The 72,089-nt window shown below is 44.0% G+C and overlaps 2 protein-coding genes across 2 annotated transcripts in view; one reads left to right on the top strand and one right to left on the bottom strand.

Annotated features, from left to right (window-relative positions):
* Nucleotides 1-29,536: 29,536 nt before the first annotated feature.
* On the top strand, nt 29,537-44,590 carry prdm1a (PR domain containing 1a, with ZNF domain; the record flags this gene model as incomplete). The annotated part of the gene is made up of 7 exons (XM_080746247.1): nt 29,537-29,563; nt 32,222-32,581; nt 35,276-35,395; nt 36,890-37,142; nt 41,846-42,951; nt 43,194-43,322; nt 44,033-44,590. The coding sequence occupies 7 exons, from the start codon at nt 29,537-29,539 to the stop codon at nt 44,588-44,590; spliced, it is 2,553 nt and encodes an 850-aa protein (XP_080602373.1).
* A 24,753-nt stretch (nt 44,591-69,343) lies between these two features.
* atg5 (ATG5 autophagy related 5 homolog) overlaps nt 69,344-72,089 on the bottom strand; it is a 39,867-nt gene continuing 37,121 nt past the window's right edge. Inside the window, exon 8 of the mRNA XM_080747503.1 lies at nt 69,344-69,709. Coding sequence (XP_080603629.1) covers nt 69,573-69,709 — 137 coding nt within the window. The 3' untranslated portion in view covers nt 69,344-69,572. The remainder of the gene's footprint in view (nt 69,710-72,089) is intronic.

Below are 72,089 nucleotides of genomic sequence, written 5' to 3'. Positions count from 1 at the left end.
ACAGCATACAGCAACCTCACTAATTGCTTTCATATGTTTTACATGCTAACAGAGACACAGAGTGCTAGGACATACAGCATCACCAGGTCATCTTCTATACCATACTAACGTTACAACTAACCCAAACAGCCCGTACATGGCGAGTTAACACTGTCAGCAGCCCCAGAGCTGTTTAGCCCTGATTTGTTGTTGTCTGCGGAGGAACGAGAGTGGAGAGATTTGTCTCCTCGACTCCCCTGCCTATCTCTGCTCATCACAGAGACAGGTCAAAGGTCAGATAAAGACTGGTGTGAGAAATGGAGTTGAGGAAAAGGCAGGAAGACAGCTGATGGAGAGATAGGGGGAAGAGAAGGAGACAGAGGAACTGGACAGGACACAGGAAGAGGACCTGACAGAGAGGAAGAGGATGGCAGAGAGACAGGAAGAGGACAAGACCGGAAGTAGACAGGGAAGAGGAAGAGGACAAGACAAGACAAGACAAGACAAGACAAGACAAGACAAGACAAGACAAGACAAGACAAGACAGAGGAAGTAGAGGAAGAGGACAGAGAGGAAGCAAGTCCCTTTGCTGACAGAGTGACAGATGTTTACAGGTGACAGCATTTGTCAGCTTGTCAACTTCATGTCACTTTAATCAGCAAGTAAAACAAATGCCAGGAAGTTGTCTCAGTGAGTTTGAATAAAATATGACATGGCAGCATTCACATGGCTCTAGAAGTATCTTTTACATTTATACTAGCTGTGAATGGTGCATTTCTATAGCGCCTTTATCCGAGGTGCTTTACAGAGATTGTGCATTACATTCACCCATTCACACACACACATTCATACACCCATGGCGGAGGAAACCATGCAAGGCTGGGGGAGCCCGGGATTGAACTTGGGAAACCTTCGGGAACCCTCTGTGTTCTAAAGGCCTCTCCACACCAAAAAGTCTGCAAAGGACTGCAAAGAACTTGCAAAGGACTGCAAAGAACTGCAAAGAACTTGCAAAGAACTGCACAGAACTTTGTCTGCCGACTGTATGCCGACTGTACTTACTGTATGCAGTTGTGCGCATGCGGGGAGATATAGCATGAAATACCATTCCAAACCAGGAGGTGGCAGTAGTCTGAAAGGCTATTTTCACTCCATACTTGATCGTCCCTGCATGCCGTCGCTGTCGGAAAATGCTGTTATTAAGCCTATTATTTATATTATTATTTGGATAAAGTAGAAGTGTAGAACAACCTTTAAAACCAATCATAATCATTTAAAATTGTATCATGATCTGACACTTTCACAACATCTTGTTGCTGCTTCAGCGTTCTGCCTCCGTGTGACGTCGCGCATTGAAAATATCAGAGCTACAAGCTCACAACATGTCGGAACTTGAAGCGTTGTGAGCTTGTATGTCTGCTATGCTCGACACGCACCGTCATACGCTGAAGCACACATCCAGCTTTTCACAGCTGAAAGAGGAGGTAATCTAGATAACCAAACTGGACCCAGTTGAAACGTGGATATTATACAATCAAGCACCTTTCTAAGCGTAGCAATTGGGCAACTTCTACATCGCGCTAGGCAGTTCACTCGCGCCCACTTTATTCAGTTATGTGTAGTGTGTTGTCTCGGTGTCCTCTGTGACTGTGTGGAAACAGTATGCCAAACAGATAGCTACCAGCGGATTGTGTGTTGTCTTTTATCCGCTCTCGTTGGCTCATTTCACTGCCGACCGTCAAGGGACCGACTCAACAAAACCGGGCAAGTCCAGTTTCCCAGTTTTCGGTCGATAAGGTTCCCGACCCGCTGCCGAAAACCTGACGATGAGCTCCCGTTCGGCAACCGACGCTATCCACCGCCTTCCGCCGCCGAATCGTCGACGAATCTGTGCGGTTAAAAGTGGCCTTAAGGCGGCAACTTTACCCCTGACTGTGCGTTGCGATGTTGTTAACTAGTAGGTGCTACTGAAATGCCGATGACTCGAGCTTCTATTAAAATCAAATTTTACATCACTGACCCAGGGATAACAGATGGAAATTAGGTTGTAGTAAAGTCTGGTACACAGTGTCTTTTTGAGATTCATGTATTGTGTACATGATCCCTGATACAAATAATCTAATAAATTAAATGGAAAATACATTTCAAAGTTTAGTGACCACAGTTTGATCTGTGGTCATGCATTGAAAAGGTTAGGATAATGGCTGCAATGCTGTATTAAATGATTCTTTCCAATGAATAACCCATGGGTTACCTTTGGTTTTGCATCCCATGGGTCACAGCGACATGTACGAGGTCAACCAGGGGTTCCTCCATGTAATATTGGTTGCAGTTTATCATGTGACAGATAGCCCAGTAAGGCAACCTTCACTCATCTGCTATCATCACTTCACCTCTCATCACCTCTCCTGGACTCCCCCTATCACCCCCCACCCTCTCTCTTCCTTAAGCACCACCAGTTTGCAGTATTTGTCGAGAGAATTACATTGAAATAAGTTGTAGTGAGTAAATAATGTACTTCCTGCTGTCTCCTTGCCCAATAATATAAATGTAGTGGAGTAAAAGTACAATACAGGATCTGAAAAGTAGTGGAGTAGAAGTAAAAGTACTGGAAATTGGAAATACTTGAGTAAAGTATAAATACCTCAAAATACAGTACTTAAGTAAATATACTTAGTTACTTTACACCACCCTACAGAAACCACAGACTTCCTTCATCGTCGCAAGGAGGAGGAGCACGAGGTGTACACACGACAAAAGAAAAACTGCGTTTTAAGAAAAATACACAGTGGCCGGAATTATTGAAAAGATTAGTTTACGCGCTTGCGTGTGGGCAGTCTGGGCACCCATGGGCAAATGCATACAAAAAGCTGTCTATAAAAAGCTGTCTATGAAAACCTCTGACCCGTGTGGACTTAGCCTGGCATTGCTCATAATTCCTCACTGCGTGTTAGATATTAGTCTGGACTTCATTTCCAAGGGGTGGGTTAAAAAAATAGCTCTGGACACAATTGGTTAGACAGGTTTATAGAAATGGAACAAATTTTGCACGTTTATTTTTGAAATATCTGGAAACTTCACTTAAAATTTCACTTGACATTTGGATGTAAAACACAACTACTACTGTCTCTTTGTCCTCCAGCCTCCTTCACTCCCCCCCCGTACCACGTCTCAGTGATTATGATGTACGAGAAGTCTGTAAAACAAGCTAGGCTTTGAAGGTATGTGCTAATAGCTGCTATTACACTCACTCTTCAACTCCTAGCCTCTTTACACACACACGCACGCAGACACACACACACACACACACACACACACACACACACACACACACACACACACACACACACACACACACACACACACACACACACACACACACAAAACACAAAACCTGTTCCTTCACTTTTGCATGGCAGCAAATATTCTCTAATGCCTCCCTCCCTTCTCCACACTCTCTTTCTTTCTTCCTCCCCTCCCTCCCTCCCTCCCTCCCTCTCTCTGTCTCTCTCTGTCTCTTTAATTAACAGACTGTAGTCTTTGTAGTGAACACCAGTTAGGAATGCCCTGCCGGGCTCGTAAAGATGACCTCGAACTTCCGAGACGCTGACAAACAGGTTCTACCTCGCCACTCGTGCAGGACAGACGGAAGGAACATAAGGTCAGGAAAGGTGAATTTGAGGTAGACAAGGGTTTGGATGGATGGACATCAGTCATTTCCAACAGAATGGGGAGGGGGGAGGGGGGGCAGAGAGACTACAAGGAGAGAGAAAATGTCAGGTGTGAAGTGTAAGATATGTAGGCCTATGTATGTATATATATATATATATACACATATATATATATATATATATATATATATATATATATATATATATATATATATATATATATATATATATATATATAAAGACGTGACTAATTTAATTTTAGTCATGAACACTCCTGTCAAAGTAAATTTAACCATTTATTGCAACAAAGGGAATACACTAAAACTTGGTGTTAAAGGGCTCCAGCTCCACGTACGGATATGTTAGCTGAATTTTCAACATGTATGCCTGCTATACAAAATCAGGAAACTTTAAGCAACCCCCCCCCCCCCACCATAGGGATATAATAGTAGTATAATGGCAATACATTGACATGTTAGCTTGAATTAGCAGACATGAAATCACAAGTATTTGAGCCTATGCCAGACTCATCAAAAGGTGGAGGCTGGGGTGGAGGAGGGAGCTAAGCAGCAGCGGATCCAAGGCTTCAGATCCAAGATGAGCAGGGCCATAGTGAATGCTAGCTGTATTTAAAGGAACGTCCCCAGCTGAGGCAGGCGAGACTCACACGTCCTGTATAAACTAACGCTAAGCTTCGTTAAGCGTCCTGCGAAGCTTGGTCAATGTGACAACAAACTTTGAGCGCTTTGTGCCAAGATGTAGGCCAGATTTAGGCCATGATTCGGGACACTTTGTCTGGGACGCTTTGTACCGGACAAAGCCAGATGTTTGGAGCTTAGCTCCTTCCAGGAGCAACTTGGATGGCGCTGCAGTCGACAGCACGGCCATGACACCGCTGGGCATGGTCCCTCTATCGACTAAGGCTTGGGCCTGCTTCTGTCGGCACAACAAAGTGAAGTTAATTTGTTGCAAAGCCATCATTGTGCAGCGACACTTTCAAGATGGCGAGATGGAAAGTTGACATTGTTGCTGCACAGTCTAAGTGACAACCAGGACAGCGTGCGTAGCCATCTGGCTGATACAAAAAAAAGTTGGGCTGCGGTTTGTCTAATTTTGCCTTGGGAATAGGCATAGCATACATGCCTCCAAACCACAGTCCAGCACTTTCACAGTCTTTCCGTATCTTCTACTCATCTCTTCTATTCTCTCCCATTCTATTCCACTATATACCAGTGGTTCTCAACCAGTGGTCCGGGGACCACTAGTGGTCCTTGAGGGGGTTCCAGGTGGTCCCCAGCTAAATGATGGAGTGTTGGTAACCAAATGTACCCTTTTAGATATTTTAACTCTAGACCCTTACAGGCCCATTTGGTTTCATTTCATGCTCTCAAGAGGTAAATTATTGTTAAACATCTGAATCATTTAATTAATTTAGTCAACACAATTAGAAAATGTAGAAGAATTGTTATTTTGATAAATGTGAGCCTGTTATCTCTTATGGTCCCAACATCAATACACCATGGAATTGTGGACAAAATCTTATCCAAAGATAACAAACCAGTTTTGGGTCTGAGAGGCTGAATGTCATCAAATGATGGTCCATGGCTCAAATGCCCAATAAATAATGGTCCTTGATATGAAAAAGGTTGAACACCACTGCTCTATACTCTTTCTTTCTGGTGCTTCTAGTGTCAGTGTAACAACTCAGTAATGAGTGGATAAGAAGTTGTTTGGGTGGATGGGTGGGGTATCAAACATGGAGGGAAGAAGATAGAAGTGGAGGAAGGAGGCCTATGGGCTTATAGGGAAGAAGGAGGTGCGGGGAAATAAAAATGGCATGGATGGGGGTCAGAGGTGGTGCTGTTTTCTGTCCTGGGGGAGGGGTCACCATGATGAAGCAGTAATGGAAGATGTGTGTGTGTGTGTGTGTGTGTGTGTGTGTGTGTGTGTGTGTGTGTGTGTGTGTGTGTGTGTGTGTGTGTGTGTGTGTGTGTGTGTGTGTGTGTGTGTGCGCGCGTGCGTGCGTGCGTGCGTGTGTGTGTGGACAGAAGATGTATGGTCCCGACGGAAGAGAGCGGAATATTAACAGCGGAAGACACAGAGGAATGGTCTCATGCACTCTGTCAATGTAACCGGTTGTGTGTGTGTGTGTGTGTGTGTGTGTGTGTGTGTGTGTGTGTGTGTGTGTGTGTGTGTGTGTGTGTGTGTGTGTGTGTGTGCATGAGAGAGTCAGGGAGATACAGAACGGAAAGAGAGATTTGAGAGTAACCATAAATCAATAACTATATTTGCCAAACCTGTAACCAGTCACACCTACAAACATATTGACACTAACAATCCAAAGTCTGCTTGCAAGGTCATTAAGAGTGTCAGCGTGTTCGACTACAAGCTACACTGTCCAGTAGTGTGTAGTTTTCCTGAATTACAAATAGATACATGAACACAGTTATTTTACTGTGTACCCTCTCTGCCCTTGCGTGACTCCTGTGACCATTACGGGACATTTACATTTCATTTTTGACTGTGTCTAATTTCATTTAATTTAATTGTATACTTATTTTTACAATGAGATACTGTGTAAAATGTGCTTACGGACATCGTAAATATATCAAGGCAGGCCTAATATTTTGTAAAGGAAAACGTTTGCTGTCTTTTACACTTCATACTACTTTCTTCACACACATGTGAAGAGAGGGAATGAAACAGTCGACCTGACCACCTTAGTTGAGATTTCAAGCAAACTCATGGAACACTTTCAACCTGGGTGTGATTTCAGCCACACAGTGTGGGGCACAGACTGGAGTGGAGTGATTTCAGCCACACAAGGGTCATCGTCATGCTGCCTTGTGGTGGACATTTTTGTAAAAAAAGAAACAAATGTTTGCCATGGTCATTAAAAACGAGCGGATAATAATATTACCAGAAATATAAATAGATAGCCTTGAATGACCATAACAGGTCTGGAACCAAATGAACCCTACGGGTCCATTTGGTTCCATTTGGTTCCAACTCTCAGAGTTATAGGGGTCCTTACCAATAAAACATTTGAGAACCACTAGTACTAGTGGACTCCTATTGGGCCTTACACAGTGTCATAGTAAATCAGTGTCATAAATATTCTGAATAAAACGTGGACACTTGACATTCAGTAATTGGGTCTTATGATAAGAACATAATAACGGTGTGTAAAAAAAGAAAATCTAATATTCTCCACGGACAAGGCCTAGTCTTTACTCTGGACACATTTGTCCACGTGTGTGGAGTGCGGACATATTGATGACGCCTGCAGCCACAGAGTGGGGGCCACGGACTGGAGTGGAGTGACCTCCGATTGGCCAGAGCACCGCTGGATTGACCAGAGGTAAGGTGAAAGGTCATTCCAGGGTTATGGTGGAGTGGGAGGGAAGTTATATCAACACCTTATCCTGTGTGTGTGTGTGTGTGTGTGTGTGTGTGTGTGTGTGTGTGTGTGTGTGTGTGTGTGTGTGTGTGTGTGTGTGTGTGTGTGTGTGTGTGTGTGTGTGAGAGAGAGGATTGATCCATCCAGTTTGGTGATAGGCAATAGATCCGGATGGAGGTGAGCAGGGGCGTCACAAGGGGGGGAAAGTGGGACTGAGTTACTAGTAGGGCCCAAGGTGGAGGGGCCTTAATTATTTTATACCTTAGCTATTGAAAAATAGCAGATATACAAGCTCACAGCGCGGCTATTTTTGAAAAGTCTTGAAAATGTGCGCGAATCTTTGAATATATGTATTTTTTAACCGAACATTTGTAACTCAAAATTTGTAACTCGTATTTTGCCAAATACATATCATTTTGGGGGTCCTTCACATGAAAAGGTTTGAGCACCACTGACATAGAAACATAGGTTTTTCAAAAAACCTCAGAAGGATTTGAAATATTCAAACATAGCAGATCTACAAGCTCGCAGCGCTGCACTCGGTGCCGCGCTTTGAGCTTGTATATCTGCTATTTTTCTATAGTTAAAGCACAAAATGTGAGCGGATCCTTGTACCCAGGGCCCAGAATTTGGTGCGACATCCCTGGAGGTGAGTGTGTGTGTGTGTGTGTGTGTAGATAGAGGGGGTGGTGTGGGGTCACTCTCAGACTGAAGGATGGGAGCTATCTGTCTCCCACGGCGACAGGCTGGACCACGGACCCTTCCGCTTCCTCTAAATATTTACAGAGCGCTGGCCAATCAGTGCCAGGCAGGTCCCGTGGCCACCAGCCCTGACATTAGGGTGTGGTTCTGGTGTGTGCGTGTGTGTGTGTGTGTGTGTGTGTGTGTGTGTGTGTGTGTGTGTGTGTGTGTGTGTGTGTGTGTGTGTGTGTGTGTGTGTGTGTGTGTGTGTGTGTGTGTGTGTGTTAGGGCATTCACCAAATATTCGAATATTCGAATATCAAAGTCACTATTCGACGTTGTTCACCGAAGTCGAATATTCGCTTATTTAATTTTTTTTTATTTTCTCTTTAAAAATATATAGTTTATAAAGCTTGGCTAGATATGAACTCATAACAATGAGTTGTCAATACCCCTGGTGGATGAATTTGTTAATGGTCTATACCAGGGGTTCTCAAACCTTTTTAGGCTGTGACCCCCAAAATAAACATATTTGAACTGGGGACCCCCACCCTGACAAGCACTGGAATTGTAGGTATTACATTTAATGTGACTCGGTTCCGCAAATAAATATTGTGAAAATAGCAGATCTACATGCTGCATGTAGATCGGCTATTTGACAGTTTGGCCAGTCCTGTCGAATATTCGACTATTCGAATACTTTGAGGTCGAATAATTCGAATACTAAAAATCACTATTCGTGAATGCCTTAGTGTGTGTGTGTGTGTGTGTGTGTGTGTGTGTGTGTGTGTGTGTGTGTGTGTGTGTGTGTGTGTGTGTGTGTGTGTGTGTGTCTAAGATGTCAACTAGACATCTTAGTGTGTGGGTGTGCTGGAGGCTAGGTCCATGTGTGAAAATGCAGGCGTGTTGGAGAGGTGTGCGAAGCAACATGTGTGCGATGTGCGTGTGTAGGAGGGTGTTGGAGACTCAGGATATGTGTGGGCCCTGAAAGGTTATGTGTGTCAAGTCAGTGTATAGCCTATGTGTGCGTGCGTGCGTCCGTGAATGTGTGTGTGTGTGTGTACGTTATAAAACATACATAAATCACTTTACCCTTATTCTATACCGTGGCTATTTGAAAATAGACGATCAACAAGCTCACAACGCGTCAATCTGCTATTTTCAAACATTTTGTACTTTTACTTTTGGTACTTTAAGTACTTTAAGTACTTACGTATACAAAATATAACTCAAGTACATTTTTTATTCCGTACCTCTACTTGTAAAAGAGTATTTCTACATTGCAGTATTGATACTTTTACTTAAGTAAAACATTCGAGTACTTTTTCCACCACTGAAATCTGGCTTTAGGCTGCACCCACACCAAAGAGTGGATTCCCCATTCCGCCGATGCGTTTGAAATGCATTCGCGGAATGGGGAATCCACCCTCATAGGTACTTTGGTGTGGGTGCAGCCTTTCATTATCACTCTGTCAGAGCACTGATTATGTTTAATCTGAAGTTCTGGACTTCAGTGAACCACTGATGAACCACTGACACCCATTAAAGCTAGAATTAAAAAATGATATTAGACTCCTATGCATCTCTCACACTAAAATGTTCCCCCAAACCTAGTTGCAAGCATGTATTGTCGACCTATCTCACACACACACGCACGCACGCACGCACGCACGCACGCACGCACACACACACTTGGTTCAGCCCTGTGTGCAGTGAAAGTGCTCAGGCTGCCTCTTTGAGTTCAAAGTAAATGAATAAAATGTGTCAAGCACCAAGAGGAAGTGGTTTCCAGACCGACTCAGTATGTTACAGCTGAGGGACATGTTGGAAGCAGCTGTGTGTGTGCGTGAGAGAGTGTGTGTGTGCGCGAGAGTGTGTGTTGTGTGTGTGTGTGTGTGTGTGTGCGTGGGGGAGCATTTGTCTTTGTGCTTTCATTGTGCGTGTGTGTGTGTGTACGTGTGTGCACATATGCATGTGTCTTTTGCTTTCATTTTGTGAGTGTGTGTTTTTATTACGTGTATATTGAGTTTGTATGTTTGTATGTTTGTATGTGCATGCGTGCGTGCACACACTTGTGTGTGTGTGCGTGTGTATGTATATGTGTCTTGGTATGTGGGGGTCTATACAGCCAGACAGAGCAGGCCAGCGGCCACTTGAGAAGAAACCACAGGCCAGACCAGCCTATGTGTCATCAGCGCTGCTGGGGGCTGCGTTCTCTGCTAGGAACTGGCCAACTAACTAACGTCATGCTGCTTCTATGGAAAGAGAAGAGTTCATCTATCCTTGAGACCGTGTAAATGTAACCAAATGGACCACATTCCTACACAATCTTAAAAATGGATGTATTGTCATGTTAATATATTAAAGTAAATAACAATTATACCAATTATTAATGATTTAGGGCAGTGGTTCTCAAAGTGGATTCCAGGGACTCTCTATAGGTTCCTTTATGGGGGTCTAAATTGACCCTTATAAGTCTGTAACTTTGACAGTGTACAAATGGAACCAAATGGACCCTTTGTTTTGCTGGCAGCACCTGTTAGCCATGCATTTCTACGGTAAAGACACGCTGCTCGGGGGTGCTCCTCTTCCCAGCTCCTCAGCAACACGCTTCAGCGCCCGTGGCGCCCAGTGTTTTTTGGTGGAGAGCCCTGGGGCGAGCTTCAATCAGACAATAATTCAACTTTTGGAGAGGAGCGCCGGTCATTTGATCCTCCTGATTGTGTCTGACAAGCCAGTAATTTACGACCCGATGTTGAATCGTTACCACAACCACAAGAAGTCCATGTTTACCTCGTTTTAGCGAAGCTAAAGCAACAGCTCTAATGCAGATGACAGGACTCGAGCACAGTTGATAGGTTGGAATGTGTTGTGGGCATCAATAAACGCTGTGTGCGAGTCAGTGCTCATATACAATGCGCTCCTCTGCTCAAAAAAGCACTTCTGTGGACACAGCAAGTCGGCCACCCTTATCGTACAAAACTGCAAGGCTCACAGACAATCCAAAATGACATCTAATAAGCAAAGCCCTCCAACACCCTCTCCCCGTCACAGATTCATTAGAGAACAACCTGTTGCAACTGTCCCCAAACCTATCAGCCATGCCAGAACATCGTGTTGATAGCTAGACACACTGACCTTTTTTTTTGTTATCAATTATTTTTATTTTCCATAACATGAAATTAGAGACATACATGTGAATAGAACAAGAAAAAGTAAAACATTAATCAAAAGAAAAATGCAATTAACAGACAAACAACACAAACAATAGCAAAACAAGAAAAGGAAAAGAAAACCCACCCACCCCCTTTCCCCGGACCAACACGGAATGTACAATAGTGCATGCCTGTGCTAGGCTGTTACCACTATATAGTGATTTCTTGAATCATAGCCTTAAGCTTATCTGCAATGTCCGACCACATATTAATGTTTCCTTCTTTTGCTCCGTGTAACCTTGCTATCGACTGCTCTAAATATACTATATCTAGAAAGGTTAAGGCCCACTGGCGAAACGTTAACGTATGAGGAGGTTTCCACCGCGTAGCTACCATCTTCTTCGCCGCCGTTAATCCAGCAAAGAAGATGCGCTTGCGTATATTGTTTAGTTGCAACTGTGAGACGTCATTTAATAAAAATAAAGAAGGAGAAGATATGATATTAATACTAAAAATAGTTGAAAGTTTTGAGGCAACCATATTCCAGAATGACGACACATTTGGGCATTCCCAAACCATGTGAAGGAAGGTACCAATACTATTTGAGGCGCAGAGAGTGCAGTTGGGATTATTCAAAATCCTCATAGCACATAGTCTGCGGGGAGTTAAATAAGTCCGATGAACAAAATTTAAATGAATTTGTTGATGGTCTGGATTTCTAGAAGATAGCCTAATGTTAGACCATACTGTGTCCCAACAAAAGTCAGGGTCCAAATTTGGTACATCATTCCTCCAAACAGTATCAACAGATAGGGGCCCATAACTACAGTCTAATAAAAAACCATAGAGGGTGGAAACCAAACCTCTTGTTCTGTTACCATCACAGATAAACTCATGGAAGGGGTGCAATCTAAGGGGAGCTTGCCATGGGACCCCATAGGTCCTCATGGACGTTCTCAGTTGGAAGTAGAAAAAAAGGGTATTTCCAGGCAGATTGAAGATGTCACACAAATCTCGAAAAGGTCGTAAACCATTTCTATCAAATAAGTCCCCTAATGTACGAATCCCCTTAGCCCTCCACCTTGGAAAGCGAATGGGGCGATCCTCGATTAAAAGTCTTTGATTATTGAACACTGGGGAAAATAAGTTCCATTTACAATCAATCTTACACATCTTTTCAGCTGCTCTCCATACTGCCACTAAATGAGAAATGATAGGTCCAAAGCGAACTTTGCATTGATGTGTAGTTATGTTTGAATAGATAAGATCTCTCAATTCAACAGGCTGCACTAAACTCTCCTCAAGCTCTCTCCAAGAAACCTTACTTGCTGGGTTAAACCAATTTAAAAGGGGGCGGAGCGTGAAGGCCCAATAATAAAATTTAAAGTTGGGCAATGAAAGGCCGCCATCATCTCTAGCACGTTGTAATAGAGAAAGTTTAAGACGAGGGCGTTTCCCTTTCCACACAAACTTAGATATCGAGGAGTGAAGCTTATTCCAGTATTGCGGCGGTGGTGGCAAAGGGAGCATAGAGCTTACAAAGTTAACCCTAGGAAGAACATTCATCTTTATGATTGAAACTCGAGCTTGGAGAGAGTTGGGCAAAGATGACCATCTATCTAAATCAAGACAAATCTTATTTAGAGTGTCACCATAGTTGTTCTTAACAATAGCCTGAAGAGAGGGGAAAATATCTATGCCAAGATATTTGAATTGGCTTACTACTGGGATTATGGGCGGCAGGATAGCAGATCTCATCTGATCATTTAGAGGTAGAAGGGCTGACTTCGTCCAATTAATTTTGTAGCCGGAAATGGAACTGAACTGATCAAAGATTTGAAGGACGTGAGTAATTGACTGTGGTGCATTCTCAATGAACAGTAGAATATCGTCAGCATATAGGGAAATGCGATGCTGTGTGTTGTTAATCGAAATAGGAGTAATATCTGCAGACTGACGCACTGTCTGAGCCAAGGGTTCGAGTGAAAGTGCGAAAAGGAGAGGACTAAGGGGACAACCCTGCCTCGAAGATCTGCCAATCGTGAATAGCGGCGAACAGATCTTACCGGTTAGGACCATCGCTGACGGATTAGAATAAAGTACTTTAACAAAATGTATGAATGAAGCACCAAATCCCATTTTATCTAGTACAGCCCACAGGTAAGACCATTCCAGACGATCAAATGCTTTCATCGCATCGAGCGACAACACTGCGGCGGGGGTCCTCAGCTCCTTAGCCCTATCGATGATATGCAATAGTCGTCTAGCATTATCAGAGGCTAGTCTAGTTCCTATGAAACCTGTCTGATCACAGTGTACTAAGGTGGTCATAAAACCCTGCAAGCGACGCGCAAGCACCTTAGCAAAAACTTTTAGATCAGAATTCAAAAGTGAAAGCGGTCTATAGCTTGCGCAATCTGTGGGATCCTTGTTCTTCTTCAACAATAATGATATAATAGCTACATTCACATCCCTGGAGAAAGAGCCACTTCCAATTGCATATCGAAACATGTCTAGCATCAGCTGACCTAGATCTTCCCAAAAGATGGCATAAAGTTCAGGGGGTATCCCATCCAAACCAGGCGACTTGCCCCTACGCATTGCGAGCACAGCTTCCTGTAATTCCGCCAGATGGAGCGGTCTATCTAAGGCTTCCGCATCCGCCTCGCTAAGGGTTGGTAACTGTATGTTGGATAAAAAATTATTGCATACTGCATCATCGTGAATGACCTCGGAGGTGTAGAGCTCATCATAAAAAGCACGAAACGTGGCATTGACCTCTTTGGGTTCTGTAACCATGGCTCCCGTTGTTGATTTGACACTAACAATATCAGCAAAATGCTCATTGGATCTAAGACGTAAAGCCAGTAAGTGACTGGGTCTTGCACTATTAAAATAGTAGTTTTGCCTTGTGCGTTTCATTTGAAATTCTGAGCGGCGCTTGAGAATGGAGTTAATTTCTTTCTTAACTAGCTCCCTCTGGGTTGCTGTACTAACATCAAAGTTATTTTGGAGAGAATTATCCAAAGTAGAAAACCGAGATTCCAATTCCACCAGTTTGGCTGACCTTAATTTTCTCTGAGTGGACGCATAGAGGGTTGTATTACTCCTGATAAAGCCTTTAATTGCATCCCAAAGAATTCTGGGATCCTCAACTGAGCCTGTATTGATATTTATAAATTCACGCAAACCAGTTTGAAACTGAGCTACAAATGCCGCATCGCGCAGCAGTGTGGTGTTAAACCGCCATCTAGGAGCTCTATCTATAACCTGTTTCAGTGAAGCAACACACAGCACCGCCTTGTGATCCGAGAGTGACATTGGGAGCAACTCTACCTTGGCAATTTTATGAAACAAGCTAACAGGGGCAAAAACGTAATCGATCCTAGAGAATGAAGCATGCCTACCCGACAGAAAAGAAAAATCTCTAACCGTTGGGTTCATTAAACGCCAGATGTCGAGTAAGCCAGTTGAGTTTGCCCAAGCACGTAGTTCTGCAGACGCTAGTGCTTGTTCTCTGCTTTCTACCCCAGTGGATCTATCTAGGTTATGTTGCCATGTTGCATTGAAGTCAGCACCAACAATGATTTTGAAATCCGTCAGTTCCAATAAGGTTTTAGTTAGTAATTTGTAAAACTCTTTGTCTAAAACATTTGGAGCATACACAGAGACTAGTGCTAGCATTTTACCCTCCAAGCGGATTTTAGCAACAGCTATCCTCCCGTCACTGTCAGACCAATCACCCAAAAAATCCAACCTAAGGTTACGTCTAGCCAATATGGCTACTCCCTTGGTTTTGGAAGAAGCAGCTGAAAAGGCTAAAACACGATAATGTTTATTAGCCAATCGGTTGGAATGCTCTTTTAAAAGATGAGACTCCTGTATAAATGCAAAGTCAATTGATTTTGATCGCAAAACCCCCAAAATGCTGGTTCGCTTATGCGGTATATTCGCTCCCCTTACATTGAAACTTAGAAATTTATATTCTGTCATAATTGTGGTTCAAACCATACGCACAGCAAGCACAGTAGAACATTTTAGAATTTCCTAGTTGGTCCCTCACAGCAAACCTTCCCAACAGAAAAACAAAACAACCCCAAAAGGAACAGAAAGGAAAAAGCAACATCAAACGAACATAAAAAAACACATAACAGCTAGACACACTGACCTTGACACATGGTGACCACCATGCCACTTGGAAGTCAACAAAACAATGACTCAAACTGAGCAAGTTTGTATTCATTCATAGAAAAGGTCATTGCTCTAAAACCTTTGTTTCATTTCTTTTTTTGAATGAATGCAGCAACAGATGTTGAATTTGTCATCTGTCTTCCTGGAGGGGGAAGGGTCAAACTGGCATATTGCTAGTAGCATGTTTCTGATTGGAGGAAAAAGACTGTCCCCTGTCACCTACAGCTACCTACTGTATGAAAGAATGAGTGACCGAGAGAGTTCATGTCAGGCCACCTATGACCCACAAGTAAAGATGCAATTACGGAGTGTGTAGCTATAGCCCATTTACACTAAGTCAACTTGTGATAGTTTGATCAGTTCTCCATAACCCTTTTCCCTGTTTTTGGCAGCAGTTTGTTTCTTAGATGACAGAACTTCATGTTTTAAAGTTAACAAGCAGTGTAGACAGTGTAAAAATTACACAAGGTGAATGGGGGGGTCCTTCTCTCATAATTACACCTATTACACCGTACACCTGAATTTAGCGAAGTACTTGCACAACAACAGAAAGACAGCCATATGACACCCTAACATGGTAGACACTCATTTAGAAGCAGCCACTGCAATTACACACAATAACAGCAACGAGACGGCTAATCCAACCAGTCCAGGTCCAATGAGATGAGGAGGATGCAGCATTACTCCACCAAACCACAACACAATGATTATGTGGCCAAAGTTCATAATTGGCAACCTCTGTGGCTTTCCTTCCTGTCACCCAGGCTGTGCTCTGACAATGGCCGGTTTCACTGGCTTCTCCAGTAAATGATCATCAGTCAGTTCTTTGTAAATCTGTGTCTTTGTTCATTTTACTTACTAGAGGCAGGAGCGTGGCGAGTGCTATTAGCTTGTAATGTGGAGCTATAACGTAACCTTCGGTTCTGTTTAATTCTTGTCACCCCAAAAGCTTTTAGTTTTTTTCTGCGAGGGTGTAAGCGTTATGCCATTACGTCACCATGCAGTCACTGTGCTAAATACAGAATGCCATCTTGCTAAATACAGAATACCATCTGTATCTCTTAAGCCTGATTAGATCATGATCCAAGACAAGTTTCATATTAGCTTCATCAGTCATGGCTTTCATTTATACTGTAGGTTCCTCTTTCTCAGAAATAAGCCTTGACTGATGATATACTGTACCGACGATGACAGAATATTGTGTGATTTTATTGTATAATATGTAATTATCACACAGCTCACACGTCAACACACCGACCTGCTTTCGTTATAACCAGCACTTTTTGTTTCGCAATGAAGCCTTTTATAACTAGACTCATTTTAGATTTGATTAGACTCACAGGCCATGTGATGTGTTTACCATTCCTCTAAGCAGCTAAATAAAGACACTCTAGAGATTGCCACCACACCCATTCACCACGGTCAATACACAAACATTAAGCTGGTGATTTGTCAAACATTATAGGCTATGTTAATTGAACTTAACACCAACTGTTGAACTTACACCTGTGGTCCCACACAGCTTTCACTAATTTGATCACCATTAGCACACACACACACACACACACACACACACACACACACACACACACACACACACACACACACACACACACACACACACACACACACACACACACACACACACACACACACACACACACACACACACACACACACCAAGCACAGAATGAGCAATGGAGCAGAAAGGACAACTGACAACCTCCCTCAGTCCTGCCACTCGTACACTCATGTGCACATGCATGCATGCACGCACACACACACACGTACACACGCACACACACACACACACACACACACACACACACACACACACACACACACACACACACACACACACACACACACACACACACACACACGCACATGAGTGTGCACACATGCACACACATATGATTGCTAAATAGAGCATAATTAAGTAGTAGGGACAAAGTTACTGGACATCTGAAAGTCTGTCACTGTGCGAAGGTATACCTCAACTGACAATACAGGCCAAATTATTATGTCACACACACACACACACACACACACACACACACACACACACACACACACACACACACACACACACACACACACACACACACACACACACACACACACACACACACACACACACACACACACACACACACACACACGTCACAAGTGACCAAAAGTGTGACCAACCAGTGTTTGCTCATTACCAATCCTCAGTGGGCTCTTTACATGCAGGCGGGCCACAATGTGTTAAACTGTGACCATTTAATTGTATGTCATATGAATGAACTAATTAATTTCTCTTGTTTAATAAACCATTAATCAATAAGTGTCTGAATGAAAAACCACAGGAGGCGGGTACTAGTGTGAGTGTGTGTGTGAGTGTGTGAGTGTGTGTGTGTGTGTGTGTGTGTGTGTGTGTGTGTGTGTGTGTGTGTGTGTGTGTCCAGATTGAGTGACCAGTCATTAGGAGGTTAAATAGGGGCTATTGTCCTGCGTGGATGCTGATTAAGTTGCTGTGGACTGGTGGTGAACAGAGGATTCCCTCCACCTGCCATCAGAAACCCCTCCCTCATCCATCACCCACTGACCTGGCCACAACATGGCCCGGAGGCCCCCGAAGGTCTCGCAACCCCAGGAACTGACCACAGCACCAACCCCAACAACCCTGGCTCCTCAACTCCACTAAATGACCACAGCTATTAACCTCAAGAACCGATGGGGCCAAAAAAATGATCCTTGGAGCCATTGTAAACCATTATGACCCAAAATGTGTTTCCCTCAAAATGGCTTAGTGGAGAAAAAGGAATGAGAGTTTTTGAAATTCGTCCACAACCCAACCCCAGTGGTGTGAAGTAGATTTACTCAAGTACTGTACTTAAGTACAATTTTGAGGTACTTTTACTTCACTGGAGAATTCCGATTTTCAACACTTCAATATTGTACTTTTTACTCCACTACAATTAGAAACATCTAGTTACTTTAGATTTTGATTATTATTATAAAACATACATTAAAGCCATACTGTGTAAGATGCCCAACTAGTGGTCATTAGCCCTATAGCAAACCGCGGTCGCGTCCGCGTCTTTCGGACGTTTTTCGTACCTTCAGACCCCCGCGTCTGCCTCCACCTCGCTGAGATCTATCTTTTAAGGGGTCCCTTGTTCCTGTGCGTTCAGTAATTCCAGAGATACGGACTCCTTCACCCTGCCTGGTAGGCGAAATTACCTAGAGAAGGGATGGTACAAACGGGCGACAACAAATATGGCTGCCATAGCGACCCCACTTCAAGATGCGCTGTGATTGGCCGGCAGTTGTATAACCCTCGCTGTGATTGGCCGGTAGTGTGATGACGCAATTTTGGCGCGAGATCCGGTCCACGGCAAGGATCTCAGTTTACATACAGAGAAGGCTTTACAGGCTGAAATTCACGGCGCGGATCTTCTAAAACTTTTGTGATTTAATAGTTAGGAGAATTTTAAGATTTGTTTTATAAAAAAAGTTACATAGTACAACTTTAACCACTTTATATAGCCCTACATATACATTTCGGCCATTTGAAAATAGCTGATCAACAAGCTCACAATGTGTCGCGATGAGACACATTGTGAGCTTGTAGATTCGCTATTTTCAAAAATACATTTTATACATTTACAAACTTGTGAAACGAGACATTCTGCATAATCAGTACTTTCTCCTTTTGATAATTTAATTTTGATACCAAAACGTTTGTACTTTTACTCAAATACATTTAAAATTCCGGACAGCACCAACAAACCTGGGCCAAGGTGAGCCCTAAAGAGCTCAGGTGCTATTACCACTACTGCACTCAACAACCTGATACCAAAACTTCATCCTGCTAAAGTCACAGTACCCAAGATCCCTAGCTAAGTATATGCCCATCCTTCTTCAGAGCCTAACACACGCCACACACGCCCCACACACACATACACACACACACATGCACGCATGCACATACAAACACACTTCCCTTTTAAGCTTAGCTCTCGATTGCAGTTTCAGGCCACATGTTTAACATCAAAAAAGCTACAATTCCGGACAGGGCCAAACCCTTTTTTTTAACAATATACAGGAAGCTATCAGACAAAATAAGCTTCGCACGAGGTTAATAACACATGTCCCTGCTTACCCCGACTCAATATTTTAATATCATCTGTCTTTATTGAAAGAAAGGAAGAAAGAAAATCAATACAAAATAATCAGCGGTGTCCTCCCATTTAAAAAGAAAAACAACCCCCAGCTGTCAGCAACAAATCTGAATTAAATTAATAACTGGATTAATAACATGAATACATCCAAACTACTATAACGAACTAACTAGGCACACGTTAATTTTAATTAGGGCAAAAGACACCAGGGGGTCTAAGGTTGTGTCTGTTAAAAGTAGAAAAAGTAAAAGGTTAATTTTGCTTCTGTCCTCGTGGGACGCCACACAAGGCTGACATAGCTGTAAAGAAAACCATCAATAGGTTCTTCTCCATGGAGTAAAAATGGAGGAATAAAATCTATGTCTGGACACCATATAAACACTTGAATTCCCACAGTGTATTTACGCTATAAAATGCAAATGCAAAAGCATGGGTCCATTTGTTTACATACATTTTGTACACTCTGTTAACCACTTATATAAATTTGTTGACTGGCATCTACTAATTCCTTCTTTTTTCTCAAAACTAAATCTAATATTATCTAAAATTATGTACAATGCAACTCTCCATTGTGAGGTTTGCTAATCATCCATTTTCGCCTCTATTTTTAGTGTATACTGTATCCAGTGTTGTGCGTGAGGCTGAATCAGGTCTGTGGGGCAGCAACCTGATCATGACCAGGTGTTAACTGGTTCATGGCGTACTGTGATCTGATAGGAGCGTCCTATGCTATACAGAGCCTCCTTTACATCGCTCCCCGCAGCCACTGATCTCTTATCTGGGAGAAGAGGAGGCTTTAGACCTCTGTAACACAAACCCAATGACCTGCTAGCCCTGAAAAGTGAAATGACTTTATTGCATCTTTGTTTCCCCTTTTGCTCTCTCTCACACAAGGCCCGGGTTGCTTCACTGTTGCTCTCAGCAGAAGTTTTGCACTTTTGCACATTTAAATGGCATGAGTAAATGCACGTTTGTGAGTTCATATGTCTGAGATCATACGCACACACACGCACACACACGCGCAGTTGCACACACATGCACAAACATTCTCACAATCATACTTTCAAACGTATCTACGCTCTCGCTTTCTTCCTCTCTGTCTCTGTCTGTTTCTCTCTTTCTCTCCCTTTGAAACACAGAACAGAGAACTCATACGTTTATCTCCCATTCAAGCAAGGTCATGCTTTTCCATTGACAAGAAAGTAACCGATAGAAAGAAAAGAGAGGGAGAGAAAAGAAAGGGGAGAGAGAGCAAGCGAGTGAAAGAAAGAAGAGAGAGAGACAGAGAGAGAGAGAGAGAGAGAGAGAGAGAGAGAGAGAGAGAGAGAGAGAGAGAGAGAGAAAGAGAGAGAGACAGAGAGAGAGAGAGAGAGAGAGAGAGAGAGAGCGAGAGGTGATTGAGAGACACAGTGACACACATTGGGTAACAAAACAGTGGTGTTATGCAGTTGTGTGCCATTGTGTGATGTTAATCTGTGCCTTTGTTGAGTGGTACACTTTTCCACCATATAGCCGGTCAAAGGCCATTCAGCTAAAAAGCATTTGTTTACTGACATAGAACAAAACACAATGCACACGCAACTTGAGGCACAGTGAAATCCACAGTGTCCATTTCACAAAGAAATGTCCCTGTCTGTACACTGTTACAGTTAAATTAACACTGGGGATTTGGATCATAGCCAGGCTAACAGGCAAACACACACAGACACGTGAACACAAATAATCGGTAAAAGTATATGGATATGGTCTGTTTATGTACACATAAGACAAACACACATTCACATACAGGCAGACAGTAAGTGCAGAGAGACATGGCGCGTGGCTGCCATTGTCGGGTGTTCCCAGATTGACTTCATTGTTGGCGTTTTGCCAACCTACACACACACACACACACACACACACACACACACACACACACACACACACACACACACACACACACACACACACACACACACACACACACACACACACACACACACACACACACACACACACACACACACACACACACACACACACAGCACCAAGCTGAGATAAAGATGAGGGCTTCCCTGAAACTGACTGTGCAGTGTGTGTGTGTGTGTGTGTGTGTGTGTGTGTGTGTGTGTGTGTGTGTGTGTGTGTGTGTGTGTGTGTGTGTGTGTGTGTGTGTGTGTGCGTGCGCGTGTGCGCGCGCACATGCGTGCGTGTGCGTGCATGACAGAGAGTTGATAGGATGTAAACTTTAAGTACAGAGCGGAGAGAGTAAGTACTGATAAGTCCCAGCTGTGTGTAAGACAGACAGGAAGACACACACACACACACACACACACACACACACACACACACACACACACACACACACACACACACACACACACACACACACACACACACACACACACACACACACACACACACACACACACACACACACACACACACACACACACACACACACACACACACACACACACACGTAGAGAGAGATGAATAAAGAGAAATAGAGCTTAAACTAGAGAGAAAGAGGTAATAGAAGACTTGAGTGAGAGAGAAACAAACTGACAGAAAGAGAGAGAACGAGATAGAGAGAAAAGAAGGATTTGAAGGATGTGTGTGTGAGAGAGAGAGAGAGAGAGAAAGAAAGGAGAGACGAAAGGCGAATGTACATGTGTTTGCCTGCATGTCCTCAACACTAAAAGACTTCCGACTCTCTCCCTCCACAAATCGGCCCCCTCCTCCTTGCTCTCCATCAAATCCATCATCCCACACACACTTCCACTACTTTGATGAGGGGACGGCATATTTGTGAGCGTGCGTGCGTGTGTGTGTGCTTGTGTGTGTGTGTGTGTGTGTGTGTGTGTGTGTGTGTGTGTGTGTGTGTGTGTGTGTGTGTGTGTGTGTGTGTGTGTGTGTGTGTGTGTGTGTGTGTGTGTGTGTGTGTGTGCGCGTGTGTGTGTGTGTGTGTAAGAGCAAGTCTGTTTTGCATAAAGATCTAAGACCTCTGGGCACAACGGAAGTGTGCCACCAAGGGCTAACCCACACAGCATGGCCCCCATTACCTCTGTGGAAGGAGGACTACAACAAAGAGCCAGGGACAGAGACAGAGACAAGAGGCAGAGTGAAGGAAGGAGGGCTGGGGGACCATGAGGGGGAGAGTGGGCTAGATAGGGTGGTTTGGGGGAGAGGAGGGGGGCTAACAGGTGCTCTGGCCAGAGTGTTTCAAACACAGGTTACTACACTTGTAGGACCACTTCACACCATTTTGAACCTATCTTCGTATAATTGCTCCTCACTAATGCTGCTCATTACAGTTATGGGGAAAAAAAATCTCCAGCTCGGTCTGTGTCTCAGAGGAGGGCTGCAAGTGGACAGGTCAGAAACTGGACAAAAATGGTACCATATCATAATGAGCATTAGAGTGAGGACCAATTATATGAAGATATACTGTAGGTTGGAAATGGGTGAAGTGGTCCTTTAATCACTTAGTCTTAGTGCTTTATCCTGGAGATAATTGATTAAAAGGAACATAGAAGGACAGAATAGAGGACAAAGATTATTAAATATTAGTCAAATAATATTAAATATTATTCACACAACTAGTTTTAGTCAAATGTAATGACATGGTTAACAGGTTGTTGGACAGCTAACTGTACACTGACAACACAGCAGCCTGCTTTTCTGAGTTTTTTGGAAGTTGAATATGGCACGAGTTGCATGGAAATAATGATTTATGATCTTGTGAAGCAACATATTTGCATAACATAGGTATATATCAAGTCCTCAATAGGCGATAAAGCCCAGGAGTTGGTGGCTTGCATTTTTTTTAAATATAATTAGGATTTCATAAATTGCCCAAGGACAAAAACTAAGACAGGAAATAAATATTAACATAGGCATATAGTTAATCTCCTTTTTGTACTGTTTAATACAATTAAATCAGATTGGAAATATTAATATGATGTCGATATAATATTATTTCAAGTTTAGTTTAGGTCTAAAAATAACTATTTGGAAAAAGAAGAAAAACATAATAATAATAATTATTATTATTATTACTATATATATATCTGTTGGTTTATTAATATAAACCAACAGAAATGTCTATTTTCAAATTTATTTACAACGTGGTTTTAATTGGCAAGAAAAGTAGGCTCTTGTCTAGCAATCCTGTTTATATTACGTTTTTCCCCAGTATGTTACTTTCCTCAATGAACACAACAACACGGAATGGTAAACTTCCACACACACAGAGAGAGATTAAAATCTATGACAAACAATCCCTTCATCACATTTATCAGCAGACTGGCGGTGTCTGTTAATTGCTCGTAGTAAATCCTAATTACTTGGTTTGGGTGGAGCTCCCAGAGAGGTGAGGGGAGAGGAGGAGGAGGAGGGTTAAGTAATAAGGCTACTTTGTGTGAATGGAGAAACCGGAGAGGCAACAGTGAACACGCAACGCGCTCACCTCACACACACTCATACAGTAGACTAGTACACATAGCCTACATACAGTAGTAAGCTACACAGTACACACACATACACTTGGGACCAGTGAGTGAAATAACCTGTTACCTGCGTGCCTGGTCGGATCGTGTGCACCTGATAGTAGTGGAAGTTAAAGGACCACAGGGACGCAGCAGGACTGACTGTTGGCAGGACTTCATTCCCGGGGAGGAGCTGATCTGCATGGGAGAGACGACAGGTGAGACTCCCTGAGCAACGCTGTCTGGATGGCATGATAGAGCAGTGGCTCTCAAACCTTTTCATGTCGAGGACCCCCAAATTCATTGACAGTTTTCTCGCGGACCCCCATTTGAAAAGATATGCCAGAGACTTCTCTCATTTATAGATAGATGTTTACGCCTCTATCTAGCAGTGATTCTGAACCATTTTAATTTCAAGGACCCCCAGTTTGACATGCATTAGGCTCCCATTTAATGGCATTTCTATCTCTGAGACCCCAATTTATATTGTAAAATCAATGTTAATTTAACTCTTGAGTGAGTTACATACCCCTGCCCTGGAACTCCCTCAAGGACCCCTGGGGGTCCCCGGACCCCACCTTGAGAACCAATGTGATAAAGGGACCCCCGGTGTCGTCCCAGTCCCACAGGAAATCGTTTACTTTAAAAAAAAAAAAAAAAATTGTTGTCTTTTGTGCATAGCCATAGCCTATTTATATTTTCTTGCGATTTTAATTGCCTGTGATCATAGTCTTTCTGTTCGTTTGGCCGTCCTGTTTTCTGCAGGGACAAACACATCCTGATCCTACACGTTTTGTTTTCCCTTTTTGGCTCCTAAATGTTTGGGGAAATCAACTCTTATCTAAGCTTCCTTTCCTTGTTGTTGCAACTATCGAGTCGTTTGCTACCGACAAAGAGCTGTTGAATAGTCATTCTATAGTGAGATAAGGACTGAATACATCGCACTTTTACCTCGTTATTATCTGCATCCAATTGATGATGACAGAAAGAACCGTTGTGTGCTGAGTTAAACGCCACTGTTTTCAGTTACTGAGCGTTTTAACTTGTGTGTAGAAGTCCTGACGATGGAATCGTTTTTCCTTCTCCAGTCCAACTTTACCGTCCGCTACCATACCATGATCTCTTCTCTTCCATGAACGAACCTGCAGACAGTTTTTGACATGGTCTCCGTCTATTAACAAGACCCCCGTGGCTGTTCATGCACTGCCTGGCACAGGCGCGTCCGACGCGTGCTAGAACAGCGTTTCTCAAACTTTTACATTTTAAGGTCTTCCCTTAACGGGTTAATTTGGTTCCATTTGTACACTGTCAAAGTTACAGACTTGTATGGGTCAATTTAGACCCCCATAAAGGAACCCACAGAGTAACTTTGAGAACCACTGGCTTAGAATTATTATTAGTTAGTTGCCTATTATAATAATTAACATTGGTGCTTTTAAAATATAGGCCTATATTATTATCCTGCAGTTATTTATTATTATCTTTTTGTTTTTTTCCTCCTACAACCTGGCAGCAATGTCACATTGTTCTACATTTTCCTCAGCTATTTATTCAACAGCCGTTTGAAATCGAATGTCACAACATTGTTCTGATATAATTAACTCGGTTACTGCCAAATTAAATATGCCTTCTAATGGCTATATTGCCATTAAATCTCCATAGACTCCCATGTAATTTATAGTGCACAGATCATGCACGCCCATGCACAGATCATGCACCATGTTTAAAGTATATTAAAGTATAATACATGTAGGCTTACAGAGCAGTTACATGTGTTTATAAGATGCTCCAGAGTGAGGCAGCTGAGCTGGCACACAAGTGGTTTGTTATCACAAAGTGTTGTGCATCATTTTGTGTAAATGCCTGAATGACTCTTCACTCTAGGCTAGCTACGTTGCACAAAAAGACTGTAGGTATGAGATTCCTAGAAGAGTGGTGGGCTATGACTAAGCCCTCATTTCCGTTGTTTACCGGAATTTAAGCCCTTTTAGTTCTAAACATTGTGTAAGGATACCTGAAAGTGAAAGAGTGGAAAAAAACATTGTTGACACTGGGTCTCTCCTAAAGATTTACCCAATGAAATATTCCAAGTAGCAATAGCCGAATGTCATTTCAGTCTCAATTTAAATGCACTCTCAGTCTTTGTTGTATAGGCTATAATATATGTGATTGTTTATGCAAGTCATGTTGGAAAGAACACAGTCAAACCTCTGTGTGTGTATTTCATGCCCCTCCAACCACACTTTAACAGCAAGTTCTGCTCGCTTCTTAATGATGGCTCCAGTTAGTATTAATCTGTGTAGTCAGTGTGGACTGAGGAGACGATTAACTGTTTCTACCGGGGTTAAAGGGGGGCTGTCTGACTGTGACACACGCGCACGCACACACACACACACACACACACACATACACACACTGTACCCTTGGCCTTTCCGCAGCCATCTGTTTAGGATGGTTTGAGATGGAGAAGTGTGTGTGTGCGTGTGTGCATGTGCGTGTTGCACGCACGTGTGCATTGTGTGCACACAGCAGGGGTGGATTGGCAAGATTAGGGGAACTAGCTAGTAATTTACGCCCCCCCCCCCCCCCCCCCCCCCCCCTCCCTCTTGAGGGGCTCGACTTGACGCATGCCACACGTCCCCCCCCCCCAACACACACACACACACACACACACACACACACACTGAGCCCAAAGAGAGAGGATCATGTCTAACCTCCCCTAATTCTCCCTAATGGCCCCTCCATTCAAGGATTAGCTCTCTGTCCCATGTTCTCCAACCTCTCTCTCTCCCATTCTGTCTTCATTCTCTCGCGCTCATACGTGCATCACTGGAAGATCCACACACCCATTTAGAACACACACACACAGGAAATGGCTGATCAAATGGTATAGCGTTGAATTAACATAATTTTGGGATTGGAACTGTATGTCGTAGTAGGGTGTAACTCAAATTCACATTTCAAACGAACAGATTCTGTGTGTGCGTGTGTGTTCTCCTATTTATAGTTTGAAGGGGAAAGTGTCTCCCCCGACAGAAGACTTTTTGTGTCATGTACGCATTGACCATTTGAATTTCATCATCGCTATACCTGGATCAGATGAGGAATATACAACATGCCTTTTTAAGAGAAATGGAAATACAGATGCTTTTTCTGGAAACAATTTCTTCCATGTTTCTGAAGGGACAATTACTAAGTACAATAATAAACTAAAACGTAACTTAGAAAAAAGTAGGTAAGCGTGCATAGCCTAGAGTTTGATTATAGTAACATCATCTCCACCACCTGGCTATATCCCCCCACCACTCAAAGGGAGAAAAGAAAAGGAATTTGACATCAGTGTTAATCCCACCTGCAACACCCCCCTAACTCCCAACTCCACCACCCAGGCAAATCCCATTTGTTCTCTCTCTCTCTCCTCACACACCATTCTATCGGAAGATCTGCACAAAATGTCCTTTTCCTTTTTCTTATGCTTTCACTGAGGACCACAGAACTACTCACTAAGTTTGAATTAGTTGGAAAAGCGTATGTGATGTGTGTGTATGGGAATACGCTCTACCTCTCTTTAGATAGAGGCCCCCTGTAAAACTAACAGGGGACGCAGGAGGTCTCCTTTACCCCTTTTTTGTCTCGCTCCGTCCCTCTCCTCCTCTCCTCCAGGCATGCATGCAAGCAGCCCACACAGTAAATCCTCCAGGGCTGTCGCATAAACAAAAGAGAGGTATTTGAATTTGACTTCAGAGCTGGGGAGGAGAGCCACCCCCACTGAGAGAGAGAGAGACTCTTTTCTTTTTGAGTTGAGTGACGTGGTCTGACAAGGATGGTGGTGTGCCTTTGCCTGGTTTTGTACGTGTGTGTGTGTGTGTGTGAGTGTGTTTGCGTGCGTCTCAGGGCCCCAGATTGTTGCCAGCCAGTGGGTATAGTGGAAGGACCACATGTGACTGTCAAAACAGGGGACATGTCGTTCTTTTCTCTGCTTGTTTGTCAGAGGGAGGAACTGGTCGCTTGCAAGGCATCAACATGTCCGACAGCTGGGGGACACATCTGCTGCGTGTGTGCGCGCGTGCTCGCAACTGCATCTTGCCTTTGCGTGTGTGTGTGTGTGTGCGTGTATATGTGTGTGTGTGCGTGTGTGTGTCGGGGTCGTCCGTTGGCAGGAAGGAGTAGGCAGCGAGTGATGTGGTCAGACCCCCTGTCACCAGAGACGGAGAGAAAAAGGCAGACAGGGAGGGAGAGAGAGAGAGACGGAGGCGGGGGGAGGTGGGGAGGAGGGCGAGATTGAAGACCCCACTCCTGTCTTTCTTTCTTTTCTTCTTCAAGGCTCTCCCTTCGCTTGTTTTCTTTTCCTGATTATTGTTGTTCTCCATTAGCCCCACACACATGCCAAAAAAGTTTAATACAAGAGAGAAGGAACAAAAAGAACATCAGAGGAAAAGAGAGGAGTGTGAAATGAAAAAAGGGGAAAAGTATTACTGGAAAGACTTTCAGTGTGATAACTCCTGTGTCCACGCGCGCTAATTCTATTATGTTCAGAATGGCCCTATCAAATGAACGCAGAAGAAGAAGGGGGATTAGAATGGAGTGTGTGTTCAAATGAGAAGAAGAGGCAGAGTCAGAAAAAGACAGGGTGTGCTGCTGGTTGGGGGGGGTGAAAATTAGTTGGGGATTTCCATGTAATTCTGAGTGGGCTTTGGATAGGATCAGATACCGAGGTTTGGATAGACCACAGACAGAGGGGTGGGTGTGGGGGGGAGAGAGAGAGGGGGGGGGGGGGGGGGGGAAGAGAGAGAGAGAGAAGACAAGACAGAAGAAACAAACGGGGGTGGAATAGAGGATACAGATGGAAGATAATAAAGAGTGCAGTCAGTGAAAATGACTGGTCCTTCTATCCAAGAGAGAGAGCTATATGATTATGAGGGACATTAAGGTTAGACCAGTGTCGCCCCCTACAGTCAGGAGCTGTTCAGAGCTTTGGTGCGCGTCTGACTTGTTTTCCTGGGGAAAGGTGTGTGTGTGTGTGTGTGTGTGTGTGTGTGTGTGTGTGTGTGTGTGTGTGTGTGTGTGTGTGTGTGTGTGTGTGTGTGTGTGTGTGTGTGTGTGTGTGTGTGTGTGTGTGTGTGTGTGTGTGTGTGTGTGTGTGTGTGTGTGTGTGTGTGTGTGTGTGTGTGTGTGTGTGTGTGTGTGTGTGTGTGTGTGTGTGTGTGTGTGTGTGTGTGTGTGTGTGTGTGTGTGTTCGCGCGCGCGTGTGTGCACACACTTTGTTAGAGCGATGTATGCATGCGTCAATTCTTTTTTTCAACTTTTCATTAATTTTGATTTGATGAGACTGGCTCCCTCAATGTGTGTGTGAGTGCGCGCATGCATTTATGTACCGCGCTCGGAGCGAGAGCTCATACCTCAGGTGAAAGCGCCTGCCATTTCCTTTACTGGAGAAAAAAAGTGTGTGCGACTGACTGTGCGTGTGCGTGAGACACAAACACGCACACAGCCACAGATATATTGGGAGGAGGGACTGTGTGTGTGGGCGGGGAGAGGGAGTGTCCGCCTCCAAGATGCTGTGAGGAGGGCCGGCCAGAGCAGACAGTCAGTCAGTCTAACACAAGGCACTCAGTGGAGCACACACAGACCCACGCTCACTCACACACACACGCAGATTGGAGTATAGCGCTTCTTGGAGCGAGGAGAGGGAGAGGGACAACTGCACCTGTCCCGCACGCACGTAGCCTACACACACACACACACACACACACACACGGTCGGTCCCACTCTGTCGCAGACATACACAGGACGAGGGCCAGGGAACTCTTCAGTCGGCCCTATGTGTGGCTGGGACCAAAGTTACTCGGTGAGTAGCGGAGCTGCGAGATGCTGTCTGTTGCTGCGTGGGAGTTTTAACTGAGAATAGAGGGAAAATTGGTTTGGAAATGTGGTGGCTGTTTTGTCAGCTTAAAAAACTAAATGTATATGCCCTATATGCATGTATAGATATACTTTTATTTGTCATGATGAATGGTTGTATTGAATTTTCTTTTTTAGATTTTTCCCGATTTTTATTATTTAGCTATGGCATGAGAAATGAGAATGTATTGCTGGCTTTACATTAATACAATGTATTGCTAATGTGTTTTGCAATGGCATACATTGTAACTGAACTGAGATTTCATATCTAATGAAAGATTAATTCATTTGATTTACCCCACTGTTTGAAATGTAATGGAAATAGCATACTGATTATGATGCCTGTAGTAACATTTTCAGAGTTTATTGAATGCATTAATAAATGGTTTTAATTTTCAGTTTGACTTGAATTTCAAATCCTTTAATCCTTATTGTGAAATGTAGAGATTCAACTCTGAATTACTGGTACACAATCATGATCATTATCTTATTTGCATTTGCATTCAAGTAATTAGCTGACTTTATTTAATTGAAAGTATAAACTGTGCTTCTTGGTTCTTAGTTTCACTATTAGTTTTAGAGCTCGCAGCTGTTATGCAAAGAGACCACAGCACTGAATGAGAACTGCAGAAAACTGGTGTAATATTGAGAAAATCTCCATCGCACATTTAGCACATTTAAGCAATTAACACATTTTGTGTTGAATGCTTAATGTGTTAAATTTAAATGAAAAATGTCATTCTGCTGGTCTTAACACAAAATAGAACGACGACGATATCGGATCAGAACGGGTAAACCGTATTATTAAATAAGGAAATTATAGTAGTTTAACATTTCAGTACTTTTAAATGTCTGATATATTTTTGCAACAATCCTACAGAAAAATAACTTCGAATCCCTCATATTTTCATTGTTCATAAACGCTGAGTGAGTTGATCATCAGTAATTCAGAATTGAGATTGTTAATTTCTCATTTGTGAATGAATTGGATATAATTTCCTGAACCTACATTCTGTCCTCCAGGTCGAATTTGGCGTGTGAAAGGGAATCTAAACGGAATCATAACATTCATTTAAATCTTATTGAAACAATGTATTTATGTGATCATGTAAATAGCACAAACAAAAACTAGAAAATGGGGGAAAAAAACTATTTCAAAGAAATCATAAATTGTTGGTATTAAATTTGTAATTTTTCATACTTCTGTGGCATGGAACGCTTGGGACTCTTGATTTGAATTGGAGTTACAGTAGGCCTACTTTGTTTTTCGCAGGAAATGGCAGCTCTACATGCTCACAAAACGTTGCAGCACAAATGAGCATTAATGACCTTTTAGTTTTTTTCGGTGGCCTGCTTCAGAAGAATTGCACAGAAGTTTAGAGGAACACAGTGATGGCTGCTTTTATGTATGTTCTATAACGGAGCGTGGTCACCTAAGATCTATGGCCGCCGGTTTCCGCTGTCTGCGTGGGACACTGCGCAAGATGTTTGTCCCTGTGTGTGTGTGTGTGTATATTTCTGTGTGTGTGTGTGTGTGTGTGGGATGGTCTTGGGTGGGATCGCGTTTGAAGTTTTGTTTGTGCTGCTGTGGCCCCCCAAATGGAAAAGTTTTGGCGCTCCCTTCCCCACTCGTCCCACACACAGACACACACAACACACACAACACACACACACAGTTGGGATGATTTGCCGGTTCCGCCTGCCACTCTGCTTCCAATTTTAGATCCTCAGACACAGACGGCACTTCCTTCCTCTGTCTTCCCTTCTGTTTTCCACCCCAGGGACACAGAGAGAGAGAGGGGGGGGGGGGGGGGGGGGGGGTGAGAGAGGGAAATAAGCATGGAGAGCGAGATGACAGAAAATAAGACACAATAGGAGAAGGAGAGAAAAGGACAGACGGAGAGATAAAGGAAGGGATTTGAGGAGGGAACAGATAAATCTTTACAGAAAAATTAAATGCAAGAGAAGGGATCTAAGACAAAGATAGAGTGAGATGTTTGAATACAAAAACCAGACAGGGAAAGCATGGAAGTCTTTGCAAAATCAGCGTGGAGGAAGAGGGAGAGGACAACAAAAGCGCCGGGGGGGTTGGACAGTAGAGACGAGAGTTTTCTCCCAGAAATAAACATTTCCCATTTGGATTGTCCAATCTCATTTCCCTAATTTAAAGCCCTTCACTCTAAATGGGATGATGAGGCAAATGATTTCCTGTGATTTCTGGGTTTTGTCTGTAAGTGCTCCCAGTGGACTTGGTGACTTTGTGTGCGCGGCGCAGGCGTGCACGTGTGCTTGATACTCCGGGAGAGGGGGGAGAGAGAGAGAGAGAGCGAGTGAGGCCTTGATAAGCGGTCTAGTTCCCACACTGGCAGTGGAGACAGTGGACTTAGTCATCTACATGCTCACATCCACTCACCACTCCATTGAGTCACTGAGGAGAAACAATCATTCCCCTTTCCCTTCTTCTTTGTCTCTATTATCTTATCAACTTTTTGTCAGATTTAATTTAGTCCATTATCCCATCTTTTCATTATCGATTTTCTTTTTGTTCTTTCATTCTTTATCAATTAGCATTTCCTAATCCTCTCTCTCTCTCTCTCTCCTGTAGGCGACCTCTCATAGCTCGGCCATGTTGACTAGTGAGGGGGCCCACACCGTACAGCACGACAGCCACAAGATGGACATGGAAACCGACGCGCACCAGGGAGCCAAAATGGCTGACGCCGACATGTGTGCGGAGGAGGCCAGCTCCCGGGCCGGGGCCAGAACGACCACCACCAGCAGCGAAGACGTGGACATGGAGGAGGCGGACATGACGAGGTGGACGGAGGCGGAGTTCGAGGAGAAGTGCACCTACATCGTCAAGGACACGCCCTGGGAGGCGGGGCAAGACGGCGAGGGGCTGACGAGGGCCGAGACGTCCCTGCCTCGCAACCTGACGTTCAAACACCCAGCGGACTCCAAAGAGGTGAGGGAGAGGGACACACACACACACACACACACACATGTGCAGTGCATGAAAGCAGACAGGCATTTTCTACACTGACATTACTTCTCCAAAGACACGCACTGACAGCTGTGCATAAAATGCAGACATACTCGCACGGATCCCCTCCACTCACACTTAATCACACACACCTACACTCACACTACGAACCCACCGAAGTAAATGCCGCCAACGTCAGACAATATGCCCCCGAACTCTATACACACACTCACACAACACACATATGACTCAAGTTTGGGTCATAATAGTGAAGCTGGAGAAGAGGTAGCCAGGGGGGTATTGTGGTGAGGAGAGTGTCTAGTTGTAAAAGCTACACGGACACACGCGCAGACACACACACACGCACACAGACACACAAATCAGAGTGCCGACTCACTGCGTGTCTCCAGGGGAATTCACAAAAACATCTAGTATACACACACTAACTATGCACTAATTGAGGTGTGATGCGTGTTGATACGTCTTCCTCCGTTCAGAGGTGGGCTCTCATCCATCCATGAAGTCTCATTTATCATCCAGACTGTTGACAACCTCCTTGATCCTACGTGTGCGAGTGTGTCTATGTAAACGAAATACGAAATAAAAAAAATCCCCTTTGCCATCATTAAAATAAATATCCTCCCCCCTTGCTAGAGGGCGTAGTAGAGCACTCTCAGTCAACAATCCCCTGTCAACTTGGTTAGTAACAAGTTCCCTCTTTTCAAAAGAATGTCATTGCACATGCAGGCTCTGTGAACCCGTGGTCACCTTGTTTACTTTTCACAGTTCAGAGCTTTGTGACATCAATATATTGGGTACCACAGCAGGGGGAAATGTTAAAGGTATCAATAGTGGAACTGGGGTTAAATAGGGTTGAGTGAAATTGTGTTAACAGTGAGATATAGAACAGTGCTGGGGAAGAAAGCTGTGTGCAGGACCTCGTATAGGTTGAAAGGTCATGGATTTGTACATTTTTAAACTCCCATAATGGTTTTCGTAAACTGATTAAAACCATGTCTTGGCCTGATTTAATAGATTTTCTCATCATTGGCTGCTTGTGTTCCTTATCAACAGGAAACGTGTGTGTATGTGTGTGTGTTTGTGTTTACGAGCTGATATGGTATCAGGCAATATTTATCTCTCTTGAGCGAAGCGAGGGAGCTGTGACAGAGTAAGAAGTAGAAATAGTAAGTGGTGGGACGCACTGCAGAAAAGGTGAAGAAAGGAAAGGATGTCCTTTATCTCTTGGCCCTGATCAAAGCTCACTCATTGACTCGGCTCGTTTGGAGAGCTCACTGTTTAAAGAGCCTGTTAATGAGTCAAAACCCCTCTCTAAACAGCCCTCATCTTTCAGACATGGCCCATTCGTTCCCATTGGCTATATGTGGGGAAGGGGATTTCCTAAGTCGTGTGTGTGTGTGTGTGTGTGTGTGTGTGTGTGTGTGTGTGTGTGTGTGTGTGTGTGTGTGTGTGTGTGTGTGTGTGTGTGTGTGTGTGTGTGTGTGTGTGTGTGTGTGTGTGTGTGTGTGTGTGTGTGTGTGTGTGTGTGTGTGTGTGTGTGTGTGTGTGTGTTAAAGGGGGGGCTGCGTGACTTATGAATGAAGGGAAATATAGAAATGTGTGTTCACGGCACATCCAGCTCTCCCAAGCTCTCGACTACAATCGAGGGTTTGAGTCTTGACGTCTAGTCATTGTAATCCCTCCCTCCTTTCATTCTCCCCTCTCATCCTCCTCCTCCTTCTCTTCCTCCCCCTTCACCCCTTTAATCTCAATTGTGTCGGAGGGAGGAAGAAGAACGATGCAACAAAAGATTTTCTTTTTCTTTTCTTTTCTTTTAATGTGAGAAGTGGATATTCCCTCTGAGGGAGAGCTGGTGGTCTGAGGTAGCGTTGGTTGGGTTTGATGTGGCGGGGTGTGGTTAGACATGTAGGTGAGATGAAGAGAGAGAGAGTATGTGTGTGCGCCTGTGTGGGATGGCTGTTGTGGTTAAACTACAATGCAACTAGGAAGACGGGGAGAGAGAGAGTAGAAAAGTGTTTCTGTGTGTCTGTGTGTGAGAGAGAGAGCGTAGTGAGTGAGGTGTATGGGGCGGGGGGGTCATGTTGGATTTTTTAGTACAGTATGAATGAGGCTTTAGGATTGTCTGGAAGAGAGATTTTCCTGTTTTTAATAGAGGTTACTGGCCTCACAGTACATACTGCAATATACACATTGCAAGCCATTCAGCTACACACACACACACACACACACACACACACACACACACACACACACACACACACACACACACACACACACACACACACACACACACGCTCAGTATTGTTTGTTTGGATCCTGTTGATGACCTGAGCATGTAAAGGCAGGATGTCACTGCATAAATCATCGACAGACAGACACACACACACACACACACACACACACACACACACACACACACACACACACACACACACACACACACACACACACACACACGCCTCCTGTGGTTTTCCATTCGGACACGTATTGATTAATGGTCTTTTAAACAAGAGGAATTAATTAGTTCATTGATGAGACATACATACAATTCAATTGTCAACAGTTTAACACATTATGTCACAGTTTAACACATCATGACCTTTTTTCTAACCACTTGTTATCTCCCTCTCTCTCTTCATTCATTGTGTGTTCTAGGTGATTGGGGTGTGCAGCACAGAATACATCCCCAAAGGGACACGCTTCGGCCCCCTTGTGGGCGAGATCTACACAGCAGACAGCGTTCCCAAGGATGCCAACCGCAAGTACTTCTGGCGGGTAAGCTAGCATACATCTCTCTCTCTCTCTCTCTCTCTCTCTCTCTCTCTCTTTCTCTCCTCTATACACACCCCATGAAATAAACCTCTGAGAGACATTTCCTGTTCCACTGACTGAGTTTAGAATCCTTTTTTGCGTCACAGGAAGGGGTCTCTCTCCGGTTTCTGAGGAAGTGTGTGTGTGTCTGGGGGAGTGGTGGTGAAGTGCTTGTTTTATAGTGCGTTTGCCTTCGATGGAAGTCAGCCAGCGATGCCGGGGCGAGGGGGCTTTCTCTCACACTTTCACATGCGCCTCACAACAAGGCTGTGTGTGTGTGTAGCTGTGTATGCGGTCGGAATCATATCAGCCACGCGTATTCTTGTTGACTTCATTCAAGAGAACTATACACATAAACGTTGCATCACAAATGGCCAGGTGGCTGTGTGTGTGTATTCTCGTTGGGTAAATTACTGGCAGTGGAGTTTGTTTTTCATCTTTCCTATAGCCTGTTGATGCTGCGTTCCATGACAGTGCAGTGTGGTGTGGTTTTACGTATCAGCAGAGAGTGGCGCAGAAAGCCTAGTCAGAACTAGTGGAACGAGACAAAAGAAAATGAGAGAAATAGATGGGATGTGATGTCACGCTGACACAATATACACAGGAACAAACAACACGTCATACTGTGCTTCCTGTAATTAGGCGCACACACACACACACACACACACACACACACACACACACACACACACACACACACACACACACACACACACACACGCACGGTGAGGCATTAATTTAATAATCCTATCTGAGGAGTGCTGCCAATTTCTGCAAAGAAAGTGTAGGTAAGCCACGCACACTTATGACACTGCAAAGTCTGGAGTCCATTTTGACAGTTGAATTGGCGCTCCAGATTGTGCAGCGTAGTGGAGCATCCCTCTGACGAGATAGTGAGAGTGAGAGACAGAGGCAGCGAGTGAAAGGGCAAGAGAGGGGGAGGTGAGATTCAAGATGAGTGCTGGTGTTGTGGGGGACCTGGCGTGGGAGCGTGGTCTTTGACCTTTTCAGATGCCTATAAAAGCGCTCATCCGTCTGTCCCCAAGAGCTTTAGGATGGAGCCCACTTGACGGCTGTGGTGAGGAAGGAACACGTTGACAAGAAAATATAAAACAAGAACAGGGAGAGAAATGTGGAGGCTGGAGTGAGTGACAGGCTGCAGGATAGGATTGTGAAGGGCGGAAAAGAATGTACTGTAGACGAGGAACGAGGTGGATCTGATGGTATTGGTTACATTCCTTTGCTTTTGTGTCACCAGATTTAAGTTGTTCCATGCTCGTATTTGGTCAGCTAAACCGTTTAGTGCGTGGACAGGATTTAAATCTTAAATGTCGGTTTTCCCAGAAACATTTTCTCACCCAGAGGCTAACCGTTTTCATCTACTTCTCCTCTCACCCCTCTCTTTTTCGTCATTCTCCGCTTCCCCCTCTCTCTGCCTTCCATTTCCTCTCCCCTCAGATCTATGCAGAGGGCGAGTTCCACCATTTTGTGGACGGCCTGGACGAGGGCCGGTCCAACTGGATGCGTTACGTCAACCCGGCGCACTCGGCGGCCGAGCAGAACCTGGCGGCGTGCCAGAACGGCATGGAGATCTACTTTTACACGGTGCGACCCATACCAGCCGGAGCCGAGCTGCTGGTCTGGTACTGTCCCCAGTTTGCCCGACGTCTGCACTACCCCCCCTCTGGAGAGCTCATGATGCAGAAACTCAGTAAGTTTGCACTTAGTTTTGTGATGTTGTTCTTTGTCTAATATATAGACAAGATTGCACACAGTCTGCGGCTCAGTTTGCACATAACACAGCAACAGCAGCTCAGCCTTTAAGCTTAGAGACATGAAAGCACCAGTTATATCTGAAAAGAAGTTTAGAAGTCAGAGATTCTAGGTTCTAGAACTTTAAAATGTCAAGGTCTTAACTCTGACAGTATACAAATGGAACCAAATGTATCCATTAGGGTCCATTTGGTTCCATTTGTATACTGTCAGAGTTTCAGACTTGTAAGTGTCAATTTAGACCCCCTAAAGGAACCTAGAGTCTAATATAAGAGCTAACGTAAACAAGATTGCACACAGTCCGCAGCTCAGTTTGCACATAACACAGCAACAGCAGGTCAGCCTTAAGCTCACGAGACATGAAAACGCCAGTTATATCCGAACATTGAGAACGCGGCTTCAGTTCCTGCTGCTTTTGGGTAGTCGCAGGTTGAGAGAGATGTGAGAAAAAATGGAGAGTAAAACTGGCTTAACAGGAGAGGTGGACATGAGCCAGACGCAACGCAAGTCCACCTTTTTATGAGCCTCTGAGTCTGCTGAGTCACAGACTGGCCCACGTTATAGATTTTTACAGGGTGATACAAAGTGATAGTTTGATCTGGCATTTTTATTGGGTGATAAAAGAATGTCTCTGAAATAATATTTGTTACTATTCATGGTTATGTAACTATACATGAGCCAATAGCAATGTAGGTCTGTTTAGAGTGCGTGTGTGTGTGTGCGTGTGTGTGTGTGTGTGTGTCTTGAGCATCTCCTGTCGCGGCTCTTAAATCCTAATAGTGTTTTTGAGTGTAGCTATGTCTCCTTCCTCTCTGAACATTAGCCTGTCATTATCTCCAACACACACACATACACATGCACATGCACGGAGAGAGAGAGTACACAACCTTTCATCTCTGTCAGTGCCATCGTTGTGCATGTGTGTGTGTGGATGCCAGACCTGCCAGTGACAGTGTAATTACACAGAGAAGGGGATATGGCGCTAATGCCACAGTCTTACACACTTAAAGGCCCGCTTTCAACATGAAAGTGCACCCGACGTGCACGCGCACACTCAACTCTGTTGCTCAACCGCAATAAAAGGACCAGAGGCACTCTGTGTGTGTGTGTGTGTGTGTGTGTGTGTGTGTGTGTGTGTGTGTGTGTGTGTGTGTGTGTGTGTGTGTGTGTGTGTGTGTGTGTGTGTGTGTGTGTGTGTGTGTGTGTGTGTGTGTGTGTGTGTGTGTGTGTGTGTGTGTGTGTGTGTGTGTGTGTGTGTGTGTGTACTTACTATGTGAATCTATTTCCAATGTAATTTACGTCATCAAATAAAAGTCAGAGATTCCAGGGTCTAGAACTTTAAAATTCAAGGTCTTCTCTTGACTCTCTTTATTTCTCAAAGATTTTCACACAAAAAATGTAACAATACAAAACACGAAGACAACATGTAAGAAAGACAAACAAAGAAAGTAGCACAAAAATAAGGTGCAGAAATAAAAATAGAACAAAAGAGGTCATGGGGCGCCCGGCACAGTTGTCAGACAGTTATGCTTACAGGATTAATATATACTGTATCGGTTGATGATATGTAGGATATCATCAACCTTCATAAAGGTCTTCCCTTAACTCTGACTGTATACAAATGCTGTCAGAGTTACAGTTAGTAATTTAGACCCCCTAAAGGAACCTAGAGAGTCCCTGGAATCCACTTTGAGAACCACTGCTCTAGAATATGCACCTGGTTTGCCACCTATAGTAAATATGTACAAAGGTTAATTTGTACACTCAGAGTCACAAAATTAACTCTAAGTGCAGTGCACAGTGCAGTGCATTTTCAGTCACTATGCATTCAGAGAGATAAGAGAGACGAGGGACAGATGGAGTCAAAGAAAAGAGAAAGCAATAGATGGTTTCACAAAGGAGGGCAGCTTCCAGGTGTGACAGCAGTGTAATAGCAGTAGTCAGGTGAGGGCGGTACCAGGGGACCCAGCCTGGGTGACTCCAGTGCCCAGGGAAATGCATGCGCATGCCTTGAGGCAGAGAGGCAGGGGGTCTCTCCCCCCCCCCCCCCCCCCCCCACCCGCTCCTTTAATTACATCCCCCTGTCATTTAGACCCTACAGGCTCCATTTGACCTGCCACTGACCTGCTGCTGAGATCTACCTGTAGGATCTGTCTACTTTCAACTTTTATCTGTTTTTTTGTTTCGTTTTTTTGTACCACCATCCTGTTTTGATCGCTGTGTCTTCAGTGTTTTTGGGGGGTTCACGTACATGGAGGCAGGCTTTAGAGTGAAATGAGTGAATGTGTGCTGCTGCTCTCCCACCTTCCGCCTGCCTCGCACGCTCCTTTCACTCTCTCTCTCTTTTCTCTCTCTTTATCTCTCTCTTTTTCTCTCTCGAACTCTCAAGTGTCAGAATATCAGAGCACCTGTCAGCCATCTGTGTGTGTGTGTGTGTGTGTGTGTGTGTGTGTGTGTGTGTGTGTGTGTGTGTGTGTGTGTGTGTGTGTGTGTGTGTGTGTGTGTGTGCGTGTGCGTTCAAAGGCATACTGCGCCAGTGCTTTGCATGCGAAACATTCTGTCTCATTCAAACAAATGCACACACACACGGCATGCCATCACATTTGCACTCCTCATCTAAAACATATGCTACCGTGTGTGTGTGTGTGTGTGTGTGTGTGTGTGTGTGTGGTGCTGATGACCACCTGGTCACTCGCCCCAAATTTATTTGCCACTTTAAAGAGCAGAGCGAGGAAGAGAGGGAGGGAGGGGGGCGAGGCCGGCGGCCCCCCTCCACTGACTACTTGAACTTCCTGGCAGAGGGGCCGTGTTGACAGATTGATATCTCCAAGATGGCCGCTCTGTTTGTTTTCTGGAAGAGAGGGGGATGAATTAAGGGAAGAAAGGAGGAGAGGAAGGGTGGGAGTGAGTGGTTCTGTTGAAGGAGAAGAGGGGGGAACTGATAACCTCTATGTTTACGCATAGCCGTTATACCACCGACGCAAGGGTCACTGCCTGTGTGTGTGTGTGTGTGTGTGTGTGTGTGTGTGTTTGTGTGCGTGTGCATGCACACACATCCAGACAAATGTCACCAGAGGGCTAGTACTACTCAGGCTTAATCTTTCGACGAATTCATACTTCGTCGCACAATGGTGTTTCTCACCCAAAAAAACATTCGTTTTAGGCCTAAGTGAGTGATATCATCATGTGACAAAGTCAGTGTTGATTTCGTCGACTAAAACTAGGACGAAAAATGTTTGTCAACTGCGTTTTTTTCACTGACGAAAACTAAATAAAAACTAAGCTAACTAAGCTGTGATGACTAAAACTAAAACTAAACATATTGACAATTTCGTCAAAAAAAAAATAGACTAAAACGTTAGGGAGGGACTAGTGGAGAAGAGTCATTTTATGTTTGGTTGCTCTCAGGTGTTGCGTGCTGAAAATAGCAGATCTACAAGCTTACAACGGCTATTTTCAGCACGCAACCAAGTGTAAAATCTGTCATTACGATGCCATCAAGGCTTGACTGAATCAACTGTAGATTTAGTCGCCTAAAATCTTATGATAAAATAGTCGACTAAAATTTGACTAAAACTAAAACTTTTAAAATGACTAAATTATGACTAAAACGAAATAATATTTTATTCAAAAGACTATGACTAAAACTAAATCAAAATTTGCAGTCAAAAACAACACTGGACAAAGTATGACAAACTCTGCTTTTAGACGTACAGCAAGTGTCTCCTGCACACACAGTGCATGCAGCTACATTGTAAATGTACACACAGTAGAATCCTTTGATACAAGACAACAGACCACCTGTAACACTGAGGATTTACTGTGCACTTCAGGGCCTGCTCTACAACTAGAAGAGCCTGGATGTGCTGCTTGATGTGACACAATTAGTGTGTGCGTGTGTGTGTGTGTGTGTGTGTGTGTGTGTGTGTGTGTGTGTGTGTGTGTGTGTGTGTGTGTGTGTGTGTGTGTGTGTGTGTGTGTGTGTGTGTGTGTGTGTGTGTGTGTGTGTGTGTGTGTGTGTGTGTGTGTGTGTGTGTGTGTGTGTGTGTGTGTGTGTGATCCTCCAAAAAGTCAACACATCAGACACAGCCCTTTGTCTGTAGGCGCCTCTGTGTGTGCACTCTGTCATGAGGAGTGTGTGTTAGTGTGTGTGACAGAGAGAGAGAGAGTGTAGAGGGCAGGTTGAGGCCAACCTTTTCAGGGGATATCTTTTAGCAGGAAACCTTCAATCAGTACTGTCTACCCCCCATTTTGATTTTTATCTTGCCTTTATCCCCACTACCCTACACACACACACACACACACACACTGCCCAAAGGCAGCTGTCACGCCTCACTTCCTGTCTTTGCCCCCGCCCCCCCCCCCCCACGCTCATTCGTCAAACCTGTCACCTTAATTGGACCACTGGATTACTTATGGTGTTCCTCAACCCAACACACTAAACATAGCGATGCGTGCATGTGCTAAGGACCGGGCTCTGAAAAGCAGCCATGTGATTAGGCAGTCATGACTCTGGTGGGAAAAGAATGGGGAAAATACCGAGTGACACATGATCTCTTCAAACATGGTATAACGTTATTTCTCAGTTTGACATGCTTTGGCACACACTAACCCCCTCTCTCTCTCTCTGTCTCCCTCCAGAGCAAACTCTCCTGGATGCCAAGCAGCAAGCGACTGAGGAGCATCTAACGGGCAGCACCAGCCCTTCTCCCATCACCCCCACAACCACCACCACACCCACCCCGGCCAAGAGGGAGCACAGTGTCCTCTCCATCCTCCGAGGCACCAACAGCAGCACCACCTCCACCACCAAAAGGGAGCCCAGCCGGCCCCTTCCCACCCGCCCGCACTGTCCGGACAGCCCGGACCGCCCACTGTACCCGCGCGCCGTCTATCCAGCTCTTAGGCCACACCCACACATCCCAGAAGACTTCCTCAGCCTCAAAGCGGGCCAATTCAGTTATCCAGCAGCGCGTTCTCCGGGCAACCAGTCGTCGGCGACCCCCAGCCCGTCGGCCAGGAGCAGCCCTGAGAGCAGCCCTCAGGGAAGCCCCTCAGGCCCCGCCGCCTCTCCGGCGCCCTTCTACCCCCGAGGTCTGGGCTCCTTTCCTGGCTACTCCCCGCCAGCGGCCCCTCTCTCCTCGCCCTTCTATCCTCCCGGAGCCCCCTACTCGCGCTACCTCTTACCTCACCACTACCCACTGCCGGGGGGTGGTGTGCCCACTGTGGGGGGCATCTTCCCGCGCATGTACCCGCTGTACAGCAGCCTCCTGCCGCCTCACATGCCCCTGCTGCCCTCCGACGCCGCTGGGAGGCGGTTCCTGATGCCGGAGCACACCCACCCTTCCTCCGTCTCCGCCCACAGGGAGTTCCTTCTCCCCGCCCCCACCAGTGCCTTCTCTGCCACCGCCCTGAAAGACAAGGTGGGGCCTCACCACCCGTACCCCGGGGCTCACCCCCACGGAGTGCCTCACGGTCACCCCCACGCCCCTTCCAGTGGCTCCCCGACGGCGGGCACCGCTCCGCCCAGCGAGCGGCTGCCCACCAAGCCTACCTCAGCCCTGCTGGGCAGCGCCGCTGGCCAGCGCTCCGAGGAGGAGGCCATGAACCTCAGCAAGATGAAGCGCGGCGGCAGCAGCTCGGCGGGCTACAAGACCCTGCCCTACCCGCTGAAGAAGCAGAACGGCAAGATCAAGTATGAGTGCAACGTGTGCAGCAAGACCTTCGGACAGCTGTCCAACCTCAAGGTGAGCCTCATCACTGATGTTTTGTTGAACGGTATGGCTATTGCAATGCAAGCTTGTAGATTTACAGTTTTTCTAAACATTATCAAACTTATTTTTAACTTGTAGCCTAGTAGGGGGCAGGGTTAAAGTGGTTAATGGGGCTTTACAACATATTATTTACTTTTTCTGATCAACTTTTCTAATCACAGTCTGAACATACAGTAACTAAGCCGCTATTGTGTTCTCCTCCTTCCTGTGTGCAGGTCCACCTACGAGTCCACAGCGGGGAAAGGCCCTTCAAATGTTCCACCTGCAGCAAGGGCTTCACCCAACTGGCTCACCTTCAAAAACATTACCTGGTGCACACAGGAGAAAAACCCCACGAATGCCAGGTATGACCTATCCTAATGTAAAGCTCAAGCAGCTGTAATGGTACTGCGTAGCTAGCTGTTAGACCTTAAAGTGTTACTGTTTGATATACGGCAATAGAAATGAAATGTATGCTCAATAGCCTAAAAGCTTTTGGTAATATAGCTCGTAACATGTTGATGTCATACTGTAGACCAGGGATTCCCAAACCTTTTTGTCTCAGCAGCCCATAAATATCTTTTTCATCCGAGGCACCCCTACATTATATTGTCGTTGTCGGGTGGAAACCTTGTATGTCCAAAACCTTCTCTTTTTGTATTATTTTAAAAACGATTTAAAATAGTGAAAATAGCCGATCTACAAGCACACAACGCCTCGCATCGCCAGGCATTGTGTGCTTGTAGATCTGCTATTTTCACTACTTGTGTGAGACTTTTGTATCGATGAAGTAGGGCTTTTATTTGACAAAAAAAAAACATACACATTTGAACCTCAGAGATACAAGGTTTTTGCCTGACAGTGACGATATTCATCATTTTCACTCCCAGCACCTTATATTTATAGCATAAAAAGACAAAAAATAAAATGATAGTTTAAAATGATACTAAATATTTTTTTTTAAGTGTCCAAATAAATTCCAAATATTATCAAATTATCTCGCGGCACCCACTTTGAACACCCCTGCTGTAGACCCTCACTGCTTCAGCGCTAACTCATCCTCTCCCCGCTCCAGGTGTGTCACAAGCGCTTCAGCAGCACCAGCAACCTGAAGACCCACCTGCGTCTCCACTCGGGGGAGAAACCCTACCAGTGCAAGCTGTGTCCCGCCAAGTTCACCCAGTTCGTCCACCTCAAGCTGCACAAGCGCCTGCACTCTCGCGAGCGGCCCAACAAGTGCCCGCACTGCCAACGCCACTACATCCACCTGTGCAGCCTGCGGCTCCACCTGAAGGGCTACTGCTTAGCGGCCAGCACCGGCAGCCCCAACACCCAGGCCAACCTGGACGAGCTCCACCGTGTCAACGAGGAGATCGAGCGCTTCGACATGAGCGAGCACGCCGAGCGCCTGGAGCAGCTGCAGGGCGGCGTGGAGGTGGAGGCCATGCTGGAGAAGCAGGTTCTGGGGATGCTGTGGAGGGAGATGGACCTGAAGGCCTCGCCCTTCCATCCTCACCACGGCATGTACGAGTCGTCCAACGAGACGTCTGTGATCAAGATGCGCCGCAGCAGCCCCATACAGCCTCTTCCCGCCAACATCACTGTCAAGCAGGAGTCGGAGGAACACGCGTAAAGCAACTTTGAACCGCACACAGCTGAAGGACACGTTATCAGACTGTAATGTGCTGGCTCAAAGAGAACTGAGTTGCCAGGAGCAACGGATGTAAATAATTGTCTTCCTGGTTGACGGCGCCAGGTTGTCGAACCTATCAGGGACTTGCGTACTCAGGGCTACAAGAGACACTGTCCCAAGACTACTTAACGGTTTCAGCGTTTCCTACACTTAGAGACAATCATCTAGCCTGGATTTATGTAATTAATATAATGCTATTGTCATTATTGTTATTATTTGGTCTTTATTTTCAATTTTCTTTGATCAATTAATTGTTATATATTCTCCTTAATTTATTATCCTTTTTTTGTCCTCTTCGAAAGCAATAAGAGGAAGGGTTGTTTACAATGACGGGGTTAATTCATTGTAATGAAAAGTTGAACTGTTTTCTGTTTGTGTATTTTTCTCTGTGGCCATTTATTTGTAGATGGTTCCTCTCTCTGCCTGTATCCGTCCTGTGAGACACAACCTCTGGCCTATAGAAACAGGGGTGTCCACTTTTCAGGGTTTTCTAATTAACTAAATGACAGGTATAAAGGTAAAAAGTTTTAAGAGTTATAACTTTGTTTTGCCAAAGGTGGGCACGCAAATTTTGAATGCAGCTTTATTTGATCTTTTGACCCTATACCAGACAGCTTCCCTATGTCCTTTCTGAAACCTACTTAATTTAATCAAAAAAGGGCATTTTTCTTTTTTGTATTTTTGTCAACAACAGTTACCTCAGTGTGTATGCTTGTATGTGAGCGTGAGTGAGATTGAGATGTGTGTGTGTCTGCGTGTGTGCGTTCGTTGCATTCAAAGGGAAAGCTGAAGGTGGGGTTTGTATCTATTTATTTTTGCTTTTGCTACTTGAAGAAGAAGAAGAAACCAAACGGAAGTGGAGAGCGAGCTCTTCACGCGGTCCAAAGGAGAGCAGGAGAGAGAGACGTCACGGGACGTCTGCTCCTCAACATGTAGCACATAACAGACTGGGAGGCCGGGGAGGCCCCTCCCCTCCCCCGCCCTCCATCATCAAGGGAACTTTTTTCATAACACTGATACCAAAACGGAGAAGATAAAAGTGAGCGTACTCATAAAGGGATTCGTGAGGAGAACTCGAGGCTAGTAACCAAAGTTCACTTTGCTTGTATTTTATTTTTTACAACACACCAAAAACAAAGAGTTAAGAAAAAAAAGAAAGACTTGAGAATGTCCTAAATGTGGAAAAGAGAATATGTAGTGTGTGTACATGATGAAGTGTTCGCTCTATAGCTGTGGTCTTGTTTTGTAGATTTTTGTTTTTGTTAATTCTATCAGTTAAGGAAAAAGAAATGGCCCCAATCTTATTTGTGAACTGGCACACACCAAAGCACCTCGCCTTCTGATGCACTGGCCCCCCCTCCCCTCCTTATGACTTAAAGAGCCGACGCTTGTACCACTCGCACTGTGTACAATAAATAACCACTGAATTTGGTTGACGATGGCATTAAGACAACTTAATGTTTCTATGGCAACTGTGACCCAGAAGAAGCAGTTGTATGTTGATAACCTGATCCCCCCCTTTTCTCTCTCTCTGTCTCCCCATTCTCTCTCTCTCTCTCTCTGTCTGTCCCTTGTTCTCTCACCACTCTCTCTTATCCATTACTGATGTGTGACCAAAGTGTCCCTCTTTGATCAGAGCTTTAACTCCAGAGGAGAAACCCCTAAAGAACTGTCTCTGTTTACATTCTGGTTTACATAGTTATTTATGTGCAAAAATGTCAAAATGTAAATTATGATATAAATGTTCACCATTCTAATCTGAATCCCTATGGCTGTGTGTGTTTATTAGCCTCTCTGTTCCTTGTGGTGTTTTACCCGTTTACCTCACGTTTCAACAATATCACTTCACACATCACCATTGATACATTATGATACAAATTGACAACATCTCAGCGTCCATTCATATGCTTTTAAGCTATTCAAAATTTGGACATATACAAGCTCATAGTATGAGCTTGTAGATCTGCTATTTTTGAAAAATCATTTGTGCAAATCTTTTGAATATATTTTTCAAGTGAACTTTTGTAACTCAATCTTTCTTTGTTGGGGTCCCTGGAACTAAATATTTTGAGATGGGGGGTCCATGGTCAAATACATATAATTCTAGGGGTCCTTGACATGAGAAAACTTGAGTGCCACTGATATAGAAACATAAGTTTTTCAGAAAACCGTTAGGATTTAGATAATCTCTCGAACAGACTAGGCTACGAAAGGAACTCTTCTTTGACGATGGCTAGCCAGATTGGGATTTAGAAGATATTTTGAGAATCTGCCTCAGGTCTAAATGGGTTTTACCAACGGTTTCACCAACTCCACACTTCATTACCATTGATACATTATGACTAAAATCAAATGACTACATCTCAGTGTCCATTACTTCCATTTAGCCATGCAGGTCACTTTATTTTGCCAAAGGAAAAACGCCAAACACATGATTTTATAAAATGAAATGATGAACACGAACATAAGTAATGTAAATTATGTAGGTTAATATTTTAGTTACACATCAGAAAAAGTGAGATCATATCCCAATGCTTCTCCCTTTATATAAAACCTAGTGTAACTACTTTGGGACACACATTTGGCAAAGAAATGTGGATTAGCGTGAACAAAAAAAAGACTGATAGAAATAGAGCCCTGGCCTGGGGGACCCCCGGTCAACTATAGAGTTAAGAAATGAGTCATGAGAACCACCAAAAGTTTGAAAACACATCTTTTATATCGCAGTAAATATATTTATACAGAGAGTAGCAAACATGCCACAGCCAAGATCTAAAAGGCTTTGGCAGTTGTCTGGTGTTTACTGCAAGCCCTATTTGTCCTCTGTGCTTGGTAATGTGTCGCCTCCATTTTTACCAACCGCAGCAGCGTGCCCTGCTATCGATTTTCACCCTGTGAAGTGAAGTGTGTGTGTGGGTGTTTATGTCTGTGGACTGATCTTTTCAACATGATAGCGTCACAGCCGCACAAGATGGTGACGAAGCGAGCAGTTGAGAATTGAGATCACAATATGAAGGCAGTTCAAGAGATGGGTGTGGTCTGAACGCCAGATGTAGGAGGGAATCAGATCTGGATTATACCATTCACTCCCATTACCGTTGCTACGACATGCTAATAATAAATAAATACTAACTAGTCCTTGCCCGTTCAAACATCTGTGCTCCGAATTATTTTCAGAGTTTGGGTCATGTGGTGTGCACAGTATATGAGGGATTGAATGTAGGAGTCTCAGGAGTAATGGTGGAGAACCCAGACGTATCAGTTATGCCAGTCATCTCCACATTTGGGCATTGTTTCAGCATGCGGCTGTTACCATGGCGGGGACGCATGCGCAGTACAGGCAATGGTATCAGCCAAATTTGGCCAGACTATTAGTAGGATAACCAGTATGACGCCTAAGGGTGACAAGGTCGTGCCATGTCTCGTCCATCTTTCCAGTGATGGCCAGTGTAGTGTATATCGGACCAGTTACCCATATATGGAAACCCTTGGTACCCATATATGGAGATCCATGTACCGTATATGGAGATATTGCTGTGAGACCACAAACATGCTTACTCAATTATTCATTATGTGAAAGTCCTATGACATCTATATGACATCTGACATCATACATACAATCCCTTTAATGCCCATATGGAGATCCCTGTCTCTGGGATACAATCCCTTTTATGCCCATATATGGAGATCCCTAACATAATCCCTTTTATGCCCATATATGGAGATCCCTGCTCTGAGTATCTGACATCACTGTGATGTCACCTGTGATCTTACAGTGATGTGTCAGGGGAACCACAGTGTCAGGCTTCACCCGTCCGGACGTCCAGACACTGACAAGCTGTGATGGTTCTGATAGTAAACTGTAATGTAATTACATTTGCATGTCATAATAGGCAAACATTCAGCGAAAATATCTTATATACAAGCTCGCAAAATGTCACAACCTGACCATTTGTGAGCTTGCAGATCAGCTATTCGTGGTGAAGAAATCTTTGGTATAGAGGGAAAATGGAGGGGTCCAAGGATATCCTGGGCTAAGGTACTTCATTGACCGGGAGGTCAATGGAGTACATGGGGTTAAGTGGTTAAAAGCAAATGATAATAGCACTATAGCTGTGAAAGGGTGCATTTTGGACACTAAAATCTAAGGGTCGATTCACACTGTAATAAGGAGCCTAACTAATTTCGGTTCGGCAATGTCCAGACCCAAATATGGGTTTCCTCTCCCAGTTCGGGGGGGGGGGGGCGTCAACCGACTAAACTCGGCTCCACGGTGCAGCCGAAATGTTGTGACCTCCCGACTTAATTTCGGTACTCAGCGGTGTCTTCTCGTTCATTCAGCCCGGCTCCAAGTTCATATGCTCGGCTGTGAAGCCAAGGAAACAGTGGTCGTTTGGGAGGGAGACACGCCGACTTCCAATGCTTGTGTGGCCGTGTATTGAGCGTCGCAGAGCGGATACATTGTCAGCTGGTTCTCGCTGACTGGAGACGAGAGTGATGGACTGGACTGCACTGGGAGGCGCACACACACACACACACACACACACACACACACACACACACACACACACACACACACACACACACACACACACACACGCAGCTTTGCTTCGTGTATCGCTAATTTTTAGCGATACAATTAGTTTTAAAGAGAAAAGAAGAGCTTAAACACAACTTTGCTAGTATTCCACGACGAGTTGTGACTGTGTGATGACATGCATGCAGCAAGAGAGGCGGCACGTCTATAATCTGAGCTTGTAGATTAAATGTTTTTGACAATGCTCGAGTGTTTGTGAGTGTGAGTGAGAGTAGTTTGGTAGGATTCACCATGAAACATGGGCTGCATATTGTTGTAGTGTTTTTGGTTGGTTTCTATTCTGAATGTTTTGAAGGTTTGCACAGGGCTCTACTTCCTGTATTGTCCAGGCTCAGATTCTGAGCCTGGGACAACTTCCTGGCCAGGAATATCTAACCCTAACCCTAACCCTGGCCCAGAGGTTCTTCTCACCCCCCTAGTGGCGAAAAAAAGAACCTCTGGGAACTCAGATTGGAGTGAGAGAGAGAAGAGACCCCCCTGTAACTGGTGCTGCTGCCTGCTGGAGCTGCTACTCACTGGACCTCCAGTCATTCAACGTGCAGCGCGAGGGCCAGTCAGATATGTATCCGCCCTGCAACGCTCATTCATCGGCCACAAATGTTGTCATGCCATGGACCTCCAATATTTACTAGCGACTTCGGCACTAGCCGTTAATAAAGTATGAATGGACTCCCCTCGAATTTAAATAATTTCGGGTCGGGGAGCCCTCCCGAACCGAAATTAGTTAGGCTCCTTATAAGAGTAAGAAACAACCCTAAGCCATCCACGCATCATACGACCCAGCTTTGCCATGTTAACCCCTGTGAACGCAGTAAATAAAACCACTTGGTTTTGGGAGTCATGAATCTTTACGTCTGTTTCCGTGCCATGCCAGGCTTTAAGACGGGAAGAGGAAATGGAGGCACATCTCCCCATGCCCTATGGGCCAGTGGGCCACAGTAATTGTAGTCTGTCTTTTATCCCCTGGACTGCTTCCTCATGTGAGCACAGCAACACACAGTGAAGTCCTTAGCTGGGTCAATCTTTACACTCAGAGTTAAATGAACTCTGAAAGCTTTTTACTGCATGTGCACTTATTTTGGAGATGCAACTTCCATCTCTATTAAAATACAGTTACCCAAAAGCACCGTAGTAGTGAGATAATGTCCCTATCATCTTAATTTATTAGCACGCACGCACGCACGCACACACACACACATACACACACACACACACACACACACTGTATATATGTGTATATTGTTTTCTTCTTTTTTTAAGTAGAAGAAAAGCCTATCGTCTTAGTTATAGTTATATAATAGTTATTCTATTCTTTATGAGCAACTTATGTTCAGTCAGGAAACTCTACATGGCTTTAAGCTGATTAGATCAGTGAATAGTGCACATTTACACGCAAACCAATCATCATTCCTATAGTGTCAAGCATTGACAGTGCTTTTCTCCTGCCCAGATCCAACTGCTTATAGGGGAGAGCGGGGTAAACTGAGACACTTTTTACATTTTCTCCCCTAGAGGCGAACTAAAAGATATATCAGTAAAAATATACACATTTCCCAGTAATTTGGGATGTTTCCTAACAATGGAAGTTATCAGAACATATTCAAGACAAAAGGCAGAGAAAATATGATTGTTTTAAAAAAAGTGGTCTTGTGTCTCAGTTTACCCCAGGACCGGGGTAAACTGAGACAGACCAGAGAAATCAACGGGGTAAAGTGATCCACTCACTTTTTTCACTTTAAAACTACCATAAAAACACAAAAACCCGGTTAACCGGGTTAAATATGCGCAATACAAAAATGTACATAGCAGACATTCTTTTAATAGGCTTTGTCCTGTCATTTCCACCCATGTGTCAAATAATGTGACACATGGGCAGAAGGAAAAAACTAAAAACCCTATAAAAAATGTATAGAAGGGTTTACCAAACTTTCCTCAGTTGATCCTTATGTAATTCTTCCTGTAGAATCTATTTCTGCAAAGTATATTGTTGTATTGTGCATAACTAATGAAATAATTCGCATATTTAGTCAAATATGCTAATTATCTCATTAATTATGCACAATACAAAGAAATATATATCAAAAATGGATTCTACAGGGGAAAATACATAAGAATCAATTGAGACTAGTTTGGTACACCCTTTAATTAGGTTTTTACAGCTTTCTCCCTGTCTTTCATGTTAAGGATAGTCTCACTTTACCCCGAAGCAATTGTCTCACTTTACCCCACAGCCACATTTTGGGAAAAGGGATATTTTTATCAATTCAGGGTAATCTTCAGCTAGCATCTATCACATGGATTTATAAGTTGGTAGTTCATCAACATGTATGATATAAAATGTTCTCCCTGCATCAATTTGCTTTGACACAACAGCTGATTATGTTGACAGCAAGAAAATTTACTTTTACATGCAAAAAACACATTTTTGTGAAAAAAGCATGTTTTCTACAGCACTATCAGGTCTCTCTTTTCATGACAAGTGGGAAATTCAAGGGGCTTGAAAATATAATGGTCACATGGCCACAAATGTGTTCCATTGCCAAGATAAATGGAGCGTCTCAGTTTACCCGGTGTCTCAGTTTACCCCGCTCTCCCCTACGTCTGCTTTTATGTGCCATTAGTGGATTATGTTAGTCCTAAACAAAGTCATGTGCATACATGCTAGAGCGAGCCAGAAATGCAGACCTACACCTAACTAAACCTATTGCCATGTCAGTCCCGTATATTCATGTGGCCAACTTTGTCACTCTCAAATATTTATAAATTGCTTGACTAATGCAGAAGTAGTAATACAATTAAATCAAGCCCTAATCCTAACACCATAACATGTGAATAACATTTAACAGATGAGTAATGGACTGATGATTAAATCCCATGGTAAATATGATAGCTATAAATAACTGATAGCTTCAAAGATCTGAATGTCCACTGTCAATGTGTTTGTTGTAAACAATTGTTGAGTGTTTAACACTCAGTAACAGTTCAATTAACACTGTGTATAGTGCAAGGTCACAGGCATGATATAGCCATAGCACAAGACTAAAGATATCCAATGATAAATTACATTAGGTATAAGGCCTTAAAACTAAAATATCAAGCCAAACAATAACATGGAATCTGGATCCAACTCACATTTATTTTCATTCAATGTACTCACTGCCACCTCACATAATGCTGTCTCATTGCATTACTCTTTACTCATAATCATTTTAGCGTCACAGGAATGTTTGTTTTTGTCAGGATGCTATTGTGCAGACAATTGCATTACTATTCCACTATGTAATAATATGAAACTGACCTTAAGGTTAACTTGCACTCATTGTAAGTCAATCAGAACAAAAGCATGAGCCACATACTTAAACTGCCATGTAACAGGGGCGTCACAAGGGGGGGAAAAGTGGGACTGAGTTACCACGGTGGAGAGGCCTTAATTATTTTATACTTAAGCTAATGAAAAATAGCAGATATACAAGCTCACAGCGCGGCACTTGGTGTTTGGATCTGCTATTTTTGAAAAGTGGTGAAAATGTGTGCAAATCTTTGAATATAGGCTATATACCGTAATTGCTGGACTATTAAGCCGCACCTGAATATAAGCCGCACCAGCTAAATTTAGAAACAAATAACAAATGTTTACATATATAAGCCGCACCTGACTATAAGCCGCAGGTGTCCCTTCTGCTTCCCGCTAGAGCGCCCCTGGTTGCCATTAGCTGTATACATTTATATATAAATCCTTTTTAAAGACCATTGTAATACGAACTAACAGCCTGTTAGCTTTAAAATCGTTATATAAGCCGCAGGGTTCAAAACATGGGAAAAAAGCCGCGGCTTATAGTCCGGCAATTACAGGTATGTATTTTTTAAGCGAACATTTGTAACTCAAATTTTGCTTCTGGGGGGTCCCTGGAACTAAATATTTTGAGATGGGGGTCCGTGGTCAAATACATATCATTTTGGGGGTCGTTCACGTGAAAAAGTTTGAGCACCACTGACATAGAAACATAGGTTAAAAAAAAATCATGATTTTTTTATATTTAAAGCACAAAATAACGTGTAATAATGCATTCCCATTCCCAGTCTAAATGGGTTAAACCCCCTCCCCTATGAAGAACATTAATGGGAGGCCCGCAGTGAATCATTGCATCCATGGGGCCCAGAATTTGGTGCGACACCCCTGAGCCCTGCACACAGCCTGTTAACCATTTGAGTGTGCAGCATCTATACTACCAGCAGTGTGTCATCTAACAGTACACTATAGCTCTGCCCCCGGCTTTTGACTCAACATCTTTCACTTTTGCACACCGAATCACTCTTTCCTGTTTGTTACCGTTTTATTACTATCAGGGAAACTTTTCACTCCATTACACAGCAGATTCCACTGCCTCACTGTAATGTTTGCATTACGACAGACAGGGGTTTCACAGGCAGCAGTGATATTGGAGGGGGTTGTGTGTGTGGGCGGGGGTGGAGTAAAACCTGGTCCGTTTGCTGAGTTTTGATTGATTGATTGAATACTTTATTAAACAGAAATGCAAGCAGCACGAGTACAGTCATACACTTTGTCTAAATTGATAACACCAAAAGTTTGGGTAGGGCTTAAATTAAATTATTATAAAATTTGCCTATTTGAAACCACACCAATTTATATTCAAATTGATATACTACAATTTGTAAAGCTTCTAAGAAGGACTTGGTAGAGGGCACAGAATAGATATGCTTTGGCAGAAGCTTTACTTGAAGCTTGCAAAGTATTTACATGACATAGAATTCAAGAAATGCAATTTAAGCTCAAAATAATTAACCCTGATAAATTCTCAACCCTGTACTTTATTGGCAAAATATCAGAAATTAACTAATACTTTTAACTGTAATATAGAATTGGACAATTGGTTCTAACCTTTTCATCTACAGTAGTATCAGGCACCACCCACAGGGGAGTCCCAACTTTGAAATGGATAAAATAACTGCCACAATCAATCAGTGGTGCTGTTAATTGTGCAACATCGTCATAAAACACTGTGCTAGGCAAAGAGAGGGAGTTACCACGTATCAGAAGAGAAAGAGGGGATCCTTTCATATGCTCTCTTCTCTCACTACGTTCCAACGTCTGAATACAAGCACTCACATTCTTTCTCCCCTCCCATCTTTCCTTTGTCTATTAAAAAATGTAAATAGGCTAGTAATAATAATATTATTATAATGATCTTCTCATACCTATTGTATGTATTCGATGTTTCGAACGAGTCACAACATCCATGTTGATTACTGTTGTAATTGGATGGTCTATGCAGCTTTAGCCTGGGATCGCTTCCAATTTCGGGCTTTTGATCCGGTCGGGAGTGGAAACAGCCTACAAATGTGTGCTAATGTACCACTTTAATTATGTACTGTTTTTGACAACTGCTGAAAACACTGACAACTTTCTGTTTTGTCTATTATTAACTAATTATTAACTATTATTATCACTATTATTTATTTTATCTTGCAAACTGAGCCAGGGTTAGGGTTCGATAAGCACTATGGACTTGACAACCTGTGCCTTGGACAATCTTACTCTTTTTTTATGTGATTGTCTTGCTCATACTGCACAAATGCACATTGCATATGTATTTGTTGTCCAAGGAGCTGGAAATAAAATGAACTGAACTGAAGCTCATATCTTATCTAACTTATATGGGAATGCCCATATTTGGAGGCCACATCGGCCACATACCACACTAACAGAATCCATATATGGCCAAGACAGATGGCCCATATCTGTGTGGCTGGTTCTACAGACAGGGATCTCCATATATGGGCATAAAAGGGATTGTATGTATGATGTCAGATGTCATAGACGTCTATTTCTTTTCTCTTGCTTTTAGCTGAATTTTTAAATTCCTGTGTTGCTATTGAAGTCGTTAAAATGTTTTAAATGTTCTTCAGTGTTTTAAGTTTCTATTTTTCTCTGCTTTATTGTAATCATGTGTATTTTTTTAAGAACTTGTGCTTAATTTTCTGCTATTAAAATAGCATTTAAATAGGGATTGGGAAACAAACAGGGGGGACCAAAACAAACCAACGCCACTTCTTCTGCTTGTTTCCAGTTAAGGCCAAGCCTAGACTGGATCAAACAGCCTGTTGTAAACAAATAAGGCTTTCCTCCGAGGTGGAAAGACTGGTGATGCGAGGTTAATGCAGCATAGTAGCTGTTTAACTGCTAGTTTGTTAGAATCTTTTTTAAAGTATGCTTGTTTCTTTGCTGTATTTTTCAGTTTGTGCTTTTAATGTGTTATGTAGTCTGCACTTGTGTGGACTGTGGACAGGTGTGTAGTTTGTGATGTTACATAATTATTTAAGTCAAAATTACATAACAAATTACCTCTACACAGATGATTGATGCTAAAATGGGGCATTTAATGGAAGTAAAGACAGTGGAATATTTCTGGACATTTTAAAGGTCTGTGTGTATACAAACATATTCCCCCTCTCTGACATGCAGGCATCAAACAGGTAGTTGTCTTTGATGCTTTCATTGATAAGAGAGATTACGAGCACGTGACACTTTTATGGCTCAATCAATTTCATAAATATTTGCCTCTTTCTTATATTATTTGACCAATTGGTCCCGACCCACAGGTTGAGAATCACTGCTCTGTACATTTCAGGTACGAAAGGCACACCCATATCAGCGACAAACCATAAAGTCGTTGACAAACATTATGTTCTGTATATTATTTTGAAGTGTGTTTTGTGTTTCTCTACCTTATTTTGAAGTAGCATAGTGGCCTTCCCTTGTTGTTGTTGTTGCCTGTCTTGTCTCTCCTGCCTGTGATTGTTGTTAGTTCGTATCACCTGTGTCCTGTTTGCCTGAGCCAATCAATCCCTGTGTTGATTTTTCTTCAGTTCACCTGTGTCAAGTTAGTTTCCTAGACCAAGTGTATTTATGCCTGTCTCTTAGTTTTAGAAGTCTGTTCCTGTTACTTGTTTTGCTATATACTAGTGTGAGTAGTGGAGAAATAAACGGTGTCAAAATAGTGCACAATACCATGAGGAGTTGATCCTAACAGAAGGATACATTCCAGCTGTGACCGTGAACCTGTCCGGAGGATATTTATCATAATGTCAACCATCTCTAACAATGCGATCTTAAGCAGGATATACAAATAGGCTACATAATAAATATTTAGTCTTCCGTTTAAACCTAATTTCTTAACATATACCGGTTAAAGCGGTTAACCATGGCCATCACTACGCCCCAAGAATCAGAGTCATGATAGGATACACTTACTTATAGGCTACATAATACATATTTAGTCTTCCATTTAATTCTGTATTTAAATGGGAGGATGGATTTCACATTGACCTAATGCAGTCTTTAACTCAGAGTAGAATTGTACACTCTTGAATTTAAATGAACACTCAGGATTCAGCAGAGATATGGTAGAGTAGAGGGGGGGGAAAGCAGATCTACTATTAGAGCCCTGGGAGACACCACACTGGTCAATTATTATATAGCCCTTACCCGTTCAAAGATATGAGCTCCAAAATGATGTGCAGTGTGTGGGTTATGGGATGTGCACTGTGCATACAGTATATGAGGGATGGAAAGTAACTTTAACTGGTGCTTGCATGATAATATGTAGGAGCATCAATGTAAGAAATACCCCCCCCCCCAGCCCGCCCGCCCACCCGCCTGCGCACACACCCGCCTGCCTGCACACACACACACACACACACACACACACACACACACACACACACACACACACACACACACACACACACACACACACACACACACACACAGAGAGAGCTGGTTAAACATGTTGCCTCATGCTAGATGCAGAATAGATGTGCCTCATGCTAGATGCAGAATAGATAGTAGATACACCATAAAAATGCTAATATACAGTATATGATTTGTGAAAGTGACAAACGGGCTTCACAGTTATGTCAGGTGTGTTCATATGCTAATGGTGATGCGATTTCAGATCAATTGCTCCAGCCACTGAGGAGAAACGCTGTTTCAGACAGACAGACAGACACTCACTCACTCACTCAGACATTCGCAAAATTATAGTATAGATAAGGTGTGCCGAGTGGAACGGGAAAAAAACGTACAGGGCCTCCCATGCCGGGAAAATGTCCGCTCCCCGTTCTGTTTGTCTCACTTGTACTGCTTTCTCACATGTACTGTAATCAGACAGAATGACAGTCTTGAAGTTGAGAAATTAGAACAGAACGACAGCCAACAGTGCTGCAGACTTAAATCATGATTTACAAGAAACACATGCACACGCAAGCTCAAGAGCGCAAGCATACGCAGTCACGTCAGTCAAATTTAGTGTCTCCATTTGCTGACTTTATGGTCTCTCTGGGAGTCCCAGAAATGTCTCGATTAGTTTGTTCAGTCTTATGATGCCGTACGTAGACGGTAGACCAAACACATTCCAGCTCACATCCACACCCCATACGTACATACTGTAGACACGTTCACACTCACGTATTCCAAAACATCCCCATGAAGCTGCGTTCCAGGGTGACGGCATCTACGAGCACGTTTCCGGAAAGTGAACCCTTGGTCCTTGTGGTGGCTTTACCGTAAACACAGTCCAGAAAATCATCATGATCTAGCACAAACACAGAGAGGGGGTCAAACCTGGAGCGACCGAGTGACTCAAGAGCAGCAACATCACCATAAGCTCACCCCATTTCCCTGAACCTCACACTTCTCAACCCATGGTGATAGGAAGTCATGCCCTATTAAGGAAAAGGGAAACCAGATGAGTGTAGTGTCACAGGGCTCAGTCATGGAGCCATGTGCTCGGTCGCCGGGTCACGGGGCGACCGCAAATACATGATCTACTGCGGCACCGTTGGTCGCTAGGACATATGGCCGGTCTGCTGCACAGCCCAGGACGGCTGGGAAACAATGGAGTGTGGTTGGAGATGAAGGAGGGAGGAATCAAGCTCATATGTGGCAGCTAGAGAAGGACCAGGGCAAAGATGGCTGCCAAGAGGGGCTTTGTGCTGAGTCACTCGGCGCAGATGTGTAGGCGGTGTGTGTGTGTGTGCGTGCGTGCGTGCGTGTGTGTGTGTGTGTGTGTGTGGGCGTGGTCTATGTGATTGTGCATGTGTGTGACGGAGAGCGAGTGTATGAGAAAGAGCACACGATGTATGCATGTGCGTTTTTGGGTGAGTACATTTAATAATACAATTATTAACTCATTCTGTGCGGGCGCCCTCTAGGGGCCAAGGAATGCCAGGGTATCTCTCATAGGCGAGCGCTTTAGCTTCCAGGACCTCACCTTCCAGGACCTCACGTGCTCACGTTCATGCACGTCATGGAAATGTCCCGGATGATAATGCTAACAGAATGGCTATTCCCATTTTGTCATCTAAAAGATCATTTTTGGGCGATTTCGCCGTAAATAAACCTCGCGCCGCTTCCCTAAAGACACAATCCAGAGATATAAGCCTTCAAAGATGTGGTCTTTCATTGGATTAGGCGGAGATTGGCGATTTCGTTCGCAAATTACGGCCGGCCGGGAGGTTGCTAGCTTTCGGCTAGTAGCTAGAAAAATCAGGCCAGGCTTCAGAAGGCCTCTTATCATTTTATTCATTTAATAAAAAAAAGCCGGACTACTTCGGGATCGGCACACTCGTGTACTCATCGGAAGCGGCGCCGAACATCGGGTGAACATTGGGGAGCTCAAAAATGTATTTTAAACCATTTTTAATGGAATATATCGTCGGACAGAGTAGAATGGCTAACTGGCTAGCGGCTAGCGAGCCAGGACCACCCACGACTCTACAAGCAGCTCGGGGTAAGTGAATTAATAAAAAATAAATTGTATTGGATTGAAATAAAGCCGAACTAGTTCGGGATCGGCACAGAATGAGTTAATAATAAAACCCCAAAATGCATGTTAACACCCATAAAGTCACACATATTATGGTGTGAGTGTGTGTGTGTATGTGTGTGTGTGTGTGTGTGTGTGTACTTGTAGTTCTATACTTGTCAGAGCTGAATGTCACTACAACTATAATAGTAGAATGAGACAAATAGAGAGAATAATTTTCCTGGTCGACACAAGTGGAGAGTTAGCCTTACAATTAGGAAAATATTCAAGCTTTAATTAGGGTTAAAATTTGATATTTAGAGGTACGTTAGGGTAAGGGTTTGGGATTTTAGTTGTGCCAGATTTGTATTCCCCCGGAAATAGCCGATCTACAAGCTCAAAAGGCAACGTGTTGTGAGCTTGGAAATTGGCTATTTCCGGACATACGGTTAACTAGGTTTATATGTCCCAACAAGTGTGTATTTGAAGTCACCAGTTTGTTGTACGCCCTAAAACATCTCCAGGCTCTGAAGCGTGGCCTACATCTTAGCACAAAGCCTCAAAGTTTGTTGTACGCCCAGGGTAACATTGCCAAGCTTCGCGGGACACTTAGGGAAATTCACTCGCACCAGTCACTAGCACCAGTCACTTTACACTAGGTGTTTAGTTGTTTAGTGCATAACTTATTACAATCAATAATATGATTGTGAAATAGATCATTCTATATAATGAGTACTTTTACGATTAAGTAAAGTAAGTACAATACCTTTGTACTTTTACTTAAGTACATTTTTTTTAATACAGGACTCTCAATTCTTTCACCACTCACCACTGTCAATAAGAACAAAAGTGTAAGAAATTCACAGATTCTTTTTTTTGTGTGTGTAAAATGCATCGATTTTCCTTTATGATTTTCCTTATACTTCATCAGGCACCTCAGGCCGGAGGTGATTTTGTTTCATAACTTGTTGCATTATCGGTGTGAGCTGTGGTTGGTCTAGTAGTGTGTGTGGTTTGAGTGGACATGACAATACATTTCTGGGTCCCGTTCAGGAACAAAGAGCTACGCACAGTAATGTCTGACAGGCTCTCTATGTATTGTGGAGTTGCCTTCCTCGCACCCAGATGACACAAGCCTTGGTGGGGGTTGGGGTGTTGAGGGGACATTAGTGTTGGGAGGGTGAAAATTTATGGGCCACATGTGAGAGTGATGCTTATGAAATGTTATTACGCTCACTTCCTGCCAACCTACTGTAAACCAAACCACCCCCCCCCCCCCAACCTACTGTAAACCGAACCCCCCCCCCCCCAACCTACTGTAAACCAAACCCCCCCCCCCCCCCCCCCCCCAACTAGGGATGGGACGATATGAACATTTCATATCACGATTATTGTGAGCAAAGAAAACGCGATTTACGACATTATCGCGATAATGAAAATATCCCCAACATCCATTATCCTGGGGCGAAACATTTGCCAAAAAATTGCAGATCTACAAGCTCACAACAGTTGCGACCCGTTGTGAGCTTGTAGATGGGCTATTTCTTTGGCATTGAGATTTGGTAGAGAGTGAAAAAAAGACTGTATCAAGTACGTATATTATAAGCACATTCTATCAACAGAGGGTTTAAATGGTACCGGATATGCAGCTCGTCAAATATAAAGTGAATTGATCCCAGTGTATGACAGAGGCGATTTCACGATAAATGAAATCTCCGCGATACGATTATTGTGAGTGTTTTTATCACGATAAACGATAATATCGCTTATCGTCCCATCCCTACCCCAACCCATGTGTGTGTCCTGAGTCAGGCTCAGGACAATGTTGGATGGAACACACTCATGCACGCATACAGTACATGCACGCACGTGTCCATGGCCACATATATGTAGATTAATACACGTGCACACACACTCACATCCCATGGTAGTTCTAGTATGCACACGCACACACAATCATAGTGACACATCTCCCATATGGCGTGTGGTGAATGTGCTCATTGTGCCACATAATTTGCCCATATGAAAACAATAAGGAACATCAATAAAACACATTATATATGATGAGTGGCTCTAAAGGACCTGATTTATACTTGGTCCTGCGACGGTGTCGGCGCCGGGCGTCCTGCAGCTGATCTACAAGCTCACAACATCATTGTGGAGCTGACGCGCCGTGAGCTTGTAGAGCTGCTGTGTTCGGTGCGAGACACCATCGTATGACGAAGCACAAATTGGGCAAAGAATTGTGAGGGCTGCTGGAGTGAGTATTCTGTGTGTGTGTGTGTGTGTGTGTGTGTGTGTGTGTGTGTGTGTGTGTGTGTGTGTGTGTGTGTGTGTGTGTGTGTGTGAAACAGTACATATACAGTATGTCTGTGTGCCATAGTAAGGGCTGGACGAACAGGAGGACAGAAGGGTGTATGGTTGTGTAAATGTAAAATGGTAAATGTTGCATTAATATACAGTAGCGCCTTTATTCAAGGCACTTTACAAAGATTGTGCATTACATTGACCCATTCACACACCGATGGTGGAGGAAACCATGCAAGGCACCAACCTGCTCATCGGGAGCAATTAGGGGTTCAGTGTCTTGCTCAAGGACACTTCCACACTATGACTCTGGGGAAGCCTGGGATCGAACTGGGAACCTTCTGGTTGCCAAGCGGCCACTCTACCCCTGAGCCACTGCCGCCCCAGTGTGTGCGTATGTGTGTGAGTGCATGTGCATGTGCACGATTCGAGTTTACAACTCCCATTAAAATCCCATTCACCCGGAGCATTTTGTGGAATGTAAATATTTGCGTCACTGCATTTTGTTTACTTCATGATGGAAAAAGGAAATCGTCTTTTTTTTTAATCTCCACAAGTGGTATCTGACGTAGACGTCTTGCTCATATGAGGTGTATGCACGTTGCACGCACACGTGCACTCTTGCACGCACGCATGTAAGCACAAGCTTACGTGTGTGTGTGTGTGTGTGTGTGTGTGTATGTGTGTGTACACACACAAGACAGCCTCAGTGTCTATGACAAATTACTGTCATCCTCTTCTCTCAGTCAACGAGGAGCCATTCAATAACACGCGCGCGCGCACACACACACACACACACACAGGAGACAAACATAAGTTAGGGAGCCGATGTACTGACCCAGAGGCTACAACTGGGACGTAGGCACACTATACTTATTACCGCTAGTGTGTGTGTAAGAGGGAGAGATGGAGAGAATGAGAGAGGGCGAGAGAGAGAGAGAGTGATAGGAGGATGTGGATGATGGGGGAATGGCCAGCTATAGTACTTTGATCTCTCTCTCTCTGTCTGTCTCTGTTTGTCTCTTTCTCCTCAACACCTGCCTATTAGGGGCCAGGGTTAATGACAGGTTAGCCCCTTTGTGTAGTAGAGAGCAGGGACGCACAGAGAATGTTAGAGAGGCAGGGGCTGACATTTCTAAAAGGGCCTTTTGGTGGAAATATCGAAAAAATAGACGACCTTCAAGCTCCCAACGCGCTGTGAGCTTGGAGGTCGGCTATTTTCGGTGTGCGACGCCACACTAAACTAAGCATAATCAAGTCAATACTGGAGATGTGGCATAACGTAAGGGCATGGGTTTCTACACAGAGAGGGCAATTCTTTCAACATAAGATGCCGCGTTCAAGTGAGTTTGGACGAGGCAATTCTCTTGAATGCTGCCTTCAGGTTTAGCAGGGAAAGAGGTCATTTCCATTTCTTTAACCATAGTAAAAAATGCATTCATGGTCTGGAGAGGGCACCTTTTACAGACACATAAAAGGGCAGGGGCTCAAGCCCCCTTTGATGTCTATGTGTGCACATGCCTGTAGTAGAGAGAGAGAGAGGGGGGGGGGGGGGGGGGTAACTGGAAATGAGAGAACCTCCAGGGAGTTTCTATCATTTGCTCCTCTGCCCACCGAGCCCTGTACAGGTGTTCTGCTGTGTGTGTGTGTGTGTGTGTGTGTGTGTGTGTGTGTGTGTGTGTGTGTGTGTGTGTGTGTGTGTGTGTGTATGTGTGTGTGTGTGTGTGTGTGTGTGTGTGTGTGTGTGTGTGTGTGTGGCTGCAGGCCTGCACAACGTGTGTTTTTGTTATGAGTCTTGCATGTTGTTGTATGTATGTGTGTGCAAATCCATGTGTGCATGATTGTGCACATGTGTGCGTGTGCTTAGGCTGTAGAGGAAGGAGGCGGTTGGTTTGAGGGTTGCTGCAGAGGGGAAAGTTGTCTCCAGTCACCTCGTATAACATCACAGGGAGAACAAAGGAGGGGAGGCTGACTTATGCGCTTCAACCCTGGTTTAACCTCTATCTGCCTCCATAGCGGGACAATGATCCTCAACCAGATATTAAAAGTGAGAGGATGGAGCACACAAGACGGAGAGCATGGAAAAGGATGAGAAGATGGAAGAAAACACAGAAGCTGTGACAAACTTCTTTAAAATGTTCCTTGTGTGTTTTGATTCAGTGTGGAAGGGGACAGAGCGAAGTACAGAAGAACAGAGGGCAGGGTGGGAGAAGTGAAAGAGTGTGTGTGTGTGTGTGTGTGTGTGTAAGAGAGCGCGATCGAGATGAACTCTGTCCTCTTGAGTCATTACAAACTTCAAAGACCGTTGGCTTGTTAAAACGGAGATACATCCTCTGAGAAGAGGAGAGGGAGACAGCGGGGCCAAAGCAATGTGGTGCGCCTGTGCGTGCCACAGTGCCAGGAACTGAGACGGAGACTGAATGACACTATACAGTACAGCAGGGGTTCCCAAACTTTTTTGTCTCAGGGCACCCCATGAATATTGTTTTCATCCGAGGCACCCCTACATTATATCATCTTTGTCGGGTGGAAACCTTGTATGTCCAAAACCTTCTCTTTTTGAGTTATTATTTTAAAATAGAGAAAATAGCCGATCTACAAGCACACAACGCCTCGCCATAACAACCATTTTGGTTAGAACTGACTGAAAATAACTTTGTACTTCAAGTTTAAAATTATACTAAATATCTTTTTAAGTGTCCAAATAAATTCCAAATATTATCAAATGATCTCGCGGCACCCCTGGACTGCCGTCACGGCACCGCAGGGTGCCCCGTCACCCACTTTGAAAACCCCTGCAGTACAGTACAGTAGAGAGAGAGAGAGAGAGAGAGAGACAGGAGGTCTGCCTCAGCTGCGCTTGTCTAAACCAGTTCGCTGGTTATTTACTGGAAGGGACTTTCAATACCAGTTTAGTGGGTTGTTTACTGGAAAACTGCGTGTGCTGTGGACGGGAGGTGGGGGGCTGTTGGAGAAGAGACAAGACCTTAAGAGAAGCGCAACGACCAAGTGACTACTTCACATTTTGTTCATTACCTGTTGCTGAATGCATGTCTCTTTATTTGCACATTGGTCTTCCTACGCATCAGTCATTGACAAGCCACTGTTAAAACTCCCATTCTCATATCTGACGCACGCACGTACACACACACACACACACACACACACACACACACACACACACACACACACACACACACACACACACACACACACACACACACACACACACACACACACACACACACACACACACACACACACACACACACACACACACACACACACACACACACACACACACACACACAGAAATAGAAAACCAATTTTGTTTATTTATTCAACTTTAATACTACAAATATTTTGTATATATTTATTTATACAGCTTTGTAAATATGCATGGTTTAGTAGCAAAAAAGAAAAGAAAAAGAATAAAAATAAAACCTCCAAACCATTTGTTAGGCGAGAGAGAAAAGCAAAGAGAGAGAAACTAAAAGCACATGGTGTTTGTCGCAGTGGAAGGAGGAATCCCCGCTTCAAACAACTCCACTGATCTAATCAACATGCCTTTCACCCAGCAGATGGATAGACTCTCATTACATCTTTCTTAATGTCTTCATCATCATTAACACAATGAAATTATAAACATCATGGAGATGAGAAATGGAAGAAGTAAAGAGAAAAATAAAGTACAAAAACAAAAAGGGGTTGGGGGGGATAGAACTCACTTTTCAGTCAGCACCACGATGACCTGTATTGGCTGTGTGAGTGTTGGGAGGTAAACTGGAGACATTTGTAAACAACAAGCCTGTCTAGACAAAAGGTGTGTGAAGTTCCAAGAGCACCAGAAAACCATGCACACACACACACACACACACACACGCACGCACAAGCCAGTGGTCCAGTCAGCAGGTGGTGGTCATTCACGTCATTTACAGTACATGATGACCCCTACCCCTCTGCCCCGTCAGTGCCCGTACGCTATCTTATTCATTTTCCTGTTCCCGTTGAGAGGCTGGTGTTGTGCAAGTGGAAGGGAATCCACTCATAAGATTATCTCCACATTCTATCCCCTTTTCCACTCTCTCGTCTCTCCAGTTCCCTTTATCTTTACAGGCTGTTAGTTTATGGCGAGCTATGGCGACAAACCACTCTTTCGCCATGTGGCTATTTTCTCCCACTTAACCTTCATTCCCTCTGCGTCTGTCTGGTGTGTCTGTCCTGGGGTGCTGTGTTTGTGGCAGCAGGCTAGAGAGAGAGAGAGAGAGAGAGAGCGAGAGAGAGGGGGGAATACACTCATCGCTTCCTCTAAGCTCTAATCACTCTCATCTGTTGATCTGCTTGATCTGCTGCTCTGTTGTCTGATACTAGACCCCTAACACTCGCCCCCTGGGACCTGTTAAACTGAGACAACTACGCCTGTACGTGTGTGTGAGCACGCGAGAGAGCAGAGCACGCACGCACACACACACGTCTGGATAAATGTCTGTATGTGCACAGGTTTGAGGAAGAATTAATGCGCGTGTGAGTATGTGTTTATGTACGTACGTGCGCGTGTGACGGTGCTTGGTTTCGCGGAATCGAGCAGGACAGTGGGGGCAATTAATTTAACTTTGGGCGCTGTTTGTGGGGGAGGCTCTATTTGCGGGGGAGGCTTTGCGGTTGGTGTTGATTATAAAATGTGTGTGTGTGTGTATGTCGGGAGGGAGTCTGGGCTTCGCGGAATCTGGCACAAATCATGTGGACGGTAAAGTTTGGCTATTATTAGACCAAACTGGTCATGTTTTCACAGTTGGTATGGAGACAAATAAATAGCAACCAACTTTCTTTTGTTGTTTTCACCTTAGACACTTTGATAACAAAGGTCCTTTATGTGAGTTGCAATAATATATATTTTAACAGATAATGGGCTACAATGCTTTAAGGAGTAGTTCACCACTTTTCAACCTGTCTTCATATAATAGGTCCTCACTAATGTTCATGATAAAATATCACAATTTTTTTCTACTCAGTCCAAGTCTCCTAGGAGAGCTGTGGGAAGTTCAGAATCCATAGTCTTGTGACATCATCATTTTCCAAAAAAAAAATTTAATCAATATTTTTGAAAAAAATATTTAGATTTTTAATATCGCGAGAACAATGGCTTCCACTTTAAAATTGCAACTTTTCAGGAATAGAAAGCCTGCAGTTTCTATAAGCTGGATTGGTAATCGATGATGTCACAAGACTATGGGTTTCTGACCAGCCCACAGCCCTCCTCTGAGAAAAAAAAAAAAAAAAAAAAAGCAAAGCTATTTTTGAGTGAGGACCAATTATATGAACATAGGTTGAAAAGTGGTGGAGTGCCCCTTTTAGCCTAGTAAACTGACTCCTCCCATCTTCTGTTCGAATCTGCTCCCTCGCATTCAAATGAAGGCAGGAAGAGAGACTGGTTTACGAGGCTAACAATGCTTATGTACTGTACATTATTGCTTCATGTAATATAAAAAACGTCTGCATTTTTCCCCATTCCCCATACAGTGGTTCTCCATGCCTCGAAGTGGAAGTAGTTTAGTTACAAAGTCGTTTTTCAACTACCGTACATTACTGCAATTTCATTTCGTATTTTTCCAACTTGAACAAAAACGTTAAATGTTGGTATCCTGTAACTGAAACTCATGAGGCTTTAGCTTTCTTACCAGGAAAAAATAAACCGATTTTTGTCCAACGGCGACAATGGCATTGCCGCGTGTGTACTGTATGTCCTTACTGTACGGAAGAAAACAAAAGGAGGGGTTACAACAAGGCGGCTTGGGAAATCCCTTAAAGACAAGTGTGTCAGCTAGACAGGGGTGAGCCAGACACGTTTGATGATTGTGTCTAGGACTGGAGTGTGTAAACATACGCACACACACACACACAGAGCAACACACACCACGTTGCCCCACGCCGAGGCTGGTTCCTGACTCAACATCATAAACATGCCGTCCCATCATGCTCGGCGGCGGCAGCCGTGGTGAGGAAGCCTCATGTGATGTGATGATGATGTGTGTGTGTGTGTGTGAGTGTGACACACACACACACACACACACACACACACACACACACACACACACACACACACACACACACACACACACACACACACACACACACACACACACACACACACACACACACACAAAATTACAGGGCCCTCCCTGTGACATGAGAGCGGTGTGTGTGAGAGAGGACAGACAGGATTCCATTGGATATCTTCACACCTTCTTCTTCCTCCCTCCCTCCCCCCCAGGGTGCTATAAATGATGGCTGTAATTAGTATGTTATACACAGTCACAAAAGCATTCACTCACATGCCGAAAACACACAGATACAGTCATACATATAAACACACACACACACACACAATAAGTCACACACATCCCCTACTGCGCCACTTCATTCAAAGCATAACCTCGATGAAAAAACTAAACATGCGCGCACACACACACACACACACACACACACACACACACACACACACACACACACACACACACACACACGCACGGCAGCCCAAGGCTTGTCAGACAGGGTAGTTTAGTGGTCTCATTAGCAGCGGGTGGAATGCCAACAGATAATTAGCCAGTGTAGATGAGAGGGAGAGAGAGACTATCTAATGTAGTGGGGATGAGAGGGAGAGAGAGTGCACTGGCAGTAATAAACGACACGAGAAAAAAGATTATGAAAAGATGAAGGACGGGGGAACTGAAAGGGGGACGGAGATGCCTGGTGAGATTGCTGAATGCAGTGAAGATAAAATGTATCTATACTGTGAATAACCAAATGACTGTTTGAGGTGCGACAGAAAAGATCAATCAGGACATATCTTTCACATTTTATCTGATTTGTTGTAAAAAGTGCTATACAACAAAGCTATGAGTAAGCGTGACATGACCCCTACGACCTGGCTGGATTTGCCTAAACCACCTGTCTTTGTGTGTGTGTGTGTGTGTGTGTGTGTGTGTGTGTGTGTGTGTGTGTGTGTGTGTGTGTGTGTGTGTGTGTGTGTGTGGGGGCTGTCCACTCGTAACAAAAGAAAAGCGATAAATTGGTCGGTTTGGTTTTTAGTCAACCAAGACTTTGTTAGTCGATTATTACGGTAATATGCGTGACAATTTTACAGATGTTGTCGAATGAACTGATCAACCCTAGTGCGTGTGTTAACCACTTTCAACCTGGCATCCCTATTTTGGGCCTATCACAAATCGGTGAAAGAAACAGCCAATCTACAAGCGTGTGAGCTTGGAGATTGTCTATTTATGCCATGCAACGCCATTAAACACATCATTAAAATGGAGCATAGGTCTATAACGAAGAGAAGTCCTTGAAGATGATGGATTTGCCCAAGCCCAGGGTACAAACAAACTCAAGTCTTTTCATAATGGTTCCGACTGATGCACGAGTGTGGAAAGTAAGGCAACTTCGAGGAGATAACCAATGACAGCCCCTTACTCCACCTTCCAACGGGCATGACGTCTCTTCGGGTGGGTGGGGGGGTGGGGGTAAAGAAAGAGGAGGCGAGCAGAGCATGGATGCGGTAGAGCGGACCAAAAAGAGGTGAACTGACCAATCCCCCTTCCCTGCTTTACATCTTTTTGATAGGTGGCCATTTTTCTATAAGGCTTTCACAGTTTTTTTTGGTTTTGTGTCACGCTCCGCTGTCCCCAAAGGGAAAGAGGACAGAGAAAGGAGATCAGAAGGTGGTTAGAGAGAGAGAGGGAGCTGAAAGACAAATCAGACAGAGGCTGTGTGTACGGGCAGGGGCGTCACAAGGGGGGGGGGGGGGGGAAGTGGGATTGAGTTACTAGGGCCCAAGGTGGAAGGGCCTGGAATTATTTTATACTTTAGCTATTGAAAAATAGCAGATATACAAGCTCACAGCGCGGCACCGAGTGCCGCGCTGTGAGCTTGTAGATCTGCTATTTATCAACAGTTAAAGCACCCAAGGCCCATAATTTGGTGCGACACGCCTGCGCCTGCGGACGGGGCTCCTCCGGACGAAGAGCAGCACAGTAGGACACAGTCCCGTCTTGAAGACATCACACCTCAACCCACCACCACCACCACCACCTTCCTTTCCGTTATCTGTTAAAGTTAGTTAGTCTGCATCCCCGCCGTGGTGGGAGTGGGCGCTCCATGGTTGAGGCCGAGCTGAGGGATTTGGCGAGCCTCAGTCGGTGGGCGCAGGGATGACGCAGATGTGGAGGAAGTTGTCAGGGTGGCTGAGGTGTTCGCTGAGCCACTGGAGGGGGGTCTCCAGGAGGGGTTCTATCCCATGGATCACCACCTGGTACCGCTTGGCTTCATCTGGAAGAGAAGAGTGAGAACCATGACAGGGGGAGGAGAGAAAGGCGGAAAGTGAAATATGGAGGAAAGGAGGGATAGAGAGGTGGAGAGAGAGATAGGGAGGTGGAGAGAATGAGGTGAGCAGAGTGGACAGTAGAGTTAGACAGAGATATTGTTATTGGGAGGAGCTATTTTTATATGCAGTATTGTACAGTATGCCTTTGTGGACTATTTGGTCATTTTGCTACTGTGGCTGTTTATGCTTCCAAAATGGTTCATGAGAGCATGTGTGAGAGATGATATGAAATAGCCTGACTTATACTTACTGTATACTTAGTTGTGCACTGAAAATGGCATATACTGTACAAGCGTGTGGATCGGCTATTTTCACTACTTCCTATATATTAGTTTTCTAATTTATGGAATTTCTCAAAATTGTATTTAATTCTTTCGTGAAATTACTGATTACATGGAATTTATGGCTTTTTTGGGAATGTAATTTTGAAAATGATTTGAAATAATAATAATAATGAAAAACTAAATGTAGGAATCCCATAATAATGTGTCTGTGACCCACTGTTTGGGAACCAGTGGTCTAAAAGCAGTGGTTCTCAACCTTTTCAGGCCGCGACCCCCAAAATAGTCATATATTTTAAATGGGACCCCCCCCCCATCCTGACGAGCACTAAGAGTTGAAACATTACATTTTGTAGAACACGGTTCTATTGTGAAAATAGCAGATCTACATGTTCACAACGCCTTGTGTTGCGAGGCGTTGTGAGCATGTAAAAAAAAAAAAAAAAGTACAAAAGAAAAACTACCTAAAAAAAAAGCTTTTGGGCTTGTTTCAATTATGGTCCTTTTTTAATGTCATTACGGTCACAGTGTGTGTGTTGTTTCAATAAGGGTTCCTTTTTTAACCTCATATTACGGTCACAGTGTGTGTGTTGTTTCAATAAGAGGTCCTTTTTTAACCTCATATTACGGTCACAGTGTGTGTGCTGTTTCAATAAGGGGTCCTTTTTTAACCTCATATTACGGTCACAGTGTGTGTGCTGTGACCGTAAATCATCACTATCTCAGCTCAAATCTGGGTAAAAACCAAAGTGACTGTTGACTGTTTTTTTTTTACTGACAGGTGACTTCGTTTAGATGGTTTAGGTTCTTTTTAAACTTTCAGTTGTGAGGGAGTTTCACAATGAGCAAACGTGCGCGCGCACGTGTGTGTGTGTGTGTGTGTGTGTGTGTGTGTGTGTGTGTGTGTGTGTGTGTGTGTGTGTGTGTGTGTGTGTCTGACTAGGCTGCCCCCTAGTGAGTGGCCCCACCCTCTACTTAAATGCTGTGACCACGCACATGACAGATGAACACACGGACGTTACTCGATATTTGCATCTTCTATTTTTTATTGTAACATTGTGTTTACAATTACAAGTTATAGTTTTAATTTCCTTTCCCTTCAATTTTATTTAGTATATAAACATTTTAGTCAGTATTGTAGTAACTGGCTCTTTAGATCATGCATTTTTCATTTGCTTTAATTGTTAATCAATTTAGTTTTTTAAATTATTTAAAATAATATGAGTATAAGAACCGCTGCCTTTGTAGCTAGTAGGAAATGTCTTGTTAGTAGTAGTTTTCATTAAATATAAGGCAGAATATTGCCTTTATGCAGATGTGGATTTAATATTACCTCAGATTTTCTCTCCACTCACACACTAACAGCTTTGGAAATGATAAAGAAAAAAAAACACTCACATGGATTCATTTGATATGTCATAAGATTTAGTGTCTAGGTTTTGTATTTGTGTAACTTTTATGGGTTGTTTCACAACACTTACAGCACATGGCGTAATTCACCCATAAACAGACACACAACCACACACGCGACAGACACGCACACACGCTTTTGCTGTACATCCTCATTCAGCCTGTAGGTACGTGACATTTAGTGTACTGTACACGTAATATCAGAAGGACGGTTAAGGCAGACGGTTAACGGATGCTTTTTTGGGACGGTTTAGAAGCCAACTCCACCCTCCCTCCAACAAGCAGCCGTACTGCTGCCAATAATGAGGGCAGAAATTGGTCCAATATGGAGAATTTCAGTTCCACTGAGATACAATGTATCACACAGTAGACGCACTGTAGCACACAGGGGAGCAGGGTGTTTAGAGTTTAGCATTTTTCATTATTGTTATTATATATTTTCTTTTTACTTTTTATTTTCAATTTCAAGTTTAGTTTTAATTCATTTGTTTCTAAAGCGGGTTTGCTAGTTTAGTTTGGATTTTTTTTAAGGCTTACTTTTAGTTTGGATTAGTTTTCGTTTTTTATTGAAAAATGGGGTAGTCAGGGGCGATAGCAGATATACAATATGTGATGCGTTGTGATGAGCTTGTAG

The sequence above is a fragment of the Nannobrachium achirus genome (assembly GCF_963921795.1).
Source record: "Nannobrachium achirus genome assembly, chromosome: 2".
Lineage (NCBI taxonomy): Eukaryota > Metazoa > Chordata > Actinopteri > Myctophiformes > Myctophidae > Nannobrachium > Nannobrachium achirus.
Note: the sequence above shows the minus strand (reverse complement) of the source record. Positions and strands in the feature narration are given on the sequence as shown.